The sequence below is a fragment of the Peromyscus eremicus genome, chromosome 1, assembly GCF_949786415.1.
Source record: "Peromyscus eremicus chromosome 1, PerEre_H2_v1, whole genome shotgun sequence".
NCBI classification, from domain to species: domain Eukaryota; kingdom Metazoa; phylum Chordata; class Mammalia; order Rodentia; family Cricetidae; genus Peromyscus; species Peromyscus eremicus.
In genome coordinates, this window is record NC_081416.1 from 189,599,316 (window position 1) to 189,671,404 (window position 72,089).

The 72,089-nt window shown below is 36.5% G+C and overlaps 1 protein-coding gene across 1 annotated transcript; it reads left to right on the top strand.

Annotated features, from left to right (window-relative positions):
* Positions 1-10,531: 10,531 nt before the first annotated feature.
* On the top strand, positions 10,532-56,900 carry LOC131903718 (vomeronasal type-2 receptor 116-like). The gene is made up of 7 exons (XM_059254465.1): positions 10,532-10,656; positions 35,092-35,259; positions 49,310-49,601; positions 49,956-50,762; positions 51,516-51,734; positions 53,253-53,376; positions 55,972-56,900. Exons 1-7 carry the CDS (start codon positions 10,532-10,534, stop codon positions 56,898-56,900), a joined length of 2,664 nt encoding a protein of 887 aa, XP_059110448.1.
* The last annotated feature ends 15,189 nt before the right edge of the window (positions 56,901-72,089 follow it).

Here is a 72,089-nt window from a genome sequence, read left to right on the forward strand (position 1 = left end):
CCCATGGTCCTGCAGCCACTTATAAAGTAGTCAGCCTGGCTTATTTTAATTACTATTTTAGGGCCTATGGCTTTAGCTTATATTAGCTAGCTCTTTCAACTTAACTCAAACCATTCCTATTTATCTGTATGTTGCTGCATGGCTTTGTGGAATTACTTAATATCTCACATCTTGCTTTTCCTGGCAGCAGCTCACAGCATCTGCCCTGACCTGACTTTTCTTCTCTATCTCACTTGGACTTCCCACTGGCTCCATTCTGCCCTGCCATAGGTCAATGCAGATTTATTTATTATCAAATGGGTGCAACAAATATTCACAGCATATAGAAAGACATCCCACAGCACTTCCCCTTTTCTGTCTAAACAAGAAGGAGAATTTTAATTTTAACAGTAAAGTTTTATGTAACATAAGTTATCAAGCAAGAGTTACAATATCAAATATATTTGTATTTGGTAAAATTAAATAAAATATACTATCACCTATCCTATATTTGTGAATCTAAAGTTTTATGTCTAATTTCACTTTTACCATAACAAAGGAAAAACTATAATTATAACTATCTACTCCAACTCCATCAAAGACCCCAGAAAGATATAATATTACCTAAGTAAATATACACTGCATTGTAAACAACATCCAAAATTCTAGAAATGACAAATTCTAGCTGCCTGGAAAGTCGTCCAAAGTTCCTCCTTAATGTTGGGGTGTCTACCTTCAGCCTATAGGCCTATAGTTTCTCAGTCACTTCTTCCTGATTCCTGTACAAGGTCTAGCAGTCTCCTCTGCAAAGCAAGAACCTGGAGGTCAACCTTGCCTTGTTTTGCAAAATTCAGTGTTCATTTTCCTATGGGTCCTGAATGTCCAGTTATACAACATATTGTCAAGCAATCCAGGCAAGAACATTTGTTTGTTTGTTTGTTTGTTTGTTTTCCCAAATGGCTAACTTTTGACATAAAGAAAGTAAGCTCCATGTGGAGATGCTTCAATACCCATCATCTTCTCTGAAGTAGATTGGTGCTGCCAGGAGCAGACATGTCTCAATATCCAGAAAAGTCTAAGCTCTTAAAACACTTCAAATGCCACATTTTGTTTGTCTTTGAAGTGTTTGAAGATTACCTAACCACTTGAAGTATATCTTTGTATATCTAAGAAAAAACCTTAACTAACATGACTATAAATTTGACTATTAGCTGGGTGGTGGTGGTGCATGCCTTTAATCCTAGCCCTCTGGAGGCAGAGCCAGGTGGATCTCTGTGAGTTTGAGGTTAGCCTGGTCTATCAATTGAGATCCAGAGCAGGCACCAAAACTATACATAGAAAACCATCTTGAAAAACCAAAACAAATTGACTATTAATTAGTATTTCTTAACAGTATATTACATTTTTAAATGAGATGCATAAACATAATACCTTCAACAGGAATAAAAATACATATAGAGTGTAACAAAACTAACTTCAAATTTGTATCAATAAAACATAATCCATAGCAATGTAAAACATTTCAAACAAGTTGTTGCTCTTTAAAGGTAGGTTCAATAATCTATCCTTTCATCCTATCATATCTACATCCCTTTTCTTTTTAGAAAGAGATTGAATTTATAATCAACCACCTTTAAATAAAAATAAACATTTATAAACAATATTTGGAAATTTGGGCATAGCTTCTAATACTACTTCCTGTTGGTTGGGTGTTCTGGCAATCTTTTGGGGATCCTGAGAAAATTAAGAGTTATAGTTAAAATGTGGCTGTAGTAGTGTTTAAGGCTTCATTGACCTTTCAGGGGTCTTGGTTGATCAAACCATATTAGACTAGAAGCAATCCACAGGTTCTAATCTTCTGTGGAAACACAAACAGAACCTCTTTTCCAAAGCTACATATTCCTAGACACAAATTTTAAAGTCAAGATACCTTTAAAATATACATATTGTATTAACTGAGTAGCCTTTATAATCAAATGTCTCTCTCCAGTTAAAAATCCCAAATACATCACAATCCAGACTGGCTGTGTAATTTCCATCTTTGTGTGGCTTAACTTTTTATATTACTTTATTCTCCTTTTTAGGGGCTTTATTTTGTTATTTAAATGTATACACTGATATTATACATATTATGATTGTCTATACCTTCTGTCCATTGTTTTAAACTGCAGTGGGGCTAGGACCAAAGCAGCAGACTTGGGTGGGGACTCCACTCTTCTTGGCTTCTTAAAATGATGGAGCTATGTTTACCACCAACTCTAGGAAGCAGTGGGTCTATGCCTCCATCAAGCAGTGTGCAGCCCAGAATCCCCTTTTCTTTGTCTGTACTAGCAAAAGCTAAATACACCATGCAGTGCACTGCATGGTTTGGAGACATCTCTGTGTACTGTGGTGGGAATCTGCCATGCTGTAGGTCAAGCACACATGCCCTGAACACACCATACTGCAGCTCAAGCCTCCATGCTGAGGCATTTTGTATTATGGCTCGCCTGAGATACACAACTAGGAAGCTACTCTTCACTCCATTTTAGAACCCTTTTTTGCTGTGGGATGTTCTGTATGGCAAATGTGTTGCTAATTAGTCAATAAATAAAACACTGATTGGCCATTGGCTAGGCAGGAAGTGTAGGCGGGACAAGGAGGAGAATAAAGCTGGGAAGTGGAAGGCTGAGTCAGAGAGACACTGCCAGCCGCCATGATGACAAACAGCATGTGAAGATGCCGGTAAACCACAAGCCACGTGGCAAGGTACAGATTAATAGAAATGGATTAATTTAAGCTATAAGAACAGTTAGCAAGAAGCCTGCCATGGCCATACAGTTTGTAACCAATATAAAGTCTCTGTGTTTACTTGGTCGGGTCTGAGGCTGTGGGACTGGCAGGTGAGAGATATTTGCCCTGACCGTGGGCCAGGCAAGAAAACTCTAGCTACACTTTTTAAAAGCTTTCTCAGGTTTTTGGTGGAAATTCTTGCTAAAATGTTAGGGGTCAAATGTAGCCAGAAGTTTCTCTGGTCCTGCCCAGCACTAATGTGGGGATGAATCTATCCTACCCATTGTCCCACAGTCACTTATAAAATAATCATTCAGAGGCTTTTATTAATTACAAACTGTATGGCTTATGGCTTTAGCTTATATTAGCTAGCTCTTTCAACTTAACTCAACCCATTCCTATTCATCTATGTGTTGCCACATGGCTTTGGGGCACTACCTGTTCTCTCATGTGTTGATTCTCTTGGCAGTGGCTCACAGCACCTGCCTTCCCCCTGCTTTTCTTCTCTGTCTCTCTTGGATTTCACACCTGGCTCCAGTCTACCATGCCTTAGGCCATGCAGCTCTACTTATTAACCAATGGGAGCAACACTTAATCACAGCAAACAGAAAGATAGCCCAAAACAAAATTTCATAAAGGAAATCCTGTGTCAAGAGTGTGGGTAAGTGGCCCTATCAAAATGGGAGTGTGAATTGAACCTGTATATATGTCAGAATTGTAAAGGAAGGAGAGACACCACTGAGGAATAGGGTTAGTCAGCAAAGATACATGTGGTTCTGGACATTTAACATTGAAGAATTCTGCAAATATTTAATATATTCTATAGTGACAGGACTTATGGCATAAAGAAAACAGTGGTTTAAGGTAATCTCCAAATCTCCTAAAAGGACTTAATCTTTCAGTTATGAAGAATATGAATGAGCAGAACAAAGGAGTCTGAATACAGTTAATAACCTGTAGCTAGAGTTTTCTTGCCTGGCCCACAGTCAGGACAAATCTTTCTTACCTGCCAGCCCCACAGCCTCTCAGACCCAACAAAGTAAACACAGAGACTTATATTGCTTACAAACAATATGGCTGTGGCAGGCTTCTTGTTATCTAGTTCTTATATCTCAAATTAATCCATTTCCATAAATCTATACCTTGCTACATGGCTCGTGGCTTACTAGCATCTTCACATGCTGTTTGTCCTGGCGGCGGCTGGCAGTGTCTCCTTCTGCCTTCCTGTTCTTTCTTTTCTCCTCTGTTAGTCATGCCTATACTTCCTGCCTAGCCACTGGCCAATCAGTGTTTTATTTATGGACCAATCATAGCAATTTGACATACAGACCATCCCACAGCAATAATCAGTATTCTTTACTGAACCATGATAAAGTATATATTTTGTTGATCTTAGTGCTCATTTGCAAAGTGGTCACTGTAGTTGGTGATAGATATATTACTGAATGTGATTGTAGTGATTAAAATACCAAATTCACATATCCCAAATCTTTCCATTGTTCACTTGTTATATGCAGTATTTGCTAATTAAACGTTTTAAATTATACAAAAGAAAATTGAAACAAAACAAAGTACACTTGGAAACACAATATTATGTTAATAATCTGCTATTTAACTAGCATTATAAGAATCATGAAATATATTAATATTGGTGTTGGTAATGTGCATGGTGGTTTTGTACTTGGAATAAAAACTAGCACTAATTTCTAACATTAATGGAATTATTCTCAGAACGACTGTCCATATATTAATGGAAAGATGTCTTTACATAAATTTAAGTAAAACAAAATAAATTGAGAAAATGTTTGAATCTCTTCAACAAATGTGCATATTATGGAGTCCCTTGGGTCATTTTCTCTATAAATGTAGGTAAGGAGAGTTATGGAAATGCTGTCCATCTGGTGCCAGCTGTTAGAGGTGTGCCCTGCAGTCAGTTTTCAAAATATTGAAATCACATGGAAATTAACACAACATGGTGTAAGAATTTGAATGTGATGAGTTTGGATATGTATAAGATGGATGTGGAAAATTGTTGACATCCTAAAATTCATCTGTGAACTAAGTGATCATAAGCAATAGTCTAAAAAAGTCTACATTTGAACTATTCCCAGTTTAGACAAAACTTCCCCAAAATCTTCGACTGAGTCCAGGGCTATCAAGACCATCCTTCTTGAAGAAACTACATTTGTTCTCTTTTATGTAATTGCTTGTCTCTTTCAACTGTTTCTGGTGTTCTTGAATAATCCTAGCTAGCTCCTGGTAAACACATCCATAATCATCTCTAGGTGTTTCCCAGCTGTGAGTCACTTCCTGCCCATGAGTCACAATTCTATAGCATCCAGCCACTCTGTTCCCTGGAGGAAAAATGTATAAGAACCTTATATGATTAAAAACATAAACTGAAGCACAATACATGGTTATTGATTAATCCCTCATGCCTGAGAATGATATGTACATTGTAGTCAACCATCACAGAAGAACATTGGTGTGCATGTATATAAACTTTTGTGTTCTAATTTGTGTATGTGCCTTAATGCATCTATGTTTAGTCAAGTGCATAGAAACACTCACTCAGGTTCTGTTTACACTACTTCATGCAATGTGTTTGTCAAGTTTTTGGTAACACATTGTAATCTACAAAGCTAAATAAAAATACATGTGTAAAATTTAGATTTCCAAAAAAAAAAATACTATGATCATGATACACTAACAAGAGCAATTATGTTCATGTTTTCTTGATATGTTTGGTGAGTAGCTTGTTAAATAAAACTTACTTATCCTTAGTATGATTCTATTCTTGTGTCAGTCTCTGTACATTGTGAGAGCCACATCTAGTTTAATGCTATGAAATATTATTAGACATGGACAACTGGAAATAGTCATACTTTATAAAGCAATGAATGTATATAGAAAACTTCTTCAAATTCCCTCTATTTATTTTTTATGTTAATGTTTTTTGGTAATTCACATTCTGTGATTAAAAACCTTATCCTGAAAATAAAGCTGTCTACTGCACTCTTTGTCCAACTTGCTCTTAGGAGTCTTGACATAATTATGCTTCATTTATAGCACCTTGGGTTTAAACACTGAAATGTTTCTTGAAAATGTTTTTTTAAAGATTTATACCTTTATTATGTATACAATTTTCTGTCTGCATGTATCCCTGCACACCAGAAGAGGGCACCAGATCTCATTATAGGTGGTTGTGAGCCACCATGTGGTTGCTGGGAATTGAACTCAGGTCCTCTGGAAGAGCAGTCAGTGCATTTAACATCTCTCCAGACACTTGAAATTTTTTTTATCAGCAATTCAGACATTCATTGTTCAGTGAAATTCCCAAATGATACAAAACTCTGAATGTATAATATATATGTGAGAATAAAATCTTCCATCTCAAATGTGCTGCCTTAAGGCCCCTCCTATAACTAAACAATGAGTTGTGAAATTTGACATTTCCCAGCACAAATCAACGTAACGGATTTTTAATTAATATTGTAGAATACATCTGCATGAATTCTTTATACTTGATATTTAAAACTTGATGTACCTTCAATTTTCCTGTTTCTTTATATATAGCTTATAGGATTTAACAGTGACACTATCAATCAATTTATACATTGTAATACTGATGCACAAATCCAGATGTTTGTACATGAATTTAGGTTTTTCCTCAAGGTATATAGTGGGGGTGTTTGCAAACACCGACACCTTCAGAATAAGGTGTACTTGAGGCAAGAAGAAAATCCAGGACAATACAGCTCATTACACATTGTTGGTTTAAATTTCTAGAGGTTGACACTTGGCACTTTATTTTAGGCATGTTTAAGCCCAGCACAAGTTTGGGGAAAAGTTTCCATGAGGTAACTTATTCCAGTGTGTACAACAAAGCTTAAGACATGTTAACATTGAAACATTTTACAAGTACAAAGGATCTGTTCTACAAATATTGGTTCTATTAACTGAGATACAATTCCCAATCTAAGTACTAAGTAGAGGGATTGAAAGAAACATATAAGTCTATGGGAGTCAGGTGTGTCCAGGCTCTACAGATATCAGAGTTCACCATTCTATTAATTACATCCAGTCCCAACATTCCTGGTGAAAAACAAGTTATGTATCTCTTCAATTGAAGAGGCAACCCTGAAAGTTTAGTATTCTTGGTTTCCTAAGAACTTATCTGTGAGCACAAGGACCTCATGACCTCTGAAGTATAACAAGAAATTTTGGCCCTTTGTCATAAAACAAAGACCTTAGTAACTGTAGATGAAATTCTAAATGATCTTAGTAAATAAGAAACACAGAGCCAAATACAGAGTTAAAGCCTATGAGATCAGAACAAGAGCCATGACTTCCTTTAGCTTACCACTTGTTGCCATCACTTCCCTGGAGAGAGAAACCTTCCTGTGTCCAGTCTTTTTATTGCCTTTCTGTTCTGCCTTCTCATTGGCTCTAAACTCAACCACATGACTTCCTCGTCACTGCCTGTCTAGTCACTGCCTGTCTATACAGACCTCCAGGCCTCTATGGTTGGTACTGTGATTAAAGGCGTGTGTCACCATGCTTGGCTGTGTCCTTGAACATATAGGTATTGTGCCTGCCATGTGATCGGATTATGGGCATGTACTTCCATCACCAGTCTTCTGCTTAATGTCTATGACCTCTGATCTCCAAGCAACTTTATTAGCATACAAATAAAATCACATTTCATCATAGATAAAATATCACCATAGGTAGGAGATACTCTTGTTGAAATTGTATGTGCAGTAAGGTTGCATGGAACTTGGCTCAGTGGATCAGGTACCTAATGTAAAAACACAGGGATTTGTGATTAGATCCCTAGTATTCATAAAAAGCCAAGAGTGATGGTGGGAGTATATTCCTGAAGGGCAGAGGCAGGATGATTCCATGAAAACCTGGCTAGTCTGTGCACAACACAAACTGGTTATGTACGCTGGGAGTATTGAAAGTCTTTGCCTCAAATAATACTATATAGTTAGAAAACAAGGCAGCTGACATCACATACCTGCTCAAAATATAAATATACAAACATGTAAATTTGCACCTGCATGCACAAATGCATACAAACAGAACAACACAAAAATATTAAAAATAAAGACTGTGTGGTCAGAATTAGCTGGGCTGTGATTTCTCCAAGATCTTAAATTCACTGTATGAACTATTTTGTATCATGATCCTGAAATTCTGAAAACTTCTGGTAGAAAACTTAAATTGTGAGGTACTGCTGGCTTGATCTGTTTCCATCAACATGCATCCATCTAAAGAATTATTCTCATGACTTTATGCTGGTTAGTGTTATAGGAAGAGCCTGTGATTAACTTACAAAAATCATGCTCAGACATCAGAAATCTGTATACACACATTGAAGGTCAATCATCCCTCTGCTTTCTTTACTCTCAGAGGTGGTGAAAAAAGTCAGGGCAACAGTACATCATATTACCCCTTACCACTACAGGACCTGAACACCCCTTGCTTCATTTCTTATTCTTATCTTCTCTTTTCTTATCCCATTTAGCAGTGTTGGAAGATAAACATATAGGATTCTAGATCTTCTAAGGAACTTGCATGTGCAAAGTGATAGAAAATGCCAGTTTGTTAGCACATGGTGTCATGTATTCTCACAGAGCAAAACAAAACCAGAATTTTGGCTGCAGGATGGTCCACAACAGTTGAGTATAACATGAATTGCTAAATGATCTTATTAATAAAAAAAACTGGAGCCAGATATTGGGGTAAAAGCTAAAGGAACTAATTCTTATCCCTACAAAATCCTACATCAAATGAGAGTAAGCTCCTCTCTCTACTCTGCCTTATCACTTCCTCTATCCACCCAGCTCTGTCACTTGCTGTCTGTCTGTACAGACCTCCAGACCTCTATAGTTAATTAGTGGTAGCTCTTGCTTCTGATTTTCAGACAAACTTTGTTTGCTACAGCACAAATTAAATATCACCACATTTCCCTATTTTTTGTCTAAAATAAAAAAGTTTATACATAATATAAGAAAAATTATATACAATAAGTACAATAACTATGTAACATATATACAGGCCATAAATATATCAACAATGTCTAGTCAATTTCCACTTGACAAATTCAGGAAAAATACTCCATTATCTATCCTATTTTGGTGAGCCCAAAATGTACCTAATTCACTTTCTATCCTAACTTGAATTACTAACCAAAAACTATCTTTTGATGTTTTTCAAACTTACACACTTTACACCTCTTTATTGAGTTTCTGTTCTGAATTTATTAACAAGTAAAACTGTAACTATAACTATAAAATCTTCAACACCCTCAGAGACCCAAGAAGGAAATAATATTAACTAAGTAAGCAGGAAGTGCAAACCAGCAACTTCCATGAAATGTGATTAATGACAGAAACAGCTGGCTGCCTGGACAGTCACCCAAGGTTCCTCTGAAACATTAGGACATCCATCTTTTGCCTACAGGCCTAGCACATCTGAGAGAATCACCTGTGAAGTGGGATTTTCTAAAGAGTTTCCTACCTTGTCGTGGCAAGGATTGGCAGTCCTTTCTTTTTTGTCCTGCTTGTCCATGTTGGACAGCTTACTGTCAGTAGTCAAGAAAAGGGCACTTCCTTGCCCAGTGGCTAACATTTGTGACAATGGAAGTAAACTCCATAAGGAGTTTCTTTGATGCCCATCATCTTCTCTGAAGTACACTGGTGCTGCTGGGAGAAGACATGTTCCATTGTCATTAAAAAAAAAAAAATCTGTTATTAAAATATCTTAAATGCACCGGGCGGTGGTGGCGCACGCCTTTAATCCCAGCACTCGGGAGGCAGAGCCAGGCGGATCTCTGTGAGTTCGAGGCCAGCCTGGACTACCAAGTGAGTTCCAGGAAAGGCGCAAAGCTACACAGAGAAACCTTGTCTTGAAAAACCGGAAGAAAAAAAAAATATCTTAAATGCCATATTCTTCAGATCTCTGACTGATTTGAAGATGACCTGTCTATCTAAAATTGTTTGTTCTTGACCTTGAAAACATACCTAATAAGACCACAAGTTAGATTGTAATGACTATTAACTTTCATTTCTTATGTCCTAATTAGTTGGTAATAATAACTTTCAAAAACTAGCAATTTGCAATACATTACTAAGTTAACTGTATAAATATAATACCTTGAACAAGATTAGAAAAATATGTACAATATTTTCTAACAAAATTTATCTCAAATATGTATCAGTACACATAGTTTGTATACAATATAAAAAAATTCTCTCCAATGTAAAATATTTAAAATTAGTCGCTGCCTTTTAAAAGTAGATTCAGTAATCTACCTTTTAATATTCTCATATTCACATTCTCTCTTTTTTCTTTTCAGAGAAAATCCAATAATCTATACATTATTCTATCATTCCTATACCTTATTTTCATAGTAGATTCAATAATCTACCTCTTATCTATGTTCTCTTTTACTTTCAAAAAATAGCCCTGAATCTAGTTTTCTTTGTTTAGCTTTTTTCCTGACCATTATCAATTAACAACTTGTAACTAACCATGCTAAAGAATGACAATTATCCATAACTCATTGAATTGACCAAAAACCACCCATCTCACCTGTTGGGAATGTGGGCATTTGGTTCTTAAAATTACTTCCTGCTCTTATGGGTCAAAGGCATTGTAGTGGGTAGCCATTCCAGCTTTGATCTGGAAGTTCCAACCTCCATTGAGACTTCGGCAACTGTCACGCCTACAAGGTGGGGCCAAGGGAGGCGCCTGGAGACCCAAGATCTGGATGGGCCAGTGCTCGCTCTGGTCCGGGACGCTGGACAGTGGAGGTGAGCCAAGTAGAGCTCCAGAGAACACCGCTGGACTGCGATACACCTTCCCCAGCCCCCTGACCTACCAATCCCTTAATTCGTAAGTTACACCATTAAATAAATCTCCTTTAACTACGTGGAGTGGCCTTAATATTTTCGACAATATCTGGCACTCACGTGGCTCCCACCCTCAGCCTCCTCCCCGGCTAGCGGGTACCTAAACCTGCCTGCAAAGTTCCATATAACCAGGGAACGCCTACACGGTTCCATTTCCAAAAAGGGAGCAGCTAGTCTGGTCTCAGTTCCCTAACTTAACCCCAAGACCATTGAAAGAGGCACTCCCCTGCTTCCTGAGTGCTGGCGCCAGCTCAGGCTCCCGCCATCTTGACTCCAGCGAGCTGCAGTCAGCCAAGATCACCAGCAGGCCCTGCTTTGGAGCTGTACCAATGCTACCTGCTGGCTGAAAAGTGCTACTACACCCCCCCCCCAAAACCACGAAAGGTAAGCATATTGTTTCAAGTAAAAGTACTTGATAATTTTACACCTTAAAATTGACTAACAAATTTTGAGTAATTCTTGTAATATGGCTGACAACATTACCTCACAAGAATTTGAAAACCTTTTTGCTTGTATGAAGAATGACATCTTCCTGGAAATATACGACCTTCCTAAAGCATATCTGGCCTGTACTATTTTGGCATTCATCGTAATAATTCACACAGTGTTCAAACACTGGTTTAATAACAAGAACAAAGATGAGTCATTATTGGGACTGATACAGGCTTTAAGATATAGCAATGAAGACTTACAGAAAAAGATTCTCTCTCTGGAATCTGCTTTAAGAGATAGCAATGAAAGCATACAGAAAAAAGACTCTTTCTCTGGAATCTGCTTTAAGAGATAGCAATGAAAGCATACCGAAAAAGACTCTCTCTCTGGAATCTGCTTTAAGAGATAGCAATGAAAGCATACAGAAAAAGATTCTCTGGAATCTGCTTTAAGAGATAGCAATGAAAGCGTACAAAAAAAGATTCTTTCTCTGGAATCTGCTGATCAGGATTTACAAAACAGGCTTGTACCAAAAATTGATCTTATTGATAATAAATGTGAATATTTAATGGAAAGAACACTAATTCTCCAGACACTATATAAGGAAGAAAGATTATCATTAATTGATAAGATAAGGTCCATGGAATCATATGTTTCTGAGGAACATAAAAACTTCTACGATTCCATGAGAAATCTGGAGTCCCTTGCAGAGAGGAGGTTCACTCCCTAGAACAGACCCTAGGCGTTTGTTTGCAAGTCTTAGAAGAAACTTTCAGTAAACATGACAAGGGACCTGATAAGCAGAAGGGCAAGACCATAGAAGTTGTAACATCTCCAAATGGCTCTCACACAATGGCTTATTCTGTTATCATCCATGAGAAGCCAGCGGATGACACACACCCCAAGCCATATAATACGTATACATTATAACCAATTTCAACAAGGGACTTTAAAAATATAAAGGAAGCAGTAGTTACATATGGGATACACTCCACATACGTAAAACAGATGTTAAATTCGTGGTCTACCTCACATAGAATCATCCCAGATGACTGGCATCAGTTAATTTCAGCTGTTCTAGAATATAGCCAGCAGCTACAGTGGAAAAGCTGGTTGAGAGATTAACAATCACTATCCCAAAAGCAAGATAATAGAATTCATAAAGAAGACTGAATGGGTCCTTCCCCACATTGTATGACAAAAGCCAATTTCTGGAGTCCTCACATTCTATACTGATGCAAATAAATCAGGGAAAGAAGGATATAAATCAGGAGAGTTAAGTAAAGTGGTACAAAGTCCATACAGCTCTGTACAAAACGCAGAACTGTATGCCATTCTTATGGTACTGATGGACTTCACAGAACCCCTCAATATAGTCACTGACTCTCAATATGCAGAGAGAGTTGTTTTACATATTGAAACTGCTGAATTTATTCCTGATTATACAGAATTAACTTCATTATTCATACAATTGCAGGTAATCATCTGAAAAAGGGAACATCATATATATATATATATATATATATATATATATATATATATATATATAAAACACATATCAGATCCCATACAGGTCTGCCAGAACCTCTAGCACAAGGTAATAATGAGATTGATCAGTTACTAATAGGTAATGTGCTAGAAGCCTCAGAATTTCATAAGAAATACCATGTAAAAAACAAAGGTTTGAAGAAGGATTTCTCCATCACTTGGCAACAGGCCAAGGATATTGTGAAAAAATGTCCTACTTGTTCCATCTATAGCCAAATTCCATTACCTGCATGGAGCAATCCAAAAGGTATACAAAGAAATGAAATTTGGCAGATGGATGTGTTTCATTTTGCAGAATTTGGAAGATTAAAGTATGGACATCATACCATTGACACCTATTCAGGATTTCAATGGACAACTTCTATGAGTTCTGAAAAGGCTGATTCTGTGATTACACACCTATTAGAAGTTATGACCATCATGGGAATACCTGTACAAATTAAGACAGACAATGCCCCAGCATACATCTCCAATAAAATGAGACAATTCTTTGCTTATTACAATATAAAGCATGTTACAGGTATACTACACAATCCCACAGGCCAAGCAGTCATAGAAAGATGCAATCGAACTTTAAAGGATATGCTAAATAAACAGCAACGGGTAACAGTGACTCCTAGAAATAGATTGCATAGTGATTTATTAACCTTGAATTTTCTCAATGCTGATGAGAAAGGAACAACAGCTGCGGAGAGACATTGGACGACAGACAAAACTCCTCAGCTAAGCCAACTGCTTTATTTCAAGGATGTGCTGACCTCAGAATGGAAACCTGGATATGTTCTAAGTTGGGGAAGGGGTTTTGCCTTTGTTTCTGCAGGAGAAGAAAAGCTATGGATACCAAACAAAATTAATAAAAATTTGATTCGAACAGGAAAAAACCCTTGATGAGGAGAAGTGAAAGATCATCCACCAATGTGACATCTCTACAAGTTGTAAGAAAAATTTAGCAATCAAAGGTTGGGGTAGGGTTCTGTTTTTGTCTTTCCAGGATAATGGAAATACCCATCTTCCAAAAATCATAAGGCCTTGGATATCTGCATGTTTACAGCAGAAAGAAAGAATCTATTGATACCAATCTACACACGGTAAAATCTCACTGTCTAACATCTCTCTATCAATCTAGAAAAGTTGTGGTTCCAATTCAATTATAAGCCAAGCTGGCTTTGGAGATGGAATTGGCTCACTCCTTCTCTAAACCCAAGCATATTGATAAAAGAAATGCTTGAGAGGTTCTTCAATCCCATATCAGAAGAGCCCTCCGGTGTGGGACAGAAGGAAACCAATAAAAAGGGACCATTGTCTTCTAGGTTCTAATTCTCTCCATGCTTACTCTTGATTTCTCAGAATCCTTTCTTACATGCTATATCCTCTTTAAATCCAAACCTTCTTGTTGCTGGAGAATTTCTCTCCAGCTCCCGCCACCATGTCCCGCCAGTCCCAGAGCCCACTTATAAAATAAACACACAGACTCTTACATTATTTAAACTGCTTGGCCATTAGCTCAGGCCTGTCATTGTCTAGCTCTTACTCTTATATTTAGCCTATTTCTATTAATCTTTACTTTGCCATATGGCTCATGGCTTACCGGTACTTTACCTCTTCCTTGTCCTGGAGGCAGCTCCAGGCAGTCTCTCCCTTCCCTTCCTGTTCCCTGAATTCTCTTCTCTGTTAGTCCTGCCTATACTTCCTGTCTGGCTATTGGCCAATCAGAGTTTATTTACATATAGCGATATCCACAGCACCTTCCATTTTGATAACAAATAAGTTTTTCCAATAGCAATCTCAGAAGTCTCCAGAAGGAAGATGGGGCCCCAACAACAGCAACTCTACCCAATCCAGAATGATGCCATGGTAATCATCATCATACTACACTTCTTGCCAAAATTTCAGATAATTTTACCCATTACTCTAAGACTTGCTACAGAACCTACAGTTAGTCTAACTGATATTTAACTATCTGAGCTTTCTCACAGTACCCAACAGAGATAACATCACCCCCTAAACATCAAGAAACAATTCTAAGAAAACGACACCCCTTCTCCCTTAGGTTTCATAATTCTCAAGGTTATGGATGATGGTTATAGGGTTGGGGGTGGAAGAAAATATTAGACTCAGTATTCTAACAAAAAGAGAAAAAAGAAAAAAGAAGAAATGGAATGAATAGGTATAAGATATTATGGTAGATTATTGTATATATTAGTATAAAAATTTAGTAAAATAGCAGCCTTAGATAATTTGCACTGTAATTTGCACCATTATGGATTCTTATATGTTGATACAAATGTAAACTATTTTTATATTCCTGTTTAAGATAATTTGTATATTGATACAAATACAGAACTATATTTGTTAATAATGTACATATACTTCTACTCTTATTTGAAATATTTGTATATTGACACAAATGTAATTTATATCTGTCATACTTTATGTATGTTCTACTTCTGTTTAGGATATTCGGTATATTGATATATATTTAAGATTATTGTCATATTGCATATCGCACTATATATTCCTACCTCTGTTATAAATATCTTGTGTATTGTCACAATTTTGAAGTCATCGTTCTTTACCATACATTTGCTTATAGACTGTTTACCTTGTTTACGTGAAGCCTTAGTCCTTAGGTTATTTCGGTAGATAAGACTTATAGATTTATAGTCACCTATGCTTGTCTTTTCTATAGTTTCATTAGTTAGGTTATCCAGATTTACAGATAAATAGGTCAGATGCACAGGTAATCTTCAAACACTTCATAGACCTAGAAAATATGGCATTTAAATAACTTATAATTTTGTTAACGTGAGACACAATTGCTCCTGGGTGCACCAATTTGATCCCGAGAGAATGTTGGGCTTCTAAGACATTTCCATTTGGAAGTTTCTCTTCTTGGCACAAAATGGCCTACAGGACAAAGAACTGCCCTTGCCTCGACGGCTGACAGTACAAATGCAATGCTGTCCTTTCTGGACAAGCGGGACACAAGGAAAGCGACCACTGTACTCTGCCAAGATAGGGTAAGATGGTCTTTCAGAATTCCTGCTTCTGAAAATGGTCTGTCAGATACTTTAGGCCTGTAGCCAATTTGAATGCACCAACAATGCTGAGAAACATTAGGTGACTGTCCAGGCTGCCGGCTGTCTCAGTCTACTCTTGCAAGATTCCCGAAAGTTGCTTGCATCCATCTACCATTTCTCAGGTACCATTATATTCCTTTTCAGGTCTTTGATGGGATTGAAGACTAGCAGTTATAGTTATAACTTAGTAGATAGAACATATTAAGTATTAGATTCAGGTTCTTTAGGATAGGACAACTTTTGGAACGATCTTTGTAACATGCCATTTAACAATGCTCTATACTTCTCTGGATTTTAGTATGTGTTCTTGCTTGATATTGTTTGCATTGGTTGTAGTTCCATCTTATCTAGGTCATTATCCCTCATTATTTCTGGACAATATTTGATAACCATTCCTTTGTATATAGTCTTGTATTAGGTTAGAACTTTCTTATTTAGACAAAAAGGGGGCGATGTAGGTAGCCATTCCAGCTTTGATCTGGAAGTTCCAACCCCCATTGAGACTTCGGCAACTGTCACGCCTACAAGGTGGGGACAAGGGAGGCGCCTGGAGACCTGAGATCTGGATGGGCCAGCACTCGCTCTGGTCCGGGACCCTGGATGGGGGAGGTGAGCCAAGCAGAGCTCCAGAGAACACGGCTGGACTGCAATACACCTTCCCCAGACCCCGCTACCTACCTATCCCTTAATTTGTAAGTTATACCATTAAATAAATCTCCTTTAACTACATGGAGTGGCCTTAATAATTTCACCAATAAGGCATTTTTAGGGGATCCTGAAAAGAAAAATTTTGAGTTAATTGTCAAGTCCTGAGAGAGGTAGCTGTATCATTTGTTGTCAAGTCTCTGCATAATGTGAAAGTGAAGAGCTGGTCTCAAGTCATTGCTTGAGTAGTCTGTGAGGCTGGATCATCTCACCTAGCCATCTCAAAATTGTACTAAAAAGTTGCTAGTCAAAAACTGATCTTTGGGTGTTGTTTGTCAGCTTAGTGGTATTATGATTGTCCTGATGGAATCATCGCTGTGGGGCCCCATCATTTGGAGACTTCAAATTTGCTCTTAGGTGTGATCATAGTTCCCTGCAGAAAACTGATAGAGACTCAAACCTGAAATTATGTACAGGATGATAGATAAAGCCTTTTATCTAGAATTAGTTATTATTCTATGCAACCATTAATATTATGACAAAAGTTTAATATATATATATATATATATATATATATATATATCTTATAAATTTTGATGTAAAATCCATACCTTAAAACAAATTTTAAAGAGTCAAAAAAACCCAAAGAATTATGAGATTGGTTACAATAGAATTGTCTCTAAACTTTGGGTTTTCTTCTGTGCCATATCAGGTGGCTCTTCTGACATGGTACAGAGATTTGGATTTACATTTATCAATTATGCTTGGGTTTACAGAAGGAGAGAGCCACACTCCAACTACAAAGGCAGCTTTAATTTTAAATTGAACTGGGACTATATGAAGACCATTTGCATTATTTGTCTGTAGAGAGCAGCAGAAACACATATTTAAAAAGACTAATGAAATTTTATGTGTGATATACCAATAGGCCAATTTACTCTTTTCCTTGGAACATTTCTTTTCTGGATGATATGTCATTTTTCTTCAAATGTCTCATTTGTCTCGTTTTTCAGATTCTTAGCACTCAATCTCCTGAAAATCAAAACAAAAAACCCTAAGTTTGGGAAAGTTCTTTTTTGGCAAGATATATCTGATTAAATGAAAAGCATTTATTGGAGGTATAAACTAATTTAAATTGAATGATCATGCTGCTTGATGAACTATCACTTCTTCTAATTAAGAGGTCTCTCTTGTTCAAATCAAACCTTTATCAAAGTTAATGGTATCCATAGCTTTTCTACTCCTTTAGAAACAAAAGCAAAACCTGGGCACAAATGTAATACATATGCTGGTTTCCATTTTGAGGTGAGTGCATCTTTGAAGTTTAAAAGCTGATTTAATTCCATAGTTTTTTTCTGTTATACAATGTCTCTCTGCAGCCATCATTCCTTTCTCATGATTCTTGAGAAAATTTAATGTTAATAAAGCATTATGTAAACTACTTCTGAGAGTTTGTGTTACCCCTTTCTGTTTATTTAGCATATATCCTTTAGAGTTCAATTTGATCTTTCTCTGATTGTTTGGCCCATAGAATTGTGTGGTATATACTTTATATTGGAATAAGCAAAACCTGTTTCATTTTACCAGAGACATATGCTCCAGCATTGTCAGTTTTAATTTTTACAGGTATACCTATGATGGCCATAACTTCTAGCAAATGTGTGATTACAGAATCAGCCCTTTTGTAACTCAGAGCAGTTGTCCATTGAAATCTTGAATAGATATCAATGGTATAGTATACATATTTCAATTTCCAAAATTCTGCAAAGAGAAACACATCCATCTGCCAGCTTTTATTCCGCTGGGTTACAAGATGCTGGTAGTTGAGTCTGACTGTAAAAAGAACAAGTAGGACATTTCCTTGGCTTGATTCCAGGTTATAGAAAAATCCTTCTTCAAAACCCTTACTATTGACATGATTTTTTTTTCTGAGACCTTTAGCACATTTCCTATCAATGGATTATCGATCTCATCATTACCTTATGCTTGAAGGCCTAGCAGACCCATATGGGATTGGATGAGAGTTGTATATGAGGGTTGATTCCTATTTCTCATTATTTTTTGTAACTGAACAAATAACAAAGTTAATTCTAACTCATCAGGGATAAATTCTACCATTTCAATATGTAAGACCACTCTTTCAGCATATTGAGAGTCAGTAACTATGTTGAGATAATCTGAAATATCAATTAATACCATCAAATTAGCATGTAATTCTGATTTTTTGGACATACTTTTAAAGACTTTGAACCATTTTACTTAAATTTTATGATTTGGAACCTGCCTTTCTTTGTTTGTTTGCATCTGTATAAAATGTGTGGGCTCCAAATATTAATGTTTCCTGTACAATTCAAGGCAGGATTCAGTTAGATGTCTTTATAAGTTTAATTCTATTACTTTAAGCATACTTTTGTTAATTTTTACCAAAAAATTACTGCAAGTTCTTTGCCAAGGTTCCCTTTTTTCCCATTATTTATCAATTTCATTATTAGTTAAATATACTATAATTTCTACGGGGTCTATTCCTGCTAAATGATCAGTCTCAATTTTTCTTTTAAAATCAAGTCAGAGGTCTTTTTCCATTTTTAATTTTAATTTTTTAACTCTGTTTATTTGGTAGAGATATCTATTTCAATATATCTTCACTTTGCATTAAAATACCTATAGGAGAATGCTAAGAGGGTAAAATCACCAAAATGAAATCAAGGTTTGGATCCACACAATCCACATGTGCATCCTATATTTTCTTTTCCTCTAAAGCTAATTCTTTCTCGGGTTCAGCTGATAATTCTCTTGGAGTATTTATGACCTTGTCATCCTCTAAGGTTTTGAGTGAATAACTTAATTCATAATTTTTTTACCACACTAGCACTCCATATGCTGGAAAATTCTCTAAATAATCTTTGAAATCCATTGAGTCTATAATCAATCTCTCTTAATTTGTACTTTTGGGGATCTAATTTTTTGTAGAGGTATTGTAGCATGAATCTTAATAGGTCTGATTAATAAAAACAAACACAGGGCCAGGTATTGGGGTGAATACTGGAAGATCAGAGAAGCAGAACAAGCCACAACCACCTCATGTCACCGATTCCTCAGCTGATCCTGTTTCCTCAGACTGGAAGCTTATGTGTCCTCATCTGAATGGATCTCAGCTGAACTCCTGCTCAAAAGCCTCAAAACTCAACCAGCACTAGCTCCTGGTTTTCACACCTTATATACCTTTCTGATTTCTGCCATCACTTCCTGGGATTAAAGGCATGAGTCACCATATCTGGCTGTTTCCAGTGTGGCTTTGAACTCAGAAATCCGGATGGATCTCTGCCCCCAGAAGGCTACAATTACAGGTGTGAGTGCCACCATTTTCTGACCTCAATTTATGTCTAGTGGCTGTTCTGTTCTCTGACTGCAGATAAATTTATTAGGGTGCATGATATATTGGGGAACACGATATCACCACATTTCTCATTTTTTTCTAAAATTTAAAAAGCTTATAACTAATACAAGAAAAACTATATCCAATAAGTACAATAACTAATACAATATGTACAAGCAATAAATACTTAAACAATGTCTAGTCCATTTGCATTTGACAAACTCAGAGAAAATAATTCCATTATCTATCCTATTTTGGTAAGTCCACAATGTACCTGATTCACTTTCTATCCTAATTTATATTACTAAAAGACTATCTTATAATGTCTATCAAATTTATGCACTTATACCTCTTTAGTGAGTTTTTTTCTAAAAATATCTAGTCCATTAACATTGAACAGATTCAGACAAAAAACTCCATTATATACATTATCAATTTCCAGTCCAGTAACATTTGTTAAAATGTTTCATTACTTATCCTATTTAAAACAAGTAGTTCCTTTTTAAAAGTACATTCAATAATCTCCGTTTTTATCTTATTATATTCATATTATCTCTTTATTCTTTTCATAATAGATTCAATAATCTACCTTTGGTCATTTTTATATATTCTCCTTCTTCTTTTTAGAATAGGTTCAATGATCTACCGATTTATCCTATTATTTCTTTATCTTTTTTCTAAGAGTAGATTCAATGATCTACCTCATATCTATATTCCCCTTTTTTCTTTCTTTTAAACAAAAGCTCTGAATCTAATCTCCTTGTTCAGCTTTTTTCCTGACCATTAACAACATGTAACCAACCATGATAAACCATGACAATATCCATAACTCATGAAATTACCCAAAAAAGAACCTCTCATCCCACCTCTTGGGAATGTGAGCGTCATTTTCTTAAAATTACTTCCTGCTTTCTGAGGGCAAAGACAACTTTAGGGGATCCTGAAAGAAGTTTTGGGTTAATTATCAAGTCCTGGGAGAGTTAGCTATATCATTTGTCCAGTATCTGCATAATGGGAAAGTGTAAGGCTTGTCTCAAGGCTTTTCCTTGCTTGAGTAGTCTGTGAATCTGGATCATCTCAGCTAGCTATCTCAAAATTGTCCTGAGTAGTTCAAAGCTGGTTTTTCTGTGGTATTAATCAGCTTAATGGCTTTATCATAATCCATGTGGAATCATCATTGTGGAGTCCTATCATCCTTCTTAAGATTTCAAATTTGCTCTTATTTATGGTCATGGTTCCTTGCAGATTTTTTTGTACCTCCTCTGTGGTTTGGAGCAATCACAGTCTGATAACTGTCTGTCTTTCAAAACCATGAACATTCTCCTCTAGAAGAGCCCAATTTCTCCCCACCATTTGTCTTTTCAAACTTCTACAAACTGAACTTTGCTGATGCTTTCTTGTAACAGGATGGTCCTGGCAATTCTCTGAACAAGTAGCAGTAAGCCCTTCATTCCAGGTAGCAGCATCACCACAGTCACCAACACAATGAGAGGCAGCCAGCAACTCAGAGCAGCAGCCACTGCCTCCATGATCCCATCACCATTTGTGGCTCAGCTCAAGCTGAAGCTTCCCCTTAGCAAGCCTCCTAGGCCGGCCTCAAACTCAAGATCCTCCTGCCTCTGCCTCTTTCAGTAAATGCAACCAGTGTGCCACCAGAACCAGCAACGTGTAGCTCAGGACTGAGCTAGGCCCCACAAGGCCACAGGCAAAAAGCTTTTTCCTGAATTCATAGAACAAACATTGGGCACCAGATGTAGCATGAGTCTCAAAAGGTTTTATTAATAAAACAAACACAGGGTCAGGTATTGGGGGTGAATACTGGAAGATCTGAGAAGCAGAACAAGCCATAGCCACCTAACCTCACCAATTCCTCACCTGATCCTGTTTCCTCAGACTGGAAGCTTCTGTGTCCTCATCTGAATGGATCTCAGCTGAACACCTGCTCAAAAGCCTCAAAGCTTAACCAGCACTAGTTCCTAGTTTTAACATTACAACCTATTTTCACCACAACCTATTTTATATCCTAAATAATTAATTAAATGGCCTCTTTGTATCTTTTCAGGAGCAATTTATAATCCCAAACAAGGCAAAATTTTCTGTACTGCATCACACTTTCATTCTAAAGAATCTACATTTGAAGCCCCTAGTAAAATGTTGTCCATGTAATGATAAATTATAGATTTAGGAAATTGTTTACATGTTACTTCCAATGGCTGTAGTATGAAATATTGGCACAGGGTTTGGCTATTTAACATTTCCTTTGGGAGAACCATCCATTAATATCTCTTGGCTGGCTGGGAATTATTATTAGTAGGAACTGTGAAGACAAATTTTTCTCCATCTTGTTCTTGTAAAGTTATTGAAAAGGCACAGTCTCTTAAATCAATAACTATAAGAGGCTATCATTTGGGTAACAGAGTAGGCAAAGGAATTCCAGATTGTAGAGAGGCCATTGGCTGAATTACCTTGTTAATTGCTCTTAGGTCTGTTACCATTCTCCTTTTACCAGATTTCTTTTTAATAACAAATACAGGAGAATTCCAAGGCCTGGTTGATTCTTCACTATGCTGAGTATTTAACTACTCTTGTACCATCTGTTCTAAGGCCTCTAGTTTCTCTATTGTTAAAAGTCATTGCTGAACCCATACAGGCTTGTCCCTTAACCATTTTAAAGGAAGGATATTGGTGTCTTTGAAAGATCAGAATCTGTTGTGCCCTGTTCTTGTACAATCTGGATGATTGGTGACTGTTCTTTATAATACATTCGATATTTTTATCAGAAACATGTTAGTTTATGGTTTATTTCTGATGTTTAAGGAATGTTAATCTGGGTACACTATTGTTGTAAGAAATCATGTCCCCATAGACTCAAAGCTATATTACCTACATACAGCTTTAATTTTCTCCTTTTTCCTTCTGGCCTTCTATATTCAGGCTTTCTCATACTATTTTTGTTGTTGTTGTTTTACTTGAGATACTGTTCCAATCTCTAAGAGCTGAACATTTACCTCCTGAAGAGGCCTATTTGGATGTCAAGATTCTAGTGCAGTTATTGTTATGTCTGCACCTGTGTCTACAAGACCCTCAATGAGAATGTCATTTTGAATTTTGGTCTTTTTTCATTTATAGAAGTTTTCCAAAAAATTCTCCTCATGGTTTCTCTGGAATTTTTTGGTCTCTGATCTATATCTGTTCTATATCCCCAAACAGTATTTTTTCATACAATAGGCATTAGGTTATTTAATTGATCTTGGAAGAGGTTTCTTCTATGATGGAGGAAGGGACTGAGCTTAATTTGTCATGATGGCCTGCAAGAGGCCCCTCAAGCCATTTCCCAATGGCAAAGAAAAGGGATTACCTTGACTGTCCCTTTTTGTTCTATATCCATTAGTTCAAAGTTTTTTCTTTACCACACCTACTGCATTTTCCAGAAGGGAGGGGCATTCTGTTGTCATTGTTCCTTGAAAAAACTTTTTTTTTTCTAGAAATGTCCTGTTTACAGTCCCATTTGAGGTGACATTGTTTACCACAATTGAAACACCTGACATTACTTCTTTTCTTCAAGACTCTGGAAATCACCTCCTTTATCCAAGTATCATCGTGGTCATGGAATTCAGTCTTCATTGTATCTCAGATCTATTCTGCCAAGGGTGCTGATCTTGCCTTTAATGGCCTAATTAACCTTTTCAATTGTGAATTAGCATTTTCAAATCCAGAGATTTAGTTATTATCTGTCTGGCTTCTGAGTTTGGTATCATTCTTTTTACTGCTGAGGACAACTTTTGTAAGGAATCTGTCAAGGTTTCTTTTGGGCCTTGTATGACTTTGTAAATGACTCAGTTTTTTTCCTACTTCTTCATTCTGTCCCAAGTATTCAAGACTGCCATTAGATATAAAATTAGGGTGTGGTCATCATATAAATATTGTCTTTGTATATCAACAGAATCACCTTCTCAAAGAAGTTGATCTTGGGAAATTTCCATACCTCTAGCCCTACATCATTGTTCAATGGTCTTAGCCTCATCTTTCTCCTATCTCCTCCATTGTAAATGGTCACCAGCCTCTAAAACAGCTATAACCAAATAGTTCCATTCTCAAGGAATAATTCTATTTCAAGTAACCACAAGTTTAACATTTGCTTCATATACAGAACATTCAGATCATATACAGAACATTCAGACCATGACACTATAGCTTCTTTGAATCTCCTCAAATCTAACATTTTCACAGGAGTCCAACCTGCTGTGTGATGGTCTGTATGTCAAATGTGTTGCTGATTTGTCAATAAATAAATCACTGATTGGCCAGAGGCCAGGCAGGAAGTATAGGTGGGAGAAGGAGGAGAATAAAGCTGGGAAGTAGAAGGCTGAGAGAGACACTGCCAGCCGCTGCGATGACAAACAGCATGTGAAGATGCCGGTAAGCCACGAGCCACATGGAAAGGTATAGATTTATAGAAATTGATTAATTCAAGATAGAAAAAGTAGATAACAAGAAGCCTGCCACGGCCATACAGTTTGTAAGCAATATAAGTCTCTGTGTTTACTTGGTCGAGTCTGAGCGGCTGTGGGACTGGCAGGTGAGAGAGATTTGTACTGACTGTGGGCCGGGCAGGAAAGCTCTAGCTACACCAACCAGCTTGTACACAGCCCTGAGTATTTGGCACTTTCTGTATGGCTACAGGATAGATCAAGTTTGGCTGTTTAAAAGCCTTAGGCTGTTTCTCTGTAACCATATAATGCAATGCTGAGATATGTTCATCTTTAAATTCCTTTGTCTGGGTCTGAATTTTTCTATGATCTGTTTTAACAAGTTTTTCTAAAACTTTTATCTTGGCATTCAATTTAACCAACTTTTTACATGATAAAACTAAAATGATCAAACAAATAATATTCATAATTGATGTTATGTAAATCCCATGAACATTAATTATCCTCTCATTTAATTGTTCCATTTTCAGATCACTTAATGTGCTGTCAAACAGAGACCAAATTCCCTCGATTGTAAAAATGTTTCTCCTTTTTTAATGTGTGAAAAAAATCTCTTTTAACTAATTCCTCCTTTTAAGAAATCTTAATTGACTCACCAAATTTGCTGAAAATCACGATTTTGATGTGAGGCTGACTGCTTCTGAGTAGAGCAGTAGAAGCCCAAGTGAGTTTCAAGGCAGCTATCTAGTGTGGTAGCAGTCAGAGGTGGGGATCCAGAAAGAGCCCACAACCCACGAGGAGAGAAGAAGTCAAAGAGTCTCTGGCCCACATGGTGTGAAGACTCTGGCTACATGAAACTTGGGCCAGTGTCAGGGACTACAAGGCCAAAAGTGCCTTTTCACTGAATTCATTCCACTAATGTTGGATTGTCAGAGATAACATGATTTGCTAAATTGTCTTCTTAATAAAAAACCCAGAGCCAGATATTGGGATAAAATCTGAAAGATCAGAGAAGCAGAACATAAAGCCACTACTACTTACCCCTATGAAATCATCAGCCTAAAGAAGCAAGCTCCTCTTTCAACCCTGCCTTATCACCTCTTCCTTCTGCCCAGCTGTATTACTTCCTGTCTGTCTGCACAGACCTCCAGACCTCTGTGGTTAAGTAATCCTTGTGATTATCAGGTAAGCTTTTTTTTATTAGATTACAAATTAAATATCACAACAGGGGAGACAATGCCAGCCTGTAACAGTAAAGGAATTCAAAGTAGCCATAGTATAAAGCAGAATCTTCGTGAATGTAAGTATCTGATCTCTAAGTTAACAAGATGCCCATTTACAAACATCTAATTTTCATTAAGAATATGTTAAAGATGAAGAATGTGTGATCGATTGAAAGATCAAATAAATAAACACACAGAAATCCTGTCTGAAATGTAAAGTAACAGACTGAAGAGATAAAAAGTCTAAAAAAAACAAAGAATGAAAATAAAAAAAATATCTACAAGAAGAAATATTAAGAATAATCAAGAAGACAACACAAAGCAAAATAAAACCAAAACCCAAGAATCACCACTCATGATATTTTCAAGAAGCCTAAGAAACCCAAAAAGCTTACACAAGTAGATAAAGATTTACTAATGGGAACTATGAAACACTGAGCACAGAAATTGAAGACAGCCTAAGTATTTCCAAAGACTGCCCTTTTTCATGGTCCAGTAATTCCATACAGTTTACGTGGCTACATAAGTCAGTTGATTCCAATCTCTATAGAAATCCCTGTGCATTCTTCTCAAAAATACAGAAAATTAATCCAAAACTTCATAAAGCAGATCCCTAAACCTCCAAATGTTCAAATCATTTCTCAGCAAGAAAGGTAGTAGCAAAGTTACCATAGTATTTAAAATCAAGTATACTATGTTTACTGCCATAGGAAAATTAGTTACCAAAAGAAGTAGTCCTTGAAGGTGAATTAAGAGCAGACACATAAATGAATGAGGTATGATAGAAGTTTATAAAGCAAAGGCCTAATTGAGTATATTCCTCTGATTCTTGATAAGGAATATAAACAATGCTTTTCAGAAAAGAGTGAATTGGGAAGAGAAGAAGCTATAAAAGTCAGTGCCCATCTGCACTGTTTTTAACTAAGTCCTCACCAATTTCCTTGTGAATAACTCAATTTAGGATTATGAAATACCTTAACATAATTCAAGAACTTAAAACTACTCTCGTAAAAGAGATTCATTTGAGCATTGATGCAAAGGCAGTGACTTCCTGAGTAGTATGGAAATACTTTAGGAAGTAGTGATAGAAAGGGAAAAATCATGTGTTTTACAAAGAAAACAAACAACTGCATAAAGAGGAACCACAGCACAAAAGAAAATTATTCCTGGCTAATCATCACCCAGTTCACTAAATTCAAGAATATATAGTGCACTAGGTTTAGTAAATTTCAAAAGAAAATGGTGAAATTGCATGAGATACTGAATCAAATAAGAAAACACAATGCAAAACAGAAAGATTTGACAGAATAAGTGTGTGAAAGATGGACAACAAAGCCATAGAATACCACATTCAAAAACAAATAGTGGAAAGGAAGGTTAATAAAGAACACAACATTTCTAGTATATGATGAAGAGAACAAAACTAAGTTAAAAGTTATCAGAGAGATTGTGTTCAACAGAGGGGTAAGAATTTCCCAAATGAAGAGAAAAAAATGGACATTCTAGCATGAGAAGTGTTTAGAATCCAGACAGTTATGGCTAGAGAAGAAACTCTCTTTCTCATATTGTAGTCAGATATTGGGAAATACATAACTGATAAAACATAACAAGATATAAAGAGAAATGACATCACTCTGCAAGTGAAAATACAACAGAAGGATGTGAGGCTTCTCATTAGCATCAAGTTAGCAGCAAGACATGGAAAGATGTAGTTCAACACTTAAGGGGAGCACTGCTGTAATCTAAGCACTGGGAAGTCGGAGACAAGTGGATCTCTACACATTCAAGGACAGCTTGTTCTTGGAAAATAACTAGATGGCAGCTAGGGCTACATGGAGAGACGCTGTCTCAAAGTAAGTACGTTATGAAATAAAAAAGATAATGAGACGACTTAGAGCCAAGATTGCTGTGCTAAGAGAAGCCATTTGTAAAACTGAAGGAGAACTAAGTACAAGGATTATAAAATTTTCAGTGAAAAAAAGTGTCCTAGCCGATCCCAACAACATCTAGTGAATTATTAGAGAACATGTTAAAATTTTAATTCTAAAAAAAGTGAAAAATATAGAAGTAGACAAATTCCTGATACATATGACCTAATTTGATTACTCCAAAAAGTATAAGCAATTACAGAAGACTGAAGAACCATCATAATTGTCTTTACATAAGAAGCTGGGGACTGGTTGGGTCCTTTGCTGACTTCTGCCAAACCTTTAAAGAGTTGACACCAATGTTTTGAAGAGTGTCCTAAAAACCAGAGAGAAAAGAAATACAAAAAAACTCACTCACTGAATCAATCATCATCCTGATCATGTGTTCAATTGTGGTGGCCCTCATGTGGAATGGAGAGAACATTAGATTTGTATCCTCCAAACTTTAAAAGAAAGCATCTCCCCAAAATAAATAAATGAATGTAATAATAATAATATAACAGCAAAAGAGCATAAAATCCTTGTTACAAAAAGATTTTAGAGTATATTAATGTATAAATCATGAAATAAAAATTAAATACATTGAGTTCCAGGAATTATGGAATTGCTAAATACTTTAATAAATAGGACAGAGAGATCTTGGTTGAAGAAATATAAATTACCAAAAGAAAAAAGAAATAGTGTTTATATCCATCTGCATCAATTGAAGGCAAGGTAAATATTTGTGCTATTCCCCATCCCCCAGTGAGATGGTTGTCATCAGGAAGACAAATATCCCAGTCTCTTCATGCTCTTTCTCATTTTATGGTTTTGTGGATTTGGAAATGGTGGAAGAAATGAAGAGAACTGTGATGTGGTCATCATCTGTAATTTTGAACAGATTTGGGCAGCAGCGGTGTATCTGACAGCTACAGACATGGTAGAGTTGGACTGGCACAGCACCTGCTCCTGAAGCTGTGTTTTGTCAGGAGCTGTGAGAAACTCCAGTGTTTCTTCTATACTTACTCCTTTGGTTTCTTTCCTGTGACCAATAACACTCTAAATAGACAACACTTTACTACAAAATATGACTACAGATTGGCAATGAAACATGAGCATGTACACAGTGTCTGAGTGTGATTGAACAGAGGATACAAAAACATTTAGTGTGAAATATTGCCATTAGAGGCCAGCCTGGTCTACAGAGCAAGATCCAGGACAAGCACCAAAACAACACAGAGAAACCATGTCATGAAAACAAACAAACAAACAAACGTACAAACAAAGTACTAGTAAGCAGAACATCAAGTAGACTGGGCCAAAAAGAAAATTTCACTGTGTACATAATAATCAAAATGCTGAATGTATAAAACAAACAAGTATATTAAAAGCTGAAATGGAAAAGAATAAATTAATCAATTAACACATAAAGGAAGAGCCTAACACCAGACTTCTCTGGGAAATCTTTAAAAGTTAGAAAGTCATGGGCAAATATTAAAGAGACCCTAAGAGACTTTTGATGCCAACCCAGACTACTATACCCAGTAAAATTTACAGTCACCATAGATGGACAAAATAAGACACTCAATGTTATAACTAAGTTTTAAAAATAACTGTTTCTAAATATTGTCCTACAAAAGTCCCTAGAGAAATAATATAACCTAAAGAGGTTAATCACACCCTAGGGAACACAGGAAATAAATAATTCCAAATAAGTGAATCAAAAGAATAAAAATGCACACACACACACACACACACACAACCAGAACTACTAACACAAACACCCCAATAACAACAACAATAAAATAACAGAAATCAACAATCATTTGTCATTACCATTTATCAATCTCAATGATTTCAATTCCACCATAAAAATACCCACACTGATAGAATGGATGTGAAAATAGAATTCTTTCTCTGTTGCTTTAAGGACACATGCCTTTACATCAATGATAGATACTATCTCAAGTAAAAAATTCAGAACTATATATTTCAAGGAAATAGAACTAACAAGCACTCAGGTGTAGCCATTTTAATATCTGATAAAATACACTTCAAATTAAAATTATTGAGAAGAAATTGGGAAGGACACTACATACTTATCAAAGAAATACTCCCCCTAAAGAACATTGCAATTCTTAAAATCTATGCACTAAAATTAAGGATACACTAGTATATAAATAAAACACTACTATGTCTTAAGTGACATATTGACTACCAAACAGTGATAGTGGAAGACTACAATGCCCCACTCTCATCAATGGACCAGGCATGCACACAAAAATTAGGCAGAAAATACTGAAGCTTGCTGACACTTAAAAAAAATGGATCTAAGAGTTATTTTTGGAACCTTTCACTTAAACATGCACAAAAAAATACCTTCTTCACAGTAGCTCATCTAAGTTTCTCCAAAATTGACAGCATGCTCAGACACAAAGCAAGTATCAACAAATACAAGGAAAATAGAAACAGCACCTTGCATCCTATCTGAGCACCGTGGTTATATCTGGAATCAACAACAAAAGAAACAGAAGAAAGTTGACAAACCCATGGAAAATATAGGACTAACTATTCAATGAAAAAGGAGTTAAGACAGAAATTGAAGATTTTCTAAAATTGAACGAAAATGAATACAAAGCATACCAAATTTGGGTAGGGGAAACAGTGAAGGCAGTTCTGAGAGGATAGTTCATAGCACTAAATGTCTACATGAAGAAAGCACAGAGATATCTCACACTACTAACATAACAGTACCCATGAAATCTGTAGAAAAAAAGAAGAAATCACACCCAAAATTAGAGAGCAAGAAATAATTTAACTCAAGGCTTAAATCAATAAAATAGAAACAAAAACAAATATAAATCCTAGAGTCAATGAAACAAAACTTGGTTCCTGAAAAAAATTGATAAGATTGAAATATCCTTGTCCAAATTAATTAAAGTTGTTGAGAAAAAAATCCTAAATTAGCAAACTGAAAAATGAAAAGGAGGACATTACAACAGACTCCAAGGAAATGCAGAGAATCATAAAGACATATTTTAAATACCTTGACTCCACTTAACTTAGATATGTAAAACACATGGATAATTTTCTCAATGCATACCACTTACCAAAGTTAAATCAAGATCAGACAAACAATTAAAAAAAACAACAACTCTGTCATGTAAGAGAAGCAATCATTTGATCTCTCAGAACCAAAAAAAAAGGAAAAACTCTCCAGGACCCGATTGTTTTAGTATAGAATTTTACCAGAATTTCCAAGATGACATAATACAAATACTCCTCAAATTAATTCACAAAATATAAAGAAAGGAACACTGTCTAATTCATTATCCAAACCAAATAAGCACACAGCAAATAAAAATAATTACAGATCAATTTTCCTTATGAACATAGATGCAAAATTTCTCAATATAGTCCAAGCACACATCAAAATGATCATTTAACATTTTTAACTATATTTCATCTTAGAGATGCAAGTATCTTCAGCAATGGGGTGTTACAATCATGGAGGGTCTAATCCTACACTTTACCAATACATATGCTAAATAATAAATGTGGGAAATGTATGGTGTTATAATTTAAGATTATGATGAATTTGGATTAAAATTCTGGTCCTCAGCTCTATTTTTCTGCAGTTATTATGATTTTTTACTTCCATACAGGTGAAAAAACTTCATCATGTTAATGTGCATCCAAATACATGTACATAAGGTGCATATTTTTTGTTCAGTATTATCTAAATAAGCACCTAAAACTGTCTTAAACAGTGCCAAAACAAAAATAAAAGTGTATCTAGGTGATGTGATATGTTGATTGAGATACACAGAAGTCCAACACCTTGTTCAGGCAGCATGTGCATTTTTCAGTGGTACTGCATGTTTGTGTGGTGCACATGTTTTGCCTGGTGGACTTACAAATATATATACTCATCTCATTCTCTGTCTCTTTCTTGCCCCCATCTCTCTATTCCTTTCTCGCTCTCCAATTGCTTTCAATATTTTTTACACACATAAGAATATTCATCATCATCATGAATATAAAATGCCCTAAGTTTAGGACTAGAGTCATGGGAATTATTTTAGCTTTTATATGGTTTATATTTCTAATTGGACTTATTTTCATACTGTTACAATTCTTTAGATGGTATAAAATTATTTATTAGTCACAGACCATGAATAAACAAAGGGTTTTTATATAAGGTATCTAATTTTTAGGTACACAGTGGCTTGGATTTTGGTCAGATACATTGTAAAATATTTCTATCCCATTCATTATTTTTGTTTGATTTTCCCCACACATTCATGTACTGTCTCTCAAGTGTAGGTCAGTGTATAATAATAAGAGCACATTCTCTTCTACCATGATTGGTATGCTGGGATCAAACTCAGCTTGTCTAAATCATCAGAAGCATCTTCAACTGGCTGAGCAATCTTGGTGACCCATATGGTAAATATATTCATATCTGGTGGATAATATTCTTCCCCAAAAATGTCAAAATATCTCTCCCAATATGTATGTAGCAGAGTCCTTCTCTCTTACAATTACTGAAAATGTGATTGACTTGGTTTGTCAATCACATTGTACAGAAATGCACATCCATTTCATATGTTAATACCATCATAGAACCTCATACATCATAGGAATATATACTTGAAAATTGGAATTTTAATAGGTTGTCTACTATATATCTATAACAATATCAATATAGGCATAACATTTCAGTAAGCACACGTTTATGCAGTAAGAGCATAATTATTTGCTTCTGGTTGTTATAAAACACTTTACTGTTTGATGTTTCTTCTTTTGATTTTTGACATATTTATATCAAAGTTGGAAATGCTTGCCAACTTTCAGATTTACCAACATTCATAAGTCTTTTCTTACCAATAGGAATGAAGACTTAGTATATTTTGAGAAAGATAAATGGTCAATTACTTAACTATATAATCTTTAAGAAGTATGCATTATACTTTTCTGGCATAGATAAAAAATAAAAAAATTGATCTTTTTTTCTCTATAGTGTGTACTTTTTGGTAGAGGAGCTGGAATGGAGGACACTGAAAAAGTGCTCTTGAAAGCACATTTCTAGGACAGCAATCCATAAATTCATTGTATCAAAAAGCATTTTTCCCTGAGTATTAGAGGTAATGTTGAGTGGAAACATTGCAATTTCCACACCAGAATTCATCGTCCCATAAATGATGGCTAAGAAAGATAGCATACAATATACTGGATCCTGATTCAAAGCATATACCACCTTCTGGAAAGCACTATCACAGACCTTATGCAAACATCACATAAATGGTATCTTACCTTTGAAAAGCCATTTTACCATTATACCAAGCTTGCTGATAAAGGATGGTAAGGCCAAATTAAATTAATGGTTTCAGTGAATATGGGCCTAATATTGCAATTTTCTTACTGTGAAGAGAGTTTCTTTGTAAGAAAAAATGCTCTATTAGTGTCCTTGTCCCTCCACTGAAAGACGTGCCTGGTTACAGGAGATGACTGGTTTAGTCTCCATATCCTCTAATGCTGAGAGACTTGGCTAGGGTCACCCTCATTTATTCCTGGGAGTTTGCAATGCTCTAGGATTCTAGCTCATCACAGCGTTGTCCCCAGATTCCAATTGTCTCTCTAAGTATTCTCCTATATGTGACAGACCTAAACACTCTGCATATATGTTACAGTGGTATAGCTTAGTCTCCTTGTGTGAATCCTAACAGTGAGATGAGGGGCTGTGTCTGACTCTGTTACCTGGTTCCTCCTTCTGATTGCCTCTTCTAGCACTGATAGAAGAGGAAGTGCCCAGTCTTACTGAAAATTTAAATACCATGGCTGACTGATATCCATGGGAGGCCCACATGTATCTAGAGAGAAACAAGGAAGGAGAACTGTATGGGTCTGTTTGGTGAACAGGGATGAGAGGAGGACTTGTGAAGATGGAATGGCGGGGAATCTGATTGGGAAAACACACACATACCAAAAAAAAAACCAATGCTGTCTGGAATACTATGATGGTGTGCAAGAATCTCATTAAGGCACTCAATGTTAGTTTTAACATGTACATTATACTCTGGATTAGCAAATTCATAACAAGAATAAGTATCTATTCCATTAAGGAGAAAGCATTTTGCTTTCTTCTTTTTAATTTTCTTCCTTTTATTAAAAACAGATTATATTCTCATACAATATACCCTGATCAATTTTCCTTCCCTCTACTCATACCAGTCCCTCCCACTCTTCCATCATATCGAGATACACTTGATTTCTGTCTCCCATTTAAAAAGGATGAGCTTCTAGGAGGTAACAACAAAATATAAAATAAGATATAATATGCAAAAACAAAAACCAACATATCAGAGGATCTAAGTGACAAAGTCCAAATAGTGTTGTGCACAAATACCAATCCCTTAGAAGACATTCACACAGCATCTAGATATCCTGTTTGGTTAATTCACTTCCTCCTGCTTTCTATGTTCTTGAAGCACAAGTGATGGAGGGATTTACTAACTTCACTGCCAACTGGTCTATTTTGATGTTTCAGTTTGTCTTCTAATGCACATGACTGAAAAAGAAATAATAAGTTTTATCAATCCTCAGACAATTATCTGTGGGTTTTTATTCCCTCTGTTCTTCCATCCTTTCTTTAGGGAACTTACTAATGTGTTGGAGCATCCACTCATTTACACAACATAATACAAAAGACTTTCACTGTGTTAACCCATCCTGTGAACTAGGAAATAGAACGCTGCTCATAACAACTTCATTTTGTTTATTAGATGAAGGGTACATTTAGAGACTATTAAATTATCATGCTTTATAGAAAAAAAGAGAAGAATTTCCTATCATCCTCATGTTCTCAGAACAGGGTATGTAGCTGGTAAACCCACTGCACTGGGTACAGGTATTTATCAGAACAACACATCTACCCAATTATTTACTGAGGATTAACTAGGACAGCAGAGGTACAGTAGCTCAAAGCATAGAATCTAAACAGGAAACTTCATGTCTCAGTTAGTTGGTCCATTTGGAACTGAATAATTTAGTAAGATCATTAATTTTCTCAAAGTGAGAAATAAACGGATTTTGCTGGATGTGGACATTATATTAATATGCATATATAGGTGTATCATAGAAGCAAAGAATCTCTGAGACACAGACACTAAGCAAGGTAGAATCCACTGACTTCCTTTGTTTTGGAAAAATCACGATGTTTCAGTCATTTTGCTGGGGTCCATCCACCATGGGACTTTGGTCCTTTCTCTACCCACTACACTTGGAATGTCATCCTCTGATGTAGACTGTTAACACCAATCTCAGTTGTTTTCATATGAAAAGTTTCTTGCTTCATTCTTGTGACCAAATTATCCAAAGAGGAGTTCATCCCTGAGCTCTTACTGCCTGTTGTTTTAGGTGAAATCATGGTGCCTAAGGGTGTAGAAAAACATCTATAAACATATGTTCCAGCTTGTTTTTCACCTGAATACAGGGCCTCAGATGCATAGCCCAAGGGAAGAAAGAGTTCCAGAATTCTCAGTGGCAGTGGAGGAGGTATAAGAAAGTGCTCACAGTGTGACAGCTCTCTGTGTTACTGTGACATTCTAACCCATGAACAAAGTTAGAAGCGCATATGGTCACAAACACTTGAGCTAAGTATAAACCTGCTGGACACTGTGAGATCTGGCTCCATTAGACTTATGTCTGAGCAGACATGTGTGTTGGTGGGATGTTTTCTTTTGGTTATTATTATCAGGATCTTGTTTAATCACAGTCATGCATATGCCTATACCTCCTCTGAGTGTTATTTCAGAATCAAAGAAAATTTTCACCACGAAGGAGATGTAACCATTGGTGTATTTTTCCCAGTTCATACTATGTACACAGGCAACAAAGTTCCACATCCTTATCTGCCGAATATTTACACCGACTTTCACATACAGTAAGTGTTGTTTATTTGTCCTGTTTGAGAATTCATTTTACAAATGACCCAGGTGATATGTGTCCTCAAGCTCCCAAGGTTCTTATTTTTATCATGAAAACTCCTCTTCCAATCAAAAATTCCTTATTTTATTGTATGTTATTCTTCATTTATTTTCTATTTTCAAAGATGATATAATAAGTTGCTTGTTTGTTTATTGATTTTTGTTTCCAAATATGACAATTGAAATATTGGATCTTCCTTGGCCAGGCGATTACAACATATTTCTCATATTAGGTTTTAGAGGGATGATGATTTTATCAAAGTTTACCTGGCTCTTCAGGACAGTCTAGAAGTCTATATGTACTCATGTAAAAAGAGGTGATGCCACCAAACGTTGTCACTATGGAGGGATGTGATGGTAGAGTAACAAGTTTGCATCTGCTAGATACCACTGATTTAGCAGTAATGGTGTCAGATTTAGAAGTTGGCAATAATTTCTTGTCAAAACAGCTATGCTTGTCTTCAAAATTTTTTAGTTAATTATTTACTAATATTTTACTACCAGAAGCATTTTTCCCTTTTACTTGTCTTTCCATGCATTTCTAACAAGTTTTTAACCTCATTTTCATGGATGTGGTCATAAGACACATTGACAAGATTGTGGACACTTAGGGTTGTTTCTTACTAAGTCAGAAATAAAATTAAGTTTGTGGTAGCGAAATATTCTTGTTACTACAAAAGAGTAATATGTGTGTATTTCTCCCTTTCCATTCCTCCCCCAAAATCTTCCATAGTATAATACCCTTCCTATTTTTTTTCATACTCATTGGGGAACAAGAAGTGTATGTATCTCAAAACTAAAATTATTTTGTAAGGCTTCTGATTACATCCTTTATTACACTGTGAGAGTGCATTTATATTTTCAAAGAGGGAATATGTCTGCTTTCTAAGTTTCTTTGTCTCTTGTCATGAACAGAATTTTTACATACCTAGAAATGATCATCTTAATTACCAAGATTACAAAATGTATTAGCTGTGGCAGGAATTTTGCTTCACTACATTGGTTTAAGTGGGGTATAAACTTTTAAACAGATTTTACTTTAGGGCTATTATAACTATTCAGATGGTATGATATATGAACATAAAATTATATATCAATTTCCAGATTAGTGTAAGTTTTCTTTTGCAGCAACATGACTTAGTTTATTCGACTGCACATGATACAGACTTTACAAGGCATTTTTACCAAAATTTTTGTGTGTGTCCATGGACACTCTTGCCTCAGGTCTCACATGCAGGTGAGAGACCATCTGTGGAAGGACAACTTAACCTCCCACCATGTGTGTGTTGACATCAAACTCATCCCATACTCAGTGCTAGGTTTTTGCCCTAGGTGAACTATATTTTTTTTCCATATGACAAATCCTGTTGTACATGGTGCCTGTTATCCTTCCAAATTAAAATTGGTACTGTCTCTAGAAATGTAGGAGATGAAGAACATGTCTATCCCATTGGCTTTAAATTGTGGTTGACTAGATATGTCAAATTAGATTACCCCAAATCTTCAAAAAGTTATGTTAATAATGTGACAAATATCCATGTATCATATGAATATTATCTTTTACTATTTGGATGTTAGGGGTTTTTCTCCTCTACTATAAATATATGCCCCTTTGTGAGCAATTTCATACATCAAAATCGAAAAACATTTCCTTGCAGCTTATTCTAAAATACTTTGCAGTGGGATGCTTGTTTTGTAATTTTTATTACTTCATTTATTTTTGAAATTGTAATATAATTGGAGTATTTCTCTTTTCCTTCCTTACCTACAATCTTTTTCACATAATTCTTTTTCCTCACTTCCAAACTTATGGACTGTTTAAAAAATCATTAATTCATAAACACACACACACACACACACACACACACACACACACACACACACACATATATATATGTTACTAAGTAGGCATCAGGGAGTGTAGCATGAATCTTAAAAGTTCTTATTAACAAAATCAAACATGAGGCCAGTTACTGGAGTGAACATTGGAAGATCAGAAAAGCAGAACTAGCCACAGATACCTCACCTTGCCAGTTCCTCAGCTGATCCTGTTTCCTCAGACTGTAAGCCTCTGTGGTGTCCTCATCCAGAATGGATCTCAGCTGAACTGCTTCTCGAAAGCCTGAAAGCTTAACCAGCCAAATGCTTCTAATTTCTGGTCCTCAGGCCTTATATATCTTTCTGCTTTCTGCTGTCACTTCCTGGATTTAAGGCTCACTTTCTGGGATTAAAGGCATGAGTTATCATGCCTGGCTGTTTCCAATGGACTTGAACTCACAGAGATTCAGAGGGATTTCAGCCTCTGGAATGCTATGATTAAATGCAAGTGCTACCACTGCATGTCCTCTATGTTTCATGTTGTCGCTGTTCTCGTCTCTGACCCCAGATAAGTTTATTAGGGTGCACAATATTTTGGGGAACACAATACCACCACAAGGAAGTAAAGGTCAAGATGAGATAAAGGCTGTTGTTCTGTAGTCAGATAAGCTAATACCCTCCATGTATCTGTAGATGTAACCAACCTTCTTATTAAATGAGAAACACAGAATCAATGCAAAGAATAAAGCCAAGAGGTCAGAGCTAAGAGCTAAAACCTTACTCTTCCTCCTGCGGTGGTCCTACCTCTCTGATCCAGAGCTACCCCTGTGTTAAAGTCTTTATATAGGGTTCCTGTTCTTCCTTCTAATTAGTTGTAAACCCAACCACATGACCTCCTCATCAGGGCCTGTCTGTATAGGCCCCCAGGTTTTCCATGATTGGTATTGAGATTAAAGGCATGTGTATCCAATACTGGCTGTATCCCTGAACATACAGAGACTTACCTGGCTCTGCCTACCAAGTGCTGGGATTACAAGCGTACAGCACCACTGCCCTGCTTTCCTATGGCTTGCTAATAGCTCTGACCACTGGGCAACTTTATTTATTAACATACAAATAACATTTTAATACAAATAAAATATCAACATATTTCCCCTTTTCTATTTTAATAAAAAGGAAAAAGCTTATAACTAACATAAGAAAAACTATATACAAAAGTACAATAAGTATATACAATATATACAAGTAATAAATACCTAAACAATGTCTAGTTCATTTATATTTGACAAATTCATAGAAAATTCCATTATCTATCCTATTGTATCTAATTCACTTTCTATCCTAATTAATCTTCAACTATAACTAACTTATCTTCAACTTCCTCAGAGACCCAAGAAGGAAATAATATTAACTAACAAAAATAAAAACAGGAAGTACATGCAAGAAACTTCCAAAAAATTGTGAGTTGACAGAAATGGCCAGCTGTCTGGATAGTCACCAGAGGAGTCTCTGCAATGTTGGGGCATCATCTTCAGCCTATAGGCTTAGCGTATCTGACAGACTCATTTGTGAAATAGGATGTACACAAGGTCAACAGTTCAACCTCATATTGGGTGAGAGCAGTCTATATACCAGAAACACCTGAATTCCACTAGTGTCATGTCATGATTCAGGATTTTAAATTCTGGAAATTGTTGATTTTTTTTAATTCAGCTGTCCATTCTACTTGGGTATGTGTGTATGTGGCTTCATCTCAGCATCCGTTCTTCTCCACATCCCTCTATCAAATGACAGTCTACTACTGAGAGGCGTGAGCTTAGTTACTCTTCAAGAATAACTGTTTCAGCTACTGTCCCATTGCACATCAGAAGCCATTGGCCCACTGCCTGTTAAGGTGCCTTTGAAGAAAAGGGCACTGTATCTTTCCCGGATTATGAAGGCCACTTCAGGGATGATGCCATATTGTCCTGGCCTCAGAAGATACCTTTTGATAAAGCCATAACCACACTTGTTTTGACAAGAATCAGTAGTCCTTTGTTTCGTGTCCTGTCTGTCCTGTTTGTCAGCAGTTGATTCAAGGATACTTTGTTGTCCAGTGGCTAACTTTTGCCACAATGAAAGTTAACTCCAATTGCAGTTTTTTAAATGCCCATATTTTCTCTGAAGTAGATTGGTACTGCCAGGAGCCGACATGTCTCATAGACATAATAAAAAAGAAAAATTTTCTAAGTTATTAAAACATTTTAAATGCCATATTGTGTAGATCTCTGAAGTGTTTGAAGATAATCTGTCAATCTAAAATATATCTACTTTATCTTGAAAACATACCTAATATAACTACAAGTTCTATTATAATGTCTAACTACTAACTTTCATTTCTTTATATCCTAATAGTTGGTAATAACAACATTCAAGGATCAGAAAATTTCATTACATTGTTAAATGAACTGTACAATTAGAAATATACATATAGAATTTTCTAACAATATCAATGTCAATATATATAATTTGTATACAATATAAAATGATCCAATCCAATGTAAAGTATTTACATTCTTCTTTTCTTTTCTTTCTTTCTTTTTTTAAATAAGAACCTTAAATCTAATCTCCTTTGCTTAGCCCTTTTCCTAACCCTTGACAACAACTTGTATCCAACCCCCCTTATCAATGAAAATTATCCCAGACCCAAAACCCATTAAAAGACCAAAAAGCCACCCACCCCACACCACCTCTTTGGGAATGTGGGTGTTGTATTCTTGAAATTGCTTCCTGCTGGGTATGGGTGAAGGTATCTTTATCCTGAAAAGAAAAATTTTAGGTTAATTGTCAAATTTTGGGAAAAGTAACTATATCCTTCATTATCCAGTCTGTGTATAATGCCAAAGTTCAGGTTTTAATTCAAATCCTTATTCAAGTAGTCTTTGAGACTGGATCATCTCAGCTAGCTCTCTCAAAATTGCTCTGAGCACTTTGTAGTTCAAAGCTGATCTGTAGATGATGTTTGTCAGCTTAGTGATGTTATTATTGTGAACATGCAATTGTCATTATGGGGCCCCATCTTCTTCCTGGAGACTTCAAGTTGATGTTAGGCCTGGCCGTGATTTCCTGCAGAAAACTGATAAGAGATTCGAACACAAAGACTATATATGCGGCTTTTTAGAATTAGTTAGTACTCTATATGACCATTTATATCTTAACAAAGTTTAAAATGTATAAATCTATCTATCTATCTATCTATCTATCTATCTATCTATCTATCTATCTATCTATCTATATATTAATCTTGTAAATTTTGATATAAAATTCATACTTTAAGAAAAGTTTAAAGAATCAGAATAGAATCAAAGAGTTGAGATTAGTAATAGAATAGTCCCTTAATTAATTTGGCTTTTCTCCTGTCCCATAGCAGAAGATGGCTCTTTTCTTCTGGTATGATACAGGGAGTTTGCATTTTCCTTTTAACAACATCCTTGTGTTTAAAGAAAGAGAGAGCCATTCTCCAACTCCAAAGTCAGCTTTAAATTTTAATTGAACTGGGACTATTAGAAGACCAATAGTGTTAAATCTTTAAAGAAAAGCAGAAACAAACATTTAGGAAGACATAAAATATTTTAGATAACATACCCATACGCCATTTCACTCTGTTTCCTGGGATAGATGATTTGTCCCTTTTCTTCAGTTGTCTCATTTGTCCAGTGTTCTTCAAATTCCTTAACCTTCATTCTCCTAAAAGACAAAAACAAAAACCTTTCCCCAAGGTTTTTTGGGGATATTCCTTTTTGGCAAGTTATTATCTGATTAAATGAAAAGGCATGTGTTACTGGTATAAGTTAGTTTAAATTGGATGTTCATGATAGTTGATGAACTATCACCTCATCTAATTAAGAGGTCTCTCTTGTTCAAATCAAACCTTTATCAATTTTGATGGTACCCACAGCTTATCTTCTCCTGTAGAAATAAAAGCAAAACCTCGTCCCCAATGTAACACATATCCTGGTTTCCATTCTGAGGTCAGCACATCCTTAAAGTATATAGGTTGATTTAATTCTATAGTTTTTTCTATTATCCAATGTCACTCTGTAGCTGTTGTTCCTTTCTCATTGGCACTGAGAAAATTCAAAGTTAATAGAGCATTATGTAGTCTACTTCTGGGGGTTTTTGTTACTCCTTTTTGTTTATTTAGCATATCCTTTAAAGTTCTCTTTGATCTTTCTATATCTGCTTGACCTGTAGGATTATGTGGTATACCTGTAATATGGTTTATATTATAATAAGCAAAAAACTGTTTCATTTTAACAGAGACATATGATGGAGCATTATCAGTTTTGATGTGTGCAGGTATACCCATGATAGCCATACCTTCTAGCAAATGAGTGATTACAGAATCAGCTTTTTCAGAACTCAAAGCAGTTGCCAACTGAAATCCTGAATAAGTATCGATAGTGTGGTGTACATATTTCAGTTTTCCAAATTCTTCAAAATGAAACACATCCATCTACCAGATTTCATTCCTCTGAGTACCCTAATGGCATTTGATTGTAGAAGGAACAAGTAGGACATTTCTTTACTATTTCTTTGGCTTGTTGCCAGGTTATGGAAAAATCCTTTTTTAAACCTTTACTATTGACATGATGTCTTTTTATGAAATTCTGAGGCCTCCAGGACATTTCCTATCAATAATTCAAAAATCTCATCATTGCCTCTTGCTAGAGGACCTGGCAGACCAGTATGGGATCGAATGTGAGTTATATATAAAAGGTAACTCCTTTTCCTGATTATATCTTGTAATTGAATAAATAGTGAAGTTAATTCTGAAGCATCAGGGATAAGTTCTGCAGTCTCAATATGTAATACTACACTTTCAGCATACTGAGAGTCAGTTACTACATTGAAAGGTTCTGAAAAATCCATTAATACCAACAGAATAGCATACAATTCTGATTTTTGAACTGAATTATAAGGACTTTGAACCACTTTACTTAAATTTTATTATTTGCAACCTGCCTTACCTTGTTGGTTGGCATCTGTATAAAATGTACGAACTCCAGATATGGGTTTTTTCCGCACAATTTGAGGCAAGATCCAATCAGCTCTCTTTATAAGATCAATTCTATCACTTTTAGGATATTTGCTGTTAATTTCTCCCAAAAAAATACTGCAAGCTTTTTGCCAAGCTTCATTTTCTATCCATAATTTTTCAATGTCCTCCTTAGTTAAAGGTACGATGATTTCTGCTGGGTCTATTCCTGCTAATTGACGAAGTCTCAATTTTCCTTTACAAATCAAGTCAGAGATTTTTTCCACATAAGTTTTTAATTTTTTATTTGTTTTTTTTTTTTGGTAAAAATATCCATTCCAATATAATTTCTTCCCTTTGCATTAATATTCCTGTTGGAGAATGCCTAGAAGGTAAAATAACCAAAATGCAATCCAGCTTTGGATCAATATGATCTATGTGCCCTTCGTGTACTTTCTTTTCTACCAAGGCCAATTCTTTCTCAGCTTCAGGTGATAATTCTCTTGGACTATTTAATTCCTTGTCACCTTCTAAGGTTTAAGCAAATTATTCAGTTCATCATTTTTTACCCCAACAATAGTTCTTAGATGAGAAATGTCTCCAAATAATCTTTGAAAGTCATTAAGAGTCTGTAGTTGATCTCTCCTAATTTTCTACTTTTGAGGTCTAATTTTTTGTAGTTCTATTTTATATCCTAAATAATTAATAGAATCTCCTCTTTGTATCTTTCCAGGAGCAATTTGTAATCCCCAGCATTACAAAATTTTCTATACTTCTTCAAACATCCTTTCTAAAGTATCTGCATTTGAGTCAGCTAATAAAATATCATCCATATAATGATAAATTATAGATTTAGGAAATTTTTTACGTACCACTTCTAATGGCTGTTGTACAAATTATTGGCACAAAGTTGGGCTATTCAACATTCCCTGTGGGAGATCCCTCCATTGAAACTTTTAACTGGTTGAGAATTTTTATAAGTAGGCACTGTAAAAGCAAATCTTTCTCTGTCTTTTTCTTATAAGGGTATTGAAAAGAAACAGTCTTTTAAATCAAAAACTATGAGAGGCCAACCTTTTGGTAACAGAGTAGGCAGAGGAATTCCAGATTGGAGAGAGCCCATTGGCTGAATTACTTTGTTAATTGCTCTAAGGTCTGTTACCATTCTCCATTTACCAGATTTCTTTCTAATAACAAATACAGGAGAATTCCAAGGACTGGTTGATTCTACAATATGATGAGCATTTAACTGTTCTTCTACTAGCTCTTCTAAAGCCTGGGGTTTCTCTGTTCTTAAAGGCCATTGCTGAACCCATGCAGGCTTGTCTTGTCTGTTGACAATTTCAAAGGTAGAGCTGTTGGTGTTTTTGGGAGATTATCAGTTGTTTTGCCCTGTTTTTTTTTATGACATGGTTGGCTGGTGAGCACTCATTAGAATAATATCTTCTAATATTTCTCTCAGAAACATGTACTAGTTTATGAGTTGTTTCTGAGATTTGAGGGATATTAATCTGAGTATTCCATTGTTTTAACAAGTTTCCACCCCACAGGTTCATAGCTATGTTAGCCATATATGGTTTTAAATTCCCTTTCTGTCCTTCTGGACCTATACAGTCAAGCCATCTTGCACTTTGTTTCACTCGAGATAATGTCCCAATTCCTAACAGTTGAACGTTTACCTCCTGAAGAGGCCAAGTTGGATGCCAAAATTCTGGTGCAATTATGGTAATGTCCACATCTGTGTCTACCAGACCAGACAACAAAACACCATTTAATTTTATTGTTAGTTTTGGTCTTCGTTCATTAATAGAAGTTTACCAAAAAAATTTCTTTATGTTTTTTCCTGAATTTCCTATTCTCTCTGTTACATCATCTCGACCAACACGATTTATTCCAATAGGCATTTGGTTATTTAGTTGCTTTGAGTAGGAGTTTCCTCTACAACTGCAGGAAAGGTTTGAGCAGGATTTACTGTGGGGGCCTGCCTGAGGCCCCTCTGGGAGTTTCCTGAAGCTTGAGGCAAAGGATTATCCTGTCTGTCCCTTGTTGATCTACATTCATTGGTCCAGTGTTTTCCCTTACCACACCTTCTGCATACTCCAGAAGGAAGGGGCGTTCTGTTGCCAGTGTTCCTTGAAGAAACATTATTTCTAGGAATGACCTGTTTACAATCCCTTTTCAAATGTCCTGGCTTTCCACATCCAAAACATCTAACATTTTTTAAACCTTTTGAAATTGCTTCTCCTACCCACATAGCATCATGATCATGAGCCTCATCATTAACCGTGTCTCTAATCCAATCTCCCAAAGGTACAGATCTTGCCTTTAATGGCCTGATTATTCTTTTGCATGCTGCATTTGCATTCTCAAAGGCCAAAGATTCAATTATTATCTGACTAGCCTCTGAATTCGGGACCATTCTCTGTACTGATGAAGTCAATCTTTGTAAGAAATCTATGAAAGATTCTTTTGGACCCTGCATAACCTTTGTAAATGACTCAGTTTTTTTTCCTGGTTCTTCAACTCTGTCCCATGCATTCAAGGCTGCCGTTTGACATAGCGCTAGGGTTTGGACATCATATAAACATTGTGTTTGTACTGAAGTATATTGGCCTTCTCCAATAAGCTGATCCTGGCAGTCTTGTAGTCTGTTATCCCTCCATTGTTTTTCTATATATTTAGCCTCATTATTGAACCACATTTGCCACTGGAGATTTTGTCTGGGTTCAAGAACAGCCTGTGCCAAATCCTGCCAGTCCTTTGGTAGAATTCTATTACAAGTTGACCAGGTGTTTAACATTTTCTTTACATATGGGGAGTGCATGCCATAAGATGCTATTGTCTCCTTAAATCTTCGTAAGTCTAACATTTTAATTGGAATCCAAGTATTTTGTTCATTCTCTTCATCAGGTAGCTGCTGTATGGCTACCAGATAAATTAAGGGTGATTGTGTGAAAACTGGTTTTTTTTTCTGTAACCTTATGATCCAATTTTGAAACAACTTCACTGTTAATTTCTTCTGTCTGAATTTGAGTTTCTCTATAATTCATTTTTACAGTTTTAACAAGTTTCTCTAAGACTGTTATCCTGGCACTTACATTGACTATCTTTTTAAATAGTAAAATGAAGATAAGAAAAGTAATAAACTGAATAATTTGATCAATATTAATCTTCTCATATAGTTGTCCCATTGTCAGAGTGCCTAAAATTTCAAACAAAGCCCAATTTTCTTCCAATGTACACATAAAACCCATTTTTTTAATGTAGAAAAAAAAATCTTTTAAATAGATATGTTAATTGACTTACCAAGTCTGCATAGAACAGTAGAATCTGAGGGAATTTCAAAACAGCCACCTGGTGTTCAAGGTTGAATCCAGAGAGAGAGAGAGACAGAGACAGAGACAGAGACAGAGAGAGCAAGAAAGCATAGCTGCTTGAGAGGAGTCAAGCCTTGGCTTTACAGGCAGTGGGGCCCAGTTCAGCAGGGCAGGCCTGAGTTGTTTGTAGCAGTTGCAAGTAGCTCCAGCTTGGGGGCAGTCAGTCCTGGGCCCCAGCTAGGGATCCAGGCTGCCCAGGCCAGAAACTGGACCTGCCACCAAGCCAAGCCAAGCGGTTTTTAATGGATTCTTGTCACGTTGGGCACCAAATGTAGATGTAACCAACCTTCTTATTAAATAAGAAACACAGAATCAATGCAAAGAATAAAGCCAAGAGGTCAGAGCTAAGAGCTAAAACCTTACCCTTCCTCCTGAGGTGGTTCTACCTCTCTGAACCAGAGCTACCCCTGTGTTAAAGTTTTTATATAGATTTCCTGTTCTGCCTTCTAATTAGTTGTAAACCCAACCACATGACCACCTCATCAGGGCCTGTCTGTATAGGCCCCCAGGTTTTCCATGATTGGTTTCGAGATTAAAGGCATGTGTATCCAGTACTGGCTGTATCCCTGAACACACAGAGACTTACCTAGCTCTGCCTACCAAGTGCTGGGATTACAAGCACACGCCACCACTGCTCTGCTTTCTTATGGCTTGCTAATAGCTCTGACCCCAGGCAACTTTATTTATTAACATACAAATAACATTTTAATACAAAAAAAATCACTATATGTATCTGTCATCCTCAATCTTCTCTCTAGCCCTGACAGCAGTGAGGCTTGGACCATGATCCTGTTTTCATACCCATAGTGAAAACAAAGAATCAGTAAGTGGTATAAGAGCAGGGAGTGCAAGAACCTGGGGACCAATGAAACCTTATTATTAATGGCCCATAGTTCAGAGACATTCCATTTGAGAATAGCATCTGTGGCTTCCACTTTCTTTATTTGGATGTAGTGGGTCTATGATGTAAGAGCATCTACATTCACCACCAGAGGAGTAGAGAGAATGACCTTGTAGGGTCCTTAACAGATTAGCTCCAGTGTCCCTTTGGCTACTCACTTGACACAGAGGATATCACTCTACTTAAGCAAGGTGAAATTGGTTGTGGACTCAGAAGATGGCTGAGTATCTCAGACAATTCAGGGAATAGCCTGTGTGGAGAACTGGAAAGCCTTTTGTGAATTGATAAGGTAATGATTAAAGAGTTTTGTTAACTGCTTGTCTCTGAGCCTGGGAAGCAGGTGGGGAATTTTTCCAAATATAATCACATGGGTACTTAATCCCTCCCTATATTGGGAAGAGTAAACTGAGACACAGTAAAGGAGGAAGCCTATCCATCTTTTTCTGGACTTTAATGAGAATTTTGTTGGAGTTTCATTTGATGTCCTGTTCATTCTTCCTGCCAGCTCACAACTCTGAAGTCTAGATACACAGTGAAGTTTCTGCTCTATGTCAAAGGCCATAGCTATTAAATAAAAGGGTTTGGGTTACGAAAATCAGGATATTGCTGGACCCTATTGCTAGAAGGAAGCCAAATTGGAGCACCAATTTATGCCTGAGCTTTTTTAGCTATTATTTGAACACTTTTTAGTCTATGTGGGGAACACTTTTAACCACTCAAAAACATTATCTTTAAGAAAGTTGCAAGTACTTATCCCTTCCGCAGCAAGCCAGATCTTGGTTGAAATAAATTTTTCCAACATTTGACAAGGGGTTGTTCTTTCATTTGGATACCTTCATGGGTGAGGACTCTCTGTTTTCGATTTACTTTAACACAATGCTGGTATATCGCTGAGAAATGCCATGGTAGTGTGTTGAGTATAGCTATAACATACTGTAGAGAGTTTTCTTGCCTTGCCCACAGTCAGGACAAATCTTTGTTACCCGCTAGTCCCACAGCCTCTCAGACTCAACCAAGTAAACACAGAGACTTATATTGCTTACAAACTGTATGGCTGTGGCAGGCTTCTTGCTAACTGTTCTTATAGCTTAAATTAATCCGTTTCCATAAATCTATACCTTACTGGTGTCTTCACATGCTGCTTGTCATGGCGGAGGCTGGCAGTGACTCCCCGAGCCTTCCTGTTTTCTCTGTTCTCCTCTCTGTTAGTCTTGCCTATACTTCCTGCCTGGCCATTGGCCTATCAGGGTTTTACTTATTGACCAATCAGAGCAATTTGACATACAGACCATCGCAGAGCAACATACCTTGGTCTGAACAACTCAGAAAATTCTGTGGTACCCAGGGGAAAAGCCTGGTGAAGTTTTGTTACCAGAATCCAGCCAGTTATTTCTGAGAGAATGAACTTTTCCTCTGGTACCTTCCATCAACACATAGGTGATGGAGAAATGTCTTTTTGTATACTGCAAATAAGTGTTGCTCTGATTTGTTGATAAATAAAGCCATTTGGCTTATGGCAAGGCAGCTTAGAGGCAGTGGGAAATTCAAAGAGACAGACAAGAAGAAGGCAGGGAGAAATGCCAGGAAGCCACTGAAGAGCAACATTTAATGGGACGTGGATAAAGCCACAGAAGATGTGGTGATACATAGATTAATAATTATGGGCTAATTTAAGATATAAGAGCTACCTAGCAAAAACCTTGAGCCATGGCCATGCAGTTATAATTAATATATGTCTCTGTGTGTTTACTTGGGGCATGCAAGTGGGAGGGATTTGTCCCAACTGCCATCAGGACAGGTCATAGGAAATCTTCTGACTACATATAGTTTTGTACTAACCATTTTTCTTTACCCTGCAGTCTCAGGTACTTGTGGTATGTGTCATCAGAACATCAGAACATCAATAAGTTTTATTGTCATCTGTCAGACAGTGTGTTAAACTGTGTGCCCATGGAGGATAGCAATTTCTAGGGAAAGCCACATAGCCCCTAGGAGGGCCAAATTTTTTAATGTCCTTTTTTCCAGCAGTTAGAAGCCATCTTTCTCTATAGATCACACAGTTGACATACCCACTTGTAAAATCATAACAACTGATGGTCCATGTATATAGTAGTGGAGTTTCCTTTTCCCCACATGAGATACTGGTCTAGATCAATCAGTTCCTCTACCTGGGATGAGGTTCCTGGTTTAGGCACAAATTATTTTATGAAAAGTAAGTATTGCATCTCCCATGTTCCTGATTTCATCTTTCATCTGGTGACAGTCTTATATGAGCACATGTAGGTTATCATCAGGCAAGAGGGATAGCTGGATTGATGACAAACTGAACCAGAGTTAAGTCTTGTACTGGGTCAAACAGTCATTAAACAGTTGATGATTTTTTTTTTTTTGCTCAGTAGAAGATCTCATTTTTCCTAGATACTAGGAGTATCAGTTCTTAACACATTTAAGTCACTTGCATTCTTTTATTAAGCTAGCAATACTGTCCACACGTATTTGACAGACAGGCCATCCTATAGCTAGAGGGTCCAATCATTTGGACTGATGTATCACAGGGAATTTCCATGGTCCCAACATTTGGGTAAAACCCCTTTGTCTTTTGTGTCAAGGACTAGCAATGAAAAGGTTTTGAGACATCTAGGTGTTCTAAGGCTGGAGCCAAATTCAGAGATATATTTTAAGCCTTGAATGTATTTCATTTAGTCTCAGTCAAGATTAGGGGCTTAGTTCTCCAACTTTGTGCTTATGTATAGAGGCATTCCAGTTTCCACAAACACTGAAATACCCAGCTATACCTAGGAATTCCGGAATCTCTCCCTTAGTCTTATAGTTGGAATCTGCAGTTCTGTGTGCTCTGTAATTTCCTTAGGTATGATTTTATTCAATCTCTGCAGGTACAATTTTAAAATACACCAATTGGTTCTGGCCCTGGTATTTGCCATTGAGGAGATCAACAAGAACCCTCATCTTTTACCAAACATTTCTCTGGGATTTGACTTCTATAATGTCCCATACAGTGAGAAAAACAGTCTTATGTATGCTCTCATTTGGCTCACAGGCCTGAGTAGTCCTTACTGTAATTATAACTGTTTAAAGGAGAGAAAGTCAACTGCTGCAATAACAGGACCATCGTGGACAAAATCTGCCCATATTGGGACACTGCTTCAGCTCTACAAATTTCCACAGGTGAGGAGTTGTATGGGATGAAAATGCAGATCTCCGTTGCTGACATTTCAGGTGTGTCCATAGGTAAAAAGGTGTAATTGGATTAGTTAGATATTAATGACAATTGTCCAGACAATTGGAGATGGACCTCTATTTAAGGAACTGGGAAAAGAAAGGGGAGGTTGGAGTAGACAAGGAGGATTAATAAAAATAGAAAATAGGCCAGTCATTTACTGAAAACATCTCTCACAGAAATTGGCTTTAAAATCAGGGTGAACCATCATTGTGCTAACCATTTCCATCTGTTTCTGCAGAACAAAGATTGTACTTAGTACCATTGTTCTTCCTCTTGTTTCCATTTTTATTTCTCTTCAGCTCACTGTTGGTCCTTTTGAGCCTATCTTCAGTGACCGAGGTCAGTTTACTTCTCTCTACCAGATGGCCCCCCAAGGCACAACTCTGTCTCTTGCCATGGTCTCTTTGATGCTTCATTTTGGCTGGACCTGGGTTGGTCTGCTTATCCAAGATGATCACAGAGGGACTCAGTTTCTAGCAGATATCAGGGAAAATATGGAGAAAAATCAAGTCTGCATAGCATTTGTTGAAATGATCCAAAGTACCTGGAATTCATTTTCACACAAATACTGGAAAAGTCTTGGCATCATCCAGGAAACACTGGCAAATATCATCATCATTTATGGTGACAATGATTCACTACAAGGTTTAATGAGCAAACTAGGGCAACAGATTTTGACGAGTAAAGTCTGGGTCATGACCTCTGAATGGGATGTGATTAATATCGATGATTATTTCTTGTTAGATTCATTCCATGGTAGTCTCATTTTTTCACAACACCATGAGCAAGTGGCTGAATTTAAAAATTTTATCCAAACAGTTAATCCTTATAAATACCCAGAAGACAATTACCTTCCTAAATTGTGGTTTTTGTTCTTCAATTGCTCATTTTCAAAGTTGGATTGTCATCTTTTGGAGAACTGCCAACCCAATGCTTCCTTGGAATTACTGCCTAGACATATGTTTGACATGGTAATGAATGAAGACAGCTACAATACATACAAGGCTGTCTATACTGTGGCCCACAGTCTCCATGAGATGCATCTTCAACAAGTACAAATTGATCCATTTGGAAATGGGGAAAGAATGGTGTTCTTGCCCTGGCAGGTAATATTCATTCCATTGTATTAGAGCATCAACAATGTGAAATTTTGAGAGTCTTCAAAGGCAGCAATCTCGTTATTACATATTTCAGTATTTATATATAATATATGTATATATACATTCATATATTCCTAAGTGTGTGTGTGAATGTGTGTATGTGTGTGTGTATCCATCTGCATGATATACTTCATGTGTTATTTATCTTCCAGGCCAGTGCAGATCTTTGTGTTCATGTTGCTGAAGAATAAGATGCTAGTGGAAAGGAGGAAATGATTTTAATTAATATAAATATTGTGTCACAAATAGCTGCATAATTTTTCATTGTAATGATTACCCCAGAAACCTTAGAATTTTCTCAGTGAAAGAATGAAAGCTCATTTTCCCAAGTTGTTAGTCCATAAATGATTTCTTTTAGCTACTATTTAGCCATAAGTAACCACATTTTGATCAATGAACTTTGGGATGAACCCTGTGTGTAAATAGGTGTAGCTTTCTTTTAAAGAAATTGAGATTTGCTTCAATCAATACTCACCGATTCCATTGCTAAATTTGTATAGAAGATGTTGTTGGTACTGACTCTTCTTCAGATGTAGAATTGTATCCCACTAACTTAGGTCACCATTGCTGACCTTCAATGATACCTACATTATTATTGTGTCCTACATCACAGATTATGAACATTGAGAGTTATTTTATAATCCATTACTGGACAAAATCTCAGACCTACATTAAAACATGTTCTTGCATCACTTTCAGCTTCATCCTTTCTTGAGGAATATCCGTGTGGGAGGCAACATGGTTTTAGAATGGAAACAGAAGTTAGATGATGATAAGTATGATATTCTCAACTTTTGGAATTTTCCAAAGGGTCTTGGACTAAAAGTGAAAGTAGGAAATTTTTTGCCCAATGTTCCCCAGAGTCAACAGTTGACTTTATCTGAGAAGATGATACAATGGCCAGAAAGATATTCAGAGGTGGGTTATATATTATCTCAATGCGTTAAACTTATCATAATAATACAAATATATTTCCCAGTATAACAACTTCTGCTTTTGAAATTAAATCCCAGTACTACAAAATTCCCAGTAGACAAAGACAAAAAATAACTACTAGAAGACAATGCTTTATCATCCCTTGATTCTTAAAAAAGAATGTTTTAGGCTTTAATTTTCTGCTAATATTCAGTGGTGCATGGTTTAAATTTTGTCCATTTGACACAAATTAAGTACACCTGAGAAGTGGTATATGCAATTCTCATAATGTCTCACAGGACATTTTGATGTAGAAAATCTCTACATTCACAACAGAAAACTGATTAAGTTATATTTTCTTGCTACGATCAAACACCATCACCAGAAGTGACTTTTGGAAATAAAAGAATTTATCTGACTTATGGGTTTGGAGTTTTGAGTGTCCTTTATACTCAGAAGGCATGTCACTGTGTGGCATCCGTGGAGAGATGGTCAGGAACCTGAAACAAAATGTCTCAGTGCAAACACTGGAAGCAGAGAGTGAATAGTGTAATTAGGTGAGGGTCATCCATTTTCAAAATCCCCAACCACTGAAATAATTCTGCCAATAAGTCTGCAACTCTCAAAGTTGCAATAACTCTCAAGATAGCACCACCATTAAGGAAATATATAGTCACATATCTGTGTTTATACTTGCCACTTTTCATTCAAACTGATACACAATGTCTCTATTAGAATTCCTTCACTGTATCTAAAATTTGAGTAGTTCATCTTGATTCCATGCTTAAAATTACAAAAGATAAACAGTTACCATTACTTTTATCTACCCCTTGAATTGAAATACTATAGCATGCATTGTGTGTTATCTCTTGTTCTGCTTTTAAAGATACATACATACCTAATGTAACTTAAGCAAGTGGTTCTTTTGGATGACAGTATAAGCCTTCAGCCCTTATCTTTGGAAATTTATTGCTCTAGGAGTATGAGGTTCCTGATGACATCATATTCTCAGTCAATAGAAAAAAAGTAAATACCATGAGTCATCTTTTTCTCATTCGCAATTCTGAGACAACAGCCTACAGGATGGTGATGCTCACTCTTAGAGTGTATCCTTTAATCTTCTCTTTAAAAACACTCACAGGGATGCCCAACAATTTGTTTACATAGTGATTATAAGTCCTGTCAATTTGACAAGCAAGATTTACAATCATAGTGGAAATAAAAGTTTCTCAACACATTAGAAAGCAAGCACTGAGACAAGATCCATCTGGAAGGACCACTTCACCATCTAGGTCATGGCTTCTATGACCTAACTGCATCAAACTTGTCCCTACTTATGATCCAAACTGCCTAATAATGGGATACTCCTCAGACCAATTTTGTATAGATCACAGATGCTCAAATTCCTTTTCTACCTTTATAGGAATAAAACTTGCAAATTAATTATGTGATATTAAAAAACATTATTGAGTCTTTCAATAAACCATGAGAATTCATTAACTTTGCTCCAATTTTTCTCAGATTCCTCATTCTGTGTGCAGTGAGAGCTGTGGGCCTGGATTCAGGAAAGTTTCTCTGGAGGGCAAGGCTGTTTGCTGCTATGATTGCACTCCTTGTGCAGACAATGAGATTTCCAATGAGACAGGTAAGAATAAATCTTACAGAAATGGTTCCACATTTCTACAGGATTCTACATTATCTTAAAACTGAAAAATATCTAGAGAGAAGTTTGAAAAATTAATTCCTTCTGTTATTTAGGATATGAAATGTGCATCACCATGTCTTGAAATAGTTCAGAGTAGGCACTGAAATTTATAATTGATTTATATTTATGATCAAATTCAGCTATTGTTTCCTGCAGGAAACCCCTTTTCTCTGTACTAATCAATATGCTTTATTTCCCCACATAATTTAACACATAGTAATAAAGTGCACAAATTGGATGTTTTCCTAACTGTATTTCAATATTGATTAGAACTCACCTAAATGTACGATAGGTTGTTTTAATAATGATTCTTCTCAGCAAGAACAGAAAATTAGCAATTTGTGTTTGATATCCCCATTATAAAATTATTGACTATATAGCATAACTAAAATTTCAAATTTCCTTAATGAATAGGATTATTCCATTTTTCTGCTACAATTCTGAGAAACAGTATATAAAACAATATCCTCAAAGCAGTTCCAACGGTCTGTTACTGAGAGTTGTATCAAGACCTAAGAGCTACAATGGAATACAGAATCTCCATTTGGAAGAATAGTTCATGAACATATTCACAGCATGTTTCATTGGGAAGAAAAATCTTTAAAAGCTAGTATTTCCATACCTAATACTAAATTTTGATAAGGTTTATTTCAATTTTGAAATTTTGAAATGCTTTCTATTCTTTGAGAATTTCATACTAGGTGTTTTGATCATATTTATACCCTCCCAAATCTTCCACTTTCTTACCTAACTTCTTTTCTCTTTTGTTAAAAAAATTAAGAAAAACTCATTGAATTCAGTTTCTGCTACCCAAGTACTCTTTGGAGTGTAGTCCCTGATGGAATATTGGCTAATTCCTACTGCCACACTCTTAAAGTTTAAAGTGTCTTCCCCTTGTTACAGCTATGAGATCAGACAGCTTTTCAGTTAAGTATAGTTTTTATGCCAGCTCTCCATACATAATGATATTTGGTCTGCCCTAAGATTTCATATGTTATATGCATGATATCAAACCTTGAATTTATATATTCAGCTGATCAGCTGTGTCTGGAAGTTTCTATTCCCTTGAAGTAGTTCATGACCTCTGACTCTTACATTCTTTCTGCAAATTCTTTCATGGATTTCTCACATTGAGATGTAAAAGACTGTGCCCTCAAGCTGTTATTGAAAAGAAACACACTTTTAGTGAATGTGCATGCACATATTCACACACACACGCACACACACACAGTAGTTTTTATTACATATATGATGTGCCTTTAGTAAGGAATGGAGTTATTTATGTTAGTCATCCATTAAAAATTAGAAAAGTAAAAAAAAAAAAATGAACACCAACACACAAAAAAGGAAATAACAGAGCCTGAGCTTATACCTTAAAAGTAGGTCCTAAGAACACATAAAACAATGTGTCACAATAGCTGAAGGAAACATTATTTACAAGGTATAAAGAAATAAGATTTATTCTACTAAAGTGAATTCAATAATATGTTAATAAAATTTGTCAATAAAATAAAATTAAAAATCAGGTGATGAGTTTCTTTTTAAAATCATGAAAATAAAAGACAGTGGAAATCTGGCATGCATAAATCACTAAATTTTATGAATTTTCAAGAGCAGAATATTACAACACTGTTTTATTTCATACCCTAAATCTGTGTCAATAGTTCTAACCTTTCCCCAGTTTGAATGACGACTATTCACTAGTGCACTAGTCAAGCCTGAAACAATGTAGTAATGCCTATTCACTAAAGCTTCCACAGAGTAGAGTCAATATTAGAAAACAGGAAGCATTTTATAATGATAAGAAAATTGATACCCTATGTTTAAGAAGTGTATTTTATGAAAATAATTTCAAGAGCATACTCCCTCTTTTACACTATTTAAATTAATAATATGGTATGACTTATGATATGGTTTCAGAAATAAAGTATGCTTATGTATTGTATTTCAGTATTCTAATAACTTCCAAAAGAGATACACCAATAGCACAAGAGGCTTGAAGGTATATAAGAGAGAAAAGTGTAAGGTGTATTTAATTTACATCACTATAAAGAAGATGGGTTGTATGAGAAGCTACTAGTAATTGATAACTACTACCCAAAAAGGAACATCACTTTCTCTTTAAGGTTGTGGTCTCTGAAATGTTGCCCATATTCCAATTGTTGCCCCCATAATATGTAAATACTAGCATTACTGAATAGACTCAGTGAGTATTACAATGTAAAAAGAAGAGATAAGAGAGCACATTAAGTTGGGAAGTAAAAGTGGAAGATGTTGAGGAATTGAACAAGAGGAAAGAGTTCTTATTTGGATCAACATATTTTATAAGTTCACATAAATAATAACTGAAATATCAGATAAGGAAGTTGGGTGGTATAAATATGAAAATGTTCACTACAGTGTTTGCGTTTCTTTGTCCCTGAGAAAAAAGGAAAGTGATGTACATAGCAGTTCTGTCAAAAAGTACAGAAAAATGGCTTAGAATAAAAGGGATAACTTCAGCTTGGATTAAATCTCACCTTCATTTCTGATCAGATATGGAAAAGTGCATCAAGTGTCCAGAGAGTCATTATGCAGAGACAGAGAAGAAACATTGCCTCCAGAAAGCTGTGAGTTTTCTTAACCATGAGGACCCCTTGGGGATGTCTTTTACAACCATAGCTCTGTGCTTCTCGGTACTAACAACTGTGGTTCTTGGACTCTTTGTGAAGCACAGAGACACTCCAATTGTCAAAGCTAATAATAGGACCCTTAGTTACACACTGCTTATCACACTCACTGTCTGTTTCCTATGTTCCTTGCTCTTCATTGGCCGTCCAAACACCACAACCTGTATCCTGCAGCAGATCACATTTGGAGGTGCTTTCACTGTGGCTCTTGCCACTGTGTTGGCCAAAGCTATCACTGTGGTTATTGCCTTCAAGGTTACTTTTCCAGGGAGAGTGATGAGGTGGTTAATAATATTCAAGGCACCGAACTTCATCATTCCCATATGTACTCTGATCCACCTTGTCCTTTGTGGAATCTGGCTAGGGAATTCTCCTCCCTTCCTTGACCAAGATGTTCATGCTGAACATGGATATATCATCCTTGTGTGTAACAAAGGCTCAGATTTTGCCTTCCATGGTATACTGGGATATCTCTGCTCCTTGGCACTTGGGAGTTTTACTATGGCTTTCATGTCACGGAATCTGCCTGATGCATTCAATGAAGCCAAGTTCCTGTCATTCAGCATGCTGGTGTTCTTCTGTGTTTGGGTCACATTCCTTCCTGTCTACCACAGCACCATGGGGAAGGTCATGGTGGCTATGGAAGTCTTCTCTATCTTGGCTTCTAGTGCAGCCCTCCTTGGCTTCATTTTTGTCCCTAAGTGCTATATTATCTTAATAAGGCCAGATAAGAACTCAGTTCATCATATCAGGAACAGGCCACATTCTAGAAGGAATAACCCTCTCAAAACCTAGTTCAAAACTCAACATAGTTCTCATATTAAGACATAAATTTCAAAGATGAAGTCCAGTTGATCTCTACTGAAGATATGTGTTATGCAATTAGAGTATGAGTTTTATTCTTTGTGCTTTTTTATTTTATTTTATTTTTCGTTAATTTTATTTTATAATTTAATTTAATTTTACATATCAGCCACAGATTCCCTTTTCCTCCCCCTTCAAACCCCCAACCCTGCTTTCTCCCCAGCCCACCCCAATTTCCATCTCCTCCTGGGCAAAGACTCCCCTGGATTGAGTTCCACCTGGTAGATTCAGTTCAAGCTGGTTTTGTCCCCTCTTCTTGGGCTGAGCTAAGTGTTCCTGCATAAGCCCCAGGTTCCAAACAGCCAGCTCATGCTCTGAGGACAGGTCCCAGTCCCACTGCCTGGATGCATCCCAAACAGTTCAATCTAATCAACTGTCTCACTTATCCAGAGGGCCTGATCCAGTTGGGTGCTACTCAGCTATTGGTTCATAGTTCATGTGTTTCCATTCCTTTGGCCATTTGTCTCTGTGCTTTTTCCTTTCTTGGTATCAATAATTCTCGCTCATACAAACTCTCCTGTTTCTCGCCAATTAGTCTCCTGGAGCTCCACCTCGGGCCTGGCCGTGGATCTCTATCATTGTTCTCTCAGTCATTGGATGAGATATCTAGCACGACAATTAAGGTCTTTGGCCATCCTATCACCAGAGTATGTCAGTTTGGGCTTTCTCTCACCCATTGCCAGTAGTCTATTGTGGAACTATCTTTGTGGATTTCTGTGGACCTCTCTAGCACTTGGCTTCTTCCTATTCTCATGTGGTCTTCATTTATCATGGTCTCTTATTTCTTGTTCTCCCTCTCTGTTCTTGATCCAGCTGGGATCTCCCGGTCCCCTAGACTCTCTTTCCCTCAAACCTTGCCCTTCATTACCCTGACTCACATCCAAGTTGTTCATGTAGATCTTATCCATTTCTCTGTCACAGGGAAACCCCTGTGTCTTTCTTAGGGTCCTGTTTTCTAGGTAGCCTCCCTAGAGTTGTGAGTAGCAGTCTAGTCATCTTTGTTTTGCATCTAGTATTCTCTTATGAGTGAGTACATAATAGTGTACTTGAGTGGCCCCAAAGATTCAACCAAGGAACTCATACAGCTTATAAACACCTTCAGGAACTTAGCAAGATACAAGCTCAACTCAAAGAAAAAATCAGTAGCCCTCCTATATACAATTGACAAACAGGCTGAGAAGAAAATCAGAGATACATCATGCTTTACAATAGCCACAAATGATATAAAATACCTTGGGGGTAACACTAACTAAGCAAGTCAAGGACCTATATGACAAGAACTTTAAGTCCTTGAAAATAGAAATTGAAGAAGATGTCAGAAAATGGAAAGATCTCCCATGCTCATGGATAGTTAGGATTAACATAGTAAAAATGGCAATCTTACCAAAAGCAATCTACAGATTCAATGCAATCCTCATCAAAATACCAACACAGATCTTCACAGACCTAGTAAGAATAATAATCAATTTCTTATGGAAAAACAAAAAACTCAGGATAGCCAAAAGAATCCTGTACAAGAAAACAACCTTTGGAGGCATCACAATCCCTGACCTCAAGTTCTACTGCAGAGCTACAGTAATAAAAACAGCTTGGTACTGGCATAAACACCGACTTGTGGACCAATGGAAATGAATTGAGGAGCCTGACATTAATCTGCACATCTATGAACATATAATTTTTGACAAAGAAGCCAAAACTGTACAATGGAAAAAAGAAGGCATCCTCAAGAAACAGTGCTGGCATAACTAGATATCAACATATAGAAGGCTACAAATAGATCCACATCTGTCACCGTCCACAAAACTTAAGTCCATGTGGATGAAAGACCTCAACATAAATCCAGTTACCCTGAACCTGATAAAAGAGAAAGTAGGAAGTGGTCTTGAACGTATTGGCATAGGAGATCACTTCTTTGTGCTTTTACATGGTCATCTGCTTACAGCAAAATTTTTGTCTACAGTCATCCAATTGTACTAGAGCTTCTTTATACTGGAGCTCTTGGAGTTATCCACACTTGAAATACAGGTTGTATTTTCTTAAGAGCAGGACCTCAGTATGTATCTGGGCTTCTCTGAAACCTTATGTGAATATCATGGTATTTTGAATGAATAGAGATCTACCTACATCTGCCTCTGCTCTTCTGAGATGGCCAGCCTCTCACGACCTCTTCTGGGATTAAAGATGACCAGTCCCACCACTCCTCCATATTCTTCTATAATATAGAATGCTAAGATTCATGTTACTGATTTAAATTGCTTGAAAGCACCAAGTATATTCTCTTTTCCAATTGTACTAATCACATGTTTTAAATTTTGAAAGTGTTTCCTAGTAATATTTTATCTTGTCTTTCAATAACTGTGGTAAAATATATAGATCGAAATTTTATTTTATATTCAACTTTTAATATACCAGATTTGTAAAAGAACATCTATCTGTTTCTGAAGGTCTCAAGGCCCTTCACTAAATTATCATGCTTTCATTCATGTTTATGTAATTATACTGAAGAATATGGGATTTTCAAAATATAAATGTGATCTTCTTGAACATAAGATTTCATAAGTCGTTGAATAATATGTTGCATGTTAAGTTAGAATGTAGACTTACATCGAATGGATTATATTTTATTACTCAATGTCAAATGTCAGTCAATCAGAACAAGTAACTAGATCTAACTACATGGATCCTTTATTTGCCCTCATATGACGTATGTCATATTTCCACCTGTTTTAAGTCTAGCTGACTACCACCAGTTCCCTTTTAATTTAGGCATTTGCACATCATTTATCTGAATGCTTCTTCCAATTAACTGCTTTTCCTTGAATTAGTTTATACTCTTCATTTAAAATCATGAATAGATTACAACGTGCCATTTTATTATTACATATTTTTCCAGAATTCATCACCATTTCATACAAATACATACAATATATGAAGTAAAATATTTTCTTTTTCCACATCATTAAATAAAAGCAACATTGTATAAAATTGTTAGACTTTTACTACTGTGAGTTTTGTCTTAGCTGTGGTGACTCTTTTGCTCTTATGTGTATATACTAGGCTAGGAGGTTTCACAGATGCTATTGTTAGCTGTAATTGAACATAACTTCTGCTTGTCAAGAGGGAAACCAACCCTAATTATGGAAACCAAAGCAACAACCAAGAACTAGTGAAGTTTTGGATCTCAGAGGAGAAGCTACAACTGCCACTTTACTAAAATAGCATAGTCCCTAAACTTTCTAAATATTTGTTCTCATATACAATTAAGTCTATTCTTCAGATCTCTTTAAGGATATGTCATATTGAAACAGATGCATACAATTATACAAGGCCACAAGTGATCAAACTGAATAATTCTGGATCCCAGTTCCAATTGATACATTTACAGTAAATACTCCCCTAAGGTTCAGGTTTCATTGATGAAGATGGGACAGAAAGAATCTAAGTGCCTGAGGACCTGCGAGTTTGCTGTGAGATTATGTCTCTTAGGAATGTTATACATTATCCATAAAGACACTTAATGTCTGATCAACATGACTTCATAAATATGAGCTGAACTAGGAACATAGCAATAGCCATGCATATGTGAATGGCAAACTTCAATAGACCTCAACCATACAAGGATTACAGGGAACAAAGTAAAGCTGACAGAGGAAGAAAAAGTCATCCATTAGACAGAGCACACTAAATGATTTGTAAGACAAAATGGTATTCATATACAATTTAGGATTATACATTTATATGTATTCATATACATGAATCATATAGTACATCATTTATATGTTATAATTGAAATTATATGTATAGCTTATATGTTATATAAGGTATGTATTATATATAGGAATTATGCATATATTTATATTCTTAATATACACTCACAGATATTTGAATGTATATATGTAATAACAACTTAAAAAAAGAGTCCATGAGTTTGTAATAGAGAAAGAATAGGTATTCAGGATCATTTAGTCAGAGAGAAGTGAAGGGAAAAATGATGTAATTCCACTATAATATAAAAAATAACAATGCAGTTCTATTAATTGGCATTAAAAGTTGACTTATATCTTCTATATTTTTAATGTTGTACTTTAGCTTTCCTTACTAAGTAATTAAATATGTTATGAAATTAATTATCCTTCAATTCACACCAAACTTTTTTTTTAAAGAGTTGTCCTTTACAGGTGTGGATCATGCATGGAATCAGAGTAGACCTTCTGCATATGGGAGATGATTGTGTAACTAGGTCTGTTTGAGGGGACCCTGGCAGTGTGATCGGGATCTATCCCTGGTGCAGGCTTTCTGGATCCCATTACCTGTGGTAGGACACCCTGCTCACCCTTGATGCAGCCAGGAATGGCTTGGTCCTGCCTTAACCAAATGTACCAGACTTAGCTGTCCTCCCATGGGAGAACTTACATTGTTGGAGAAGAGGAAGAACTTACCCTGTTCAAGGTGGGTTAGGGAGGGAGGAAGGCAGGGGTGGAGCAGAAGGAGGGAAGAGGGGGCTCTGTGGTTGGTATGTAAAGTGAATAAAAAGAGAGAGAGAGATTACACCAAATATATTAGCCAAGGGAATGTGTGTTAAGGCTAGGCATTAACATAACATAAAGATGCTTGAGAGAAGGTGAATCTTGAAAATAAAGTCAATATAGAGAAAAAAGATTGTCTTCTAATAAAAACAATGGAATACATTAATTTATACTTGAATGACAATGAATGCAGGGAGATAATTCATACTCTCAGCTTTAATCTAATAGTAAAAAAATGAGCTAAAATTTCTCACATTATAGACATTTCCTGTTTTAGAAACATGTTGAAAATAATAATTTATTCATTTTAACTATGGGACAGGTGAGCCTAACATTCTACTAACATCCTATTTTGACTAACAGATTGAGTAAAAAAATGAGGTGCATTTTTTGGGTCTGTTTGAGGGGCACTGGCAGTGTGATCAGAATCTATCCCTGGTGCAGGAACTGGCTTTCTGGATCCTATTACCTGTGGTAGGACACACTTCACAATCAAGGTCAGTCATTGAATACTTTAAAAAGATTATAAAATATTACAAGGAAATGAATCTAAGATGAAAGCAGGCATAGCTATTTTTATATTATATGATAAAATAAATTTCAAACCCAAACTAAACAGAGTAGGTTGAGAAGGATATTACATAGTAATCAAAGGGAAAATATAGTGAAATATAGTGAAAACATACAACAATTCTAAGCATGCACCAAATGCCAGTCACAAGAGTTTGTAAAAGGAACAGTACTGCTGCTAAAATCACATATTGACCTGAACACAGTGAAAATAGCCTGGTCTTCCAGACATAATTTAAACAAAGAAATACTGAAGTTAGTTAACATCATGAATAAAATAGAAATGATAGATATCTATGGAATATAACAACCAAACACTAACAAATATTCCTTTTTTCAAGAATTCACTAAGCTTCCTCCAAAAATTGACCACAAATAAGGAATAAACATGTCTCCACAATTACAAGAAAATTGAAACCCTGGACTCTGTCCCACCTCTATGAATTAAAGTTGGATATCAACAATACCAACAGGAAATATACAAACTCATGGAAGCTGAACAACTCACTACTGAATGCACAGTGGGTCAAAACAGAAACCAAGAATGAAAATGAAAACATAGAATATCTAAAGTATGGGAAAAAAATTAAGGTAGTTTTAAGAGGCAAGTTCAAAGCACTGAATGCCTACATAAAAATACTGGAGTGATTTCTTATTAATAACTTCATTACACTTAAAATCTCTAGAAAACAATACCTGAAAATGGTAGGTAAAAAGAAATAAGAGGACTACAAATCAGAGCTGTGAAAATCAAGGATGAAATCAATGAGATAGAAACAAATGGCAACAGCATAAACCAAATGAAGAATAAAATAAATGAAAGGTTGTTTCCTCAAAGAAATCAAGAAGATGACAAGGCCTTAGACAAATTATTCAACAAAATGAGAGAGAATATCTAAATTAATGAAGCTAGATATGAAAGAGATGACTTTACAACAGATCCTGAGGAAATTGAGAGAAACATGAGGACATACTTGTTGGAACCACACTGACTCCAGCTTGTGGTTTGATTCCATCTTGACTTAAGGATCAGATAGTTCAACCTTGTCTTTGCTCCTCAAGGCTGAATAACAGGAAGTTTGGTCAAAGGCATGGTTACTAGATGTTTTGATAATAAGGAGATGTTTATGCTTGTGTGTTCCTTGAACCATGATGAGGAGACCTTTTGCCCCCCCCTTCTTTGTGTATAAAAAATGCTTTGCAAAATAAATTTGGGGCTACTGCTGTATTCCTTGAGAGCCCTCCCAATTCTATCTTCTGTCTCTTGTCTTTTTTGTAATCTACATTCCCCTTTCAGGTACTGTCGGACAGGTCAGTTGGTCCTGACATGTGGTGCCCAAATAGGGGATCTGAAAATGGGGAGCTTCATGAAAGCACTCAGATTAATGGAGAACTCAGATATTATTAAAGTGGAAGTGCAGTGAGTAACTTGGGAGTGGAATTGTAAATGTGGGGCAGGGTAATAGTAGACAACTGTTTATACATTTGCTTAAAGATATTTTAAAAAGCCAGAGGAGCTAGAGTAGGGCAGCAACCCATACAGAAATTTTTAGTTTGTAGAGCAAGTGTGTCCTTGGGTTCCCAAGTATGAGACCTTGGACACAGACACATGGGGGATAATTGTAATCAAAATCCAACAGTATTATAATGAGCCTGGGCCTGGGAAGGTCACAATGAATGCACTTATTCTATGGGCACTTATCAGGGACACTTTTAATTTGTACCATGAACAGCAGAAGGTATTTCCCCGTGAAATGTTTAAAAGTGAAACAAAATACTCCATGACAACAGAAGATCCACTAGACTCAGACTACTTTACAAAATTGTTTGATGATGATCAGTTCACTCCTGGTGATGAAGCTGAGCTTGAGGAAGAGGACACTAACCAGCATAATGAGTTTTCATATCCTCTGCTTTTGACCACATATGTTGAGAAGCAGAGATTTTGTGATGAGACTAAGAAGGAGCTGAAGGGCTTGAGAAATTTAGTAGTTTTCCTTTCATAAAAAAAATGGAGACTGTGCAGGTCTGTTCTGTTCAGCAGAACACTTCTCTTTCTACTGCCTGGGGGCCATTAATCAGAGTAGAAAAGTTCTGTCTTTGACTGCTATTGCATAATGCCTTCTAAAACAAGGTAAATCCTCATCCTTAGTCATTCATCTGTTTTGCAAGCTAGTGTTAAAGAAGCAGCTGGCAGAGGGGAAAATGTGCAAGGATTTTGCTATGGGATATTGTTCTGAATGTTGTGAATGTGTGTTTATCTGATTGGTTGATAAATAAAATGCTGATTGACCAGTAGCCAGGCAGGAAGTATAGGCAGGGTGAGCAGATGAGGAGAATTCTGGGAAGAAGAAGGCTGTCAGGAGTCACCAGCCAGACACAGAGGAAGCAAGATGACAAGGCAGAACTGAGAAAAGGTACTAAGCCACTTGCCTAAACATAAATAAAAATTATGGGTCAATTTATGTGTAACAGCTAGTCAGTAACATGCCTGAGCCAACAGCCAAGCAGTTATAATTAATATAAGCCTCTGTGTGTTCACTTGTCCCAGTGGCTGCAGAACAGGAGGAACACAGAAAAACTTGTAAACATAGGATTTCAAATGTTACCAATGATTGATTGTAGATGTAACAGTCTTATTATTAAATAAGAAACATAGATCCAAATTCAGAGTTAAATGCCCAAGAGGTCAGAGCAGTAGTAAGAGCTGAGACTTATAACTGCCTTCTTACCCTTCCTGCCACTGCTGTCCTTACCCTCAGCAAGAGACCTACTTCCTGTGTATCAGTCTTTTTATTGACTTTATGTTCTGCCTTCTCATTGGTTGTAAACCCAACCACGTGACCTCCTCATCACTGCCTTCTATACAGACCTTCATGTCTTCTATGGTTGTTATTGAGATTAAAGGCATGTGTCTCCATGCTGGCTGTATCCTTGAATGCACAGAGATCTGCCTGTCATGTGATCTGGATTAAAGGTGTGCACCACCACCACCACCTGGCTTCTGCTATGGCTTGCTATTAGCTTTAAGCACCAGGCAACTTTATTTATTAACATACAAATAAAATCATATTTCAGTACTAATAAAACATCACCATAATTGATAGAATCTTTGCCATCCAGGGATTAGAAACAGATGGCCAAAGTTTACCTGTCAGGAGGGGATTACCTGTTGTGGATTCAAGAGAGTAGCTAGAGTTTTTCTGCCTGGCCCACAGTCAGGAAAAATCTCTCTCACCCGCCAGTCCCACAGCCTCTCAGACCCAACCAAGTAAACACAGAGACTTATATTGGATACAAACTGTATGGCCATGGCAGGCTTCTTGCTAACTGTTCTTACACTTAAATTAATCCATTTCCATTAATCTCTACCTTGCCACATGGCTCGTGGCTTACCAGTATCTTCACATGCTGTTTGTCATCGTGGCTGACAGTGTCTCCTGCCTTCCTGTTCTTTCTTTTATCCTCTCTGTTAGTCCCGTGTACTTCCTGCCTAGCCATTGGCCAATCAGTGATTTATTTATTGACCAATCAGCAACACTCTTGACATACAGACCATCCCACAGCAGGAAGCATTGGGCTAATGAGTGTAAATCGAAGAAGGATGCCCAGGGGAATCCACTGCATTCTAAAGATTGTATTTTGCTTGCCCATAAAAATGAAAGAGTTTTGCTTGTAACATATCTACAGTGTCAGCAAGGCATTGTCCATGAAGGGTTATTAAATGTCCCCGAGAAAGTGCAAAGACAATCGCCTTTTCAGTATGTGGGACATATATTGTATCCTAAGGAAATTAATCCACAGAAGTTAGTAATTAGGAAAAATAGCTTGCAAACTTTGAAAGATTTGTAAAAATTATTATGGGATATTTAAATGCTATGGCCCTATTTGAAGTTGTCTATGGGAGATCTTGAGCCCATCCATGAGATTCTTAAGGGGAAAGCAATCCTAATTCCCCTAGATACCTTATGGATGCTGCTAGACAAGTACTGGCTCAGGTGGAGCATGCCATTCAACACCAGCAAGTATGCTATGTTGACTGTGGGACACTATAGGAAACCTGTGTGCTTCCTACACAACACACTTCAACATCTGTGTTATGGCAAATTAGGCCATTGTTGTGGTTGCATCTAGCTGTTTCCCCAGCCCAAGTGGTGTACTCTTATTATGAAGCAGTAGCTTGTTTAGTACAGAAAAGCTGGATAGATTCTAGGTGATATTTTGGAAGAGAAAAAACTCCAATGAAAGAGCTGCTTATGTTATTAATGGCAAAGTTTATATAGTACAAACAGCTCCAGCTTCAGCTCAGATAGTAGAATTGTGAGCTGTAGCTATGGTTTCCAGCATTTTGTAAATAGCTCATTTAATTTGTATACTGATAGTCATTATATCTAGAGCCCTTCAAGTTATAGAGACTGTTCCCTGCTTTCGAAGTCCTAATGGTCAGGTTAGGATGCTGTTTTAGCAAATACAAGATGTTATTATTAAAAGAAACTTGCCATACTTTGTGGGTCATATTAGGGCTCATTCCAATATTATTGGTCCACTAGTTGATGGTAATACATCAGCTGATAAATTAACACAGATGATTGCCTTGTCTCTGGTAGAATTGTCTCAATAGTCACATACCCTTCATCATCAAAATAGCAGAAGTTTAAGAAAACTGTTTGTCCCTACCAAGGAAAATGTTTCTCAGATTGTTAAGCAATGTGATGTGTTCCCACAGTATTTTCCTGTACCTCCTATATGGACAAATCACCAAGGCCTCATTCTCTATTGTTTATGGCAAATGGATGTTATTAATGTTACAGAATTTGTCAAATTAAAATATGTCCTTGTGGCAGTCAATATGTATTCAAGGCATTTGATGACCATTGGACAAATTGGGGCACCAAGCATGTGATAACTCATAGCTTAAAATGTTTTTCATATATGTGGATTCCTATAATTATAAAATGGTAATGGTTTGGGATATACCAGTATAACATTTCAACGATTTTGTTACCAATGAAAAACTGAGCATAAAGAGGCATTCCTTATAATCCTCAAGAACAAGCAATTGTTCAATAAGCCCAAGATAGGCTTAAGATACAACTTCAAAAAATTAAAACTGGGGAGTTATAGTCTCAGTCACCACATAATGCACTGAATCATGCCCTCTTTAAGTTTTTTCAATGTGAATTCCCTTGAGCAATCTGTCATTTATAGATTTTGGTATGATGGAACTCAAGCAACTTTGCTCAGGCGAAATGGAAGGATCCTTGCACTGGGTTATGGAAAGGCCCTGACCCTGTTTTGATATGGAGCTGAGGGCATGTTTACGGTTTTTCACAGGAAGAAAAATGAAGCTTATTGGCTGCCTGAGCATTTGTTGTGGTGTGTGGAACAGAGGAATGCTGTCACAGATGAAGTTGGCTGATGATGCTCCCCCAGATGAATTGGAGTGAGATTTACTAAACCTATGTTCCTGTCCCACCCATATTACATCCTGTATTCTGAAAAAGAAAGGAGATTACTGTAGATGAATTTCTACACAGTCTTATTTAAAAAAAAAAAAAACCTCAGAGCCAGATATACGAGTAAAAACTTGTGAGTTCAGGGAAATAGAGAAAGCCACGGCTTTCTTATCTTATTAACTGTGCAGCTTCCAAAAGATGAGACTTCCTATGTACCCATGCCTATATGCCTTGCTGTTCTGCAACCTGATTTGTTCTCTCTGTCCAGCTACAACCCTTCCTCTTCCTGCCCAGCTCTTTCACTTCCTGTCTGTATTTACAGACTTCCAAACCTCCATGGTTAACTTGTGTTTGAATTTCAGGCATATGCCACCATGCCTGGCCTTCTTCCCAGTGTGGCCTTGAGCTCACATAGATTCAGACAGATCCCTGCTTCCCAAGTGATAAGATTAAATGTGTGTGCTTCTATTGTCTGTATTTCTATATAGTGGCTGCCTTTTTCCTCTGATCTCCAGGCAAATTTTATTTTACTGGGAGACACATTTTATTGAGGGACACAAGACAACACCACAGATTATGGTGGTGGTTATGATTCTCTGCTTCTTGACAAACTTGCTGCATAAATTTTGCAGACCTCTGTGAGTTTTAATTATTCTGTGTATGGCTGAAGAACATCTATCTGTATTTTCAAAAATGAACCTGTGACTGGATGCTTGTCCATTTATCCACACTATATCTTGGAAAGCAGAGGTTGCTTCTTCTAGTATAGTGTCCACCTGCTATTGCCCAGAGGAAATAGAAGGTCTGGACGACAGGTGCCTCAGAGATTTCCCCTCTGTGGGAAAGAGATTCATTGGAGCAATTGCTCACTATTATTGAGGCAATGGGTGGCTAAAGACACTCTTCAATAAAATATAACTGGAATTCACAGATATGTGCTAACTGGTCAGGAAACCAAATTGGAGGTACTGAAGATACCCTCCAAACTAATGAGGAAGGGTGGGATAAAGGTGTTGCTGCTGATATTTGGTACTTAGGGACAAGCGCAGTTCAAAGATATCTTTGCAAATTGGTGACAGCAATGCATTGAATTTTAGGAGAGTGGAAAATGTAGGTTCATAATCATGGAGTTACTCTTACCACATCCACCACAAGAACATTTTCTTGTCTCTTGAATGTGTAGGTGTTAGCTTGTGTTAATGCACCCTCTTTTTAAGGTAAGTTATGAGAAACGTAATTTAATCAATTATGTGTTCATTGTTAATGATCATACTAGTTATGATGCTAACTTGATAATGTTTGTATCCTCTTCTGTTCACAATGAAAGTGCTACTAAATGGGAAAAGGTTAGAGATCATCTGAGAGGAATTTGACATGGTGCTAATGTGTCCTTAGATTTAATGAAGTTAAAAAGGCAAAGTTGGCCGGGCAGTGGTGGCGCACACCTTTAATCCCAGCACTCAGGAGGCAGAGCCAGGCAGATCTCTGTGAGTTCAAGTTCACTACCAAGTGAGTTCCAAGAAAGGCGCAAAGCTACACAGAGAAACCCTGTCTCAAAAAACAAAAACAAAACAAAAACAACAAAAAAAAGGCAAAGTTGTATTTTGATGCAGCTAAAACTGATGAAGACATCCTGAACCAATATAAATGGCTATTCCATCTTGGTCATCCCTTACTCCCTTATTAGGAGATATTGCAACCATAGGATCATGTGTATTGCTAGGCATAATTTGCTAGGCACAATTTGCTTGCCTATTATTATCAAGTTACTTGTGAATTTTCAGTGGAAAGTTGGTTCAGAACTAGATGGAATTAATCTATGCACCCTCCCTTGAAATTTTGCAGAGGCTGGCAGTCAAAAAAGAGTTAAGTCCTTTTCACCACTTTTCAACCCAAGACAGGGCATGAATCATGAATTATTGTGCCAAGGATGGGTAAGACTGACTGGCTGAAAAAGGCAACCTAAGACAGGCAAAGTCATGTGAGGAGTTGGGGGACCTCTAGAAAATAAAAAAATGGGGGAATTGTGGGAGTCCACAGTGACTCAAGCTTGTGGTTTGATTCTGCCTTGTCTGAGGACCAGAGAGTTCCAGTTTGGTTTTCCTCCTCAAGGCTGAATAGCAGGATGCTTGGCCAAAGGCATAGTTACTAGATGTCTTGCTCCTCAAGTCCAAATAAGAGGACCAAATTGTGGTTAGTAGATGTTTTGAGAACTAAGGAGGTGCTTACACTTGTTTGTTCCTTGAACCATGTTAAAAAGGTTTTTTTGCCCCTGTTGCTTTGGGTATAAAATGGCTTTGAGAAATAAATTAGGGGCTGCTGCAGTGTTCATTGAGAGCCCTTCTTATTCTATCTTATGTCTCTTGTCTTTTCTTTCTTAATCCTCTTTCCCCTGTTCTGGTTCTGTTGGACAGGTCAGCTGGTCCCAATATTGGCTCCACATAGCTGCACACTTGCTGTCCTCACATGAGAGATGATAATTGCAGGACTGAGATGGGGGGAGGACATGGAATCACACAGCCATATCTCAGGCATTAGCTGCTTCCATATAGCACAAGTCCTGGGCAGAAAGACTATGGAAGTGAGATAAGTAATTCAGAAAAAAAAACTAGTGTATGTGCTTCATATTGCAGTGTGTAAGTAGAGTTTGTAAGGAAAATTGTGTGTCAAGAATATGAGTAACTGACTCTATCAAAAGGGTAGTGGAGATAGAACCTGAGTGTATGTCAAAATTATCAAGGAAGGGGAGACACCTCTGAGGAAGAGGATCAGTCAGAAAAGAGACATGAGGTTCTAGATACTTTACATTGCTGAATTCTACAAATATTTAATACATTCTATAGTGACAAACTCATGGGGTAAAGAAAACAGTGGTTTATGGTGGTCTTCCAATCTCCTTAAATGATTTAATCTGTCAGTTATGAAGAGTGTGAATGAGAAGAACAAAGAAGGATGAATATGTTCATAATCTATATTGTTTAATGATAAAGTACATATTTTGTTGCTCTTAGCCCTCATTTGCAGAATGGTGATAGATGTATGACTGAAGGTTAATGTAGTGATTAGAATAAAAAAATTCACATATCCCAACCTTCCCATTATGGCCTTGCTGTATACAGTATTTGCTAATTAAATGTTTTAAGTTATACAAAAGAAAAGTGGAACACAACAATTACACTTGGACACACAATATTATGTTAATAATCTTCTATTTAACTAGCATTATGAGAATTATGAAATATATTCTTATTGGCATTAGTAGTGTGCATGATGGTTTTCTACTTGGAATAAGAACTAGTGCTAACATATAAGATTAATGGAATTATTTCCTCATAAGACTGTCCATGTGTTAATGGAAAGATGTTTTTACGTTAATTTAAGTAAAACAAAAGAAATGGAGAGAATGTTGAATCTCTTCGACAAATGTGCATAGTATATGGACCCTTAGGTCATTTTCTCTGTAAATGTAGTTAAGGAGAGTTAAGGAAATGCTGTTTATCTGATGTCAGCTGTTAGAGGTGTGTCCTTCAGTAAGTTTTCAAAATATTGAAATCACATGGAAATTAAAGCATTGTGGTGTAAAAATTTGAAACTGATGAGTCTAGATATATAGAATATATATATATATAGAATATATATATATGGTAGTGGAAGACTTTTTGACATTCTGAAATTCATCTGTAAACTGGAAATGATCATAAGCAATAGTCTAATAAAGTCCACATTTGAACTATTACGAGTTAAGACAACAAATTTTCATTTTTTTCTCACAACATTGTTGCATGTACATCTTTTATATTAGAATTTTTCCACTCTTACATTAATATCCAATATTTTTATATTCTGCTGGTATTCATCAGGATTCAGGTATGTGATCTGAAACTGATGATGGATTATTTATATAATACACAATATTTTAATGTATTTGTGTTTATTGTCCAAAATAAATAACATGGTTTTTTAACAGTTCTGTGAAATATTACCCTTATGTTCCTCACATGGATCCAGGAAAGGCTCTCTAAAGCCATACAGTAATAGAGGCATTAACTCAAATTTTGGAAGGATTCACTGTGGGGTAAGTTACTTTCACATGATAGTGTCTGGAAATATTCACTCATAATTTATATTGACCTGAAAATAGAACTTTACATTCATGTGAACACATGATGTAAAAAAGAGTTCAAAGCAGCAGCATTGTAGTCTGAGCAGCATCATTCATTGAAGTTCCAGTTTCAGGCCAGTTGGCAGGCAGAACTCCTGCACACAGGACAGACTACCACCATCCCCCATCAGACCCTGTAACTCAAGCCCCACCTCCCCCAAATCCCACCCACCCTTCAAGACTGCAACTTTCATGATATCATTGTTTTTCTCTACTGAGTAGTACTCCATTGTGTACATGTGCCATATTTTCTTTATCCATTCTTCAGTTGAGGGCATTTAGGTTGTTTCCAGGTTCTTGATATTACGAATAATGCTGATATGAACATAGTTGAGCATGTGTCCTTGTGGTAAGATTGAGCATTCCTTGGGTATATGCCCAAGAGTGGTATAACTGGGTCTTGAGG

Excerpts from the sequence above, each read along its gene's own strand:
- LOC131903718 (XM_059254465.1), top strand. The coding sequence starts at position 10,532 with ATGGGCCAGTGCTCGCTCTGGTCCGGGACGCTGGACAGTGGAGGTGAG. Across the intron at positions 49,602-49,955 it reads AGCTCTACAAATTTCCACAG|CTCACTGTTGGTCCTTTTGA; the intron begins GTGAGGAGTTGT and ends ATTTCTCTTCAG. Across the intron at positions 50,763-51,515 it reads TGGTGTTCTTGCCCTGGCAG|CTTCATCCTTTCTTGAGGAA; the intron begins GTAATATTCATT and ends CATCACTTTCAG.